General features: G+C 39.1%; 3 protein-coding genes and 1 pseudogene across 4 annotated transcripts in view; 2 read left to right on the top strand and 2 right to left on the bottom strand.

The window, feature by feature from the left end:
- The window catches only part of LOC143568464 (protein SUPPRESSOR OF MAX2 1-like), a 3,655-nt gene extending 847 nt beyond the window's left edge, over nt 1-2,808 (bottom strand). Inside the window, exons 1-3 of one of the 2 annotated variants that reach the window (XM_077054629.1) lie at nt 1,372-2,808; nt 1,002-1,242; nt 1-910 (exon numbers count right to left, since the gene is read on the bottom strand). The exon at nt 1-910 is cut by the window's left edge and continues 847 nt beyond it. In XM_077054629.1, coding sequence (XP_076910744.1) covers nt 1-910; nt 1,002-1,242; nt 1,372-2,693 — 2,473 coding nt within the window. In that variant the 5' untranslated portion in view covers nt 2,694-2,808. Of the gene's footprint in view, nt 917-1,001; nt 1,243-1,371 lie in introns of both variants that reach the window. The other variant, XM_077054621.1, reaches the window with a different exon arrangement.
- Nucleotides 2,809-21,506: 18,698 nt separating this feature from the next.
- Nucleotides 21,507-23,984, top strand: LOC143566026 (diacylglycerol kinase 7-like). Its single transcript, XM_077052818.1, has 7 exons — nt 21,507-21,845; nt 22,500-22,622; nt 22,717-22,854; nt 22,938-23,023; nt 23,086-23,173; nt 23,256-23,331; nt 23,851-23,984. The coding sequence occupies exons 1-7, from the start codon at nt 21,507-21,509 to the stop codon at nt 23,982-23,984; spliced, it is 984 nt and encodes a 327-aa protein (XP_076908933.1).
- A 12,228-nt stretch (nt 23,985-36,212) lies between these two features.
- Nucleotides 36,213-36,879, top strand: LOC143566014 (diacylglycerol kinase 4-like). Its single transcript, XM_077052811.1, has 4 exons — nt 36,213-36,268; nt 36,366-36,453; nt 36,527-36,643; nt 36,709-36,879. The coding sequence occupies exons 1-4, from the start codon at nt 36,213-36,215 to the stop codon at nt 36,877-36,879; spliced, it is 432 nt and encodes a 143-aa protein (XP_076908926.1).
- Nucleotides 36,880-40,210: 3,331 nt separating this feature from the next.
- LOC143568455 (protein GLUTAMINE DUMPER 2-like) lies at nt 40,211-41,092 on the bottom strand (annotated as a pseudogene).
- Between the last annotated feature and the right edge of the window lie 30,997 nt (nt 41,093-72,089).

The following is a 72,089-nucleotide window of genomic DNA, read 5'->3' as shown; positions in this document are numbered from 1 at the left end:
CAGCCCGATGCTCGTCAACGCTAGCGGTTGACCAATTCCCGGTTAGTACGAAAACGACATTCCCGAGGCTAATTTCCCGCCCGTGAGAATCTGTGAGCCGGCTTCTTTCCATGGCCCGTTTAATACTCCCGCGAATCAACATATCCGCTTCGTCAATGTCGGAAAGTACGATTACCCCAAACGGGTTCTGACGGACCGCCTCCGCTATACGGTCCAAAACCGTTTTACCACGAAAACCCGTATCGGTTTCCTCACAGTCGCGTCTCGACCCGAGCGCGATAGTGATCGGGTTGCTCCCGCCTATGTGCTCGGCAAGAACCGATGCCATCTTCTTCTTTGCAACCCGATCGGGACCCGCAAACAGTAGCCACACGCAACCTCGGTTCCCGGATTCTACTTTACATTGTGTTATCGTTGTGGCTATGGTGGAAGCCGCGTCAGGCTGCCACCAAGCCTTTTTCATCAGACCTTTGAGTAGTCTTTTAAACGAGTCGGTGTCGGCTTGGTTGGCGAATTTACCCTTTATTGGTTCCGAAGATATGCAACCCAAAAGGTCCTTAACCGTCAAATCCTCGTTGTCTTTCGGGCCCGTGAGTTCTGAAGGTTTCTTTGACCCGAGAACCAGGTCGGTCCCGACAGGGCTTCGTGGCGGCTCTAACCGTGGTTGTTGGACGGGCTGCAACGCCTCTTGAAGAGTTCTAGGTGGTTGTAACCGTGGCTGTTGTCCGGGTTGACTTGGTCTTAGAAGCATGTTCGGTTTATACGCCCCGGTCAAAGGCATAGCCATTGGTACAACTCTATCCAATCTTGGAGATTGGTTATGGTTATAATTCGGGTGAATCCGCGAACACTCTTCGCTCCATTTCTTTTGTAAATCTTGAATCTTTTGTTTCAAAACATGTTCTTTATCCTTATTCTGTCAAAACCCAAATCAAATAAATCAACAAATTATTAAAAAAAAAAAAACAGTCGAAACTTAGATAATTAAATCGTCGGTTTACCTGAGATTGATCGTTTGTTTTCGCATTTTGCAGCCATGAAGGCAAACTATTGTTAACCGAATCCGACTGCTTATCCGACTCTTTCAGTTTCGCTAATTCTTGTTCAAAACTTGTTGAACAAACCGGGCAGCAAGGCGCCTTTCGGGCAAGATCCAAATTCATAGTTGTCGTGAAACTATTTAACGGTTTTAAAGTGTTTAAAGACTGCACCGAACCACCAAGAACACCATTCGTCCCCGTCCTATAATAATAATAATAACAACAATCAAAACAAGTTCATAACTTTATGTCCAAAGATAGTTCATAACTTCATAACATGAATCTAAAGTTCTAAACAATACCCACTTTTCGATTACGAATAAAATTTTACCTGGGAAACATATTAGGGAGTGGTGATCTTGATGTAATCGGAACCGCGTGTAAATCCCAATCGGTTTCCATAGATGGATGATAAACTTGACACCTTAAATATGTTTCACAAGTAGCTGTACCAAACAACCAGACTTTACCCGTAAATTTCGCAACCAATTTTGTCATCTCGGCCACAGATTCTCGGCCAACCGAAGCTGCAACCGCGGCTGGTGGTTGCTCCACCAGCCATTTTAAATCAGCTAAGTCGATTATTATCCGTTTCGTACTATTAAAACCCCCAATTCTTTTATCGACCACTTCGCTTAATTCCTTGATCTTAATCGGAATAAGTGACTTATCCGAAACAGATGCGAATTCATTTTCGATGGAAATAACGTCAACGTTGTTGTTTAGCTCACCACCTGTTCCGAATTCCCCCTTTTCGATTCGTATCAAGATCTCTTTACGGATTGCTTCGGGTTCCACTTCCCCCACTAGAATCGGATTCCGCCTTTTCGGTTTTGTCATAATATCAATAACCCTTTTTACATCATCAGTCCTGTGCTGTCCTAATTGATTTGAACCTTGATTCAGATTCCCTTGCTGCGGTTGCTGTAACCGCGGATTCAGATAAAGATTTCGTGGCGTCAAAGATGCCGTTTCGTTATTCGTTTGTTGAATCAAACGTGGATTCAAGTACAAGTTCCGGTTTACAGGTAACGAAACGGGCACGGGAGACGACCTGAATCCGATCCCTAGTGGGGTCGGGGTCAGGTTGTTTCCAATAACGTTACTAACGTTGTTATTATTAATATTATTAATAACAACGTTAGTAACGTTATTATTATTCAACGACTGTTCGATAGTCGCTTTAACGGCGGGGCTCGAAAAGCTAGCTTCTCGCATGACCCGACTGACACTCGGGTCATCGAGAATGGAAATTATAAGTTGTTCGAGCTCCACCTTAACCGCTAAAAGCGGTTGTTGTTGTTGCTCTGGGCAACCACGCCTCTGATGGGCCTGGGCCCGTTTAAGGGCCGCCATCAGAGCGTTGGAAATAGGTGGTTCCACAACCGATGACGTGGCGGTTGGGAGCCGTTCCAGTGCCACGCTGTAGCAAAGCTCCAGCGCTCGGCACTGGAGCGGGTGGGAGGAATTCGGGTGGGACTGGATACACGCTTGCCGGAGAAACCCGGTCGGTGCGGCCAGGAGTGTGGACGCCACATGAAGTGGCGTCGTTTGGCCGTGGTTTCTCCGGCCGGCTAATGATATTGAATTATTCAATACACTTGCCGCCTCAGGCGTTAGGGTTTGCTGGATCGTACTCAATCCTGCCCTCATAATAATTTGCTACCAAATCAAAATCTGGGAACTGGATTTTGTACAGAATCACAAATTAAACAAAACCCAGAAGTTGGAATTGAATAAAACGCAAAGAAATTGAAGAAATGTGAATTTGAATTAGAAGTAAGAAACAAGAAGACTTTGAATTGAAAGACAAAAACTTTGGATTGAATTCAGATCATAATTTCTGATATCAATTTAGGGAGAATAGAAGAGAAAGAGAAGATAAAGAAAACCCTGTATCTGTCTCTATATGTATGATGTGTTGTATATGTGATGTATGTATAGTTGTATATAGTAATAAATGAAAATAAAAACAAAAAAAGCTTTTTAGAAATTATTTAATAATAAGTGGTCATGGTTACAAGGATGGGTAAATTTGAGTTTCTTGGGAAAAAGGATGATGATGGCAAAGTTTGTTTGTATTCAAAGGGAGAATTTGCAAGGATTTCTGGAAAATAAATGTTCTCTTCTGTTTATATTATTATTATTATTAATATTATTATACTATACTCTACTCTACTCTACTCTACTCTACTCTACTCTACTCTACTCTCTACACCTTACACCTTTTTGGGTTATTATAAAAAAGTGGTTTATAAAGTTTAATAATATAAGTGGAATCACAAGCTCCTCCCTTTTGTATGTACCATCTCCAACTAATCTGATTTTGGTTTTATTATATTTATATTAGAAGAAGATGAAAGAATATATTTGGATTAAATTATTGGGGTGATGGTTATGGTACACTTATGTTTTGGTCTTGATGCTTTATTAAAAAGTTAGGGTTTAGTCACCATAGGTATGCCAATGTGTAACAAGTTATGATTTTAGATAGCGCTGTTGTTTATTGTTTAGGCTTTGTTAAAAAGGTTATGGGTTTAACCCGATTTGGACACACCACGTATCAGCGTTGCGGTGGTACGTGGTCTTGGGTTCGATGTTAATGACCTTGCTCTCGCCACCGTACTGCATAATCTAGCATTCCAACCCCTCCACTTTTCAAAAAAATTAATTTGTTTCATCGCTGAGTTAAGAAAGTTTTGATTAATGGAATCAAAGGCTTTATCAAAATCCACTTGAGGAGCAGACATTTCTCCTAGTGGGGTCGTCTTTAAAGGGGTAAACTCAAGCTAGGGCTTTAGACCCACTTGGATAAGGCCATCAGTTTAGACCAAAGTTAGCTGAAAACATACTAAATGATGGAATTCAAAGTTAGACAAAAAAACATATTAAATACTTAAGCTATTTGAATAGACAAACATATTTGTGGTTAATTGTTTTGCAATGTAACAATAAAATTCAAAGAGGTCTCAAAATCTTGTTTCGTTTTAAGCCTCCAAGAGAATTGAGCAATCCTCCAAAAGAGATCTAAATTGAACCACTCCTTACCCAAATTTAATTCTCTTACGTTAGTGTTCTTCACACTAAGTAGCATATACTTGTGATAATCGAACTTGAGACCCCACAGTAGGGAAAACATCCTAACCACACAAACTAGCTCGTGATGGCACCTAATTAGATCTAAACACACCTTTTTAAGGCATGGTTGGGATTTAGTTTGAAAATACCTTATTGGCTTTTTCAAAAAGCTAATAAGTTAAATGGTGTTTGCTATCACAAAAAAACCTTTTATTTTAGCTTTTCAAAAGGGTTAAAAAACAGTTTTTTATAAGCCTCAAATCCTGACTTTTTAAAATGATTTTCTGAAACCATAAACACTTTTTAAATTTAAAATAAGCTAACCCAAATGTTAATAATTTAAATGCTTTAATAGAAAACACAAGTGGGAAACTTGTTAGGGAGATGATGAGATTTATGAGATCTTTGTGTTTATATGTATTTTGGACTAGACATTGACTATCCCCTTTTTACTTTTCACACCACACGTTTCCCATTGTCAACGCGCATTTGAATATCATATTAATTCTTCGTTTACTCCTAACAATAATTTTAAGTTTACTTGTGTGCAGTTGTGCGCAAGCAATTGCATTTGAATATTATGTTACAAGAATAGATTTTCCTTTATTTTTTAACTTCCCCATCCGTTTAAAAGCAAAAAATTACTACACTATTTGAAACACGTTTAATGAATAGGTTAATCCTAACCCGAGTACCCGACAAATTTAAGTAAAGGAAACGTAAGTGTTTAAAGAATGAGTTCGATTCATTAACTCACTTAAGAGACTTGAAAAAACTCTATTTAAAAAGAGATTAACAAGTTTTTTAATTATCAAATTGACAACTTGAAATTACTCAACCTGACATTATTAAGGCTTGTCAGTTTGATAATTAAAAATTTGTTAATATCGTTAGTTTATTTGAATTACGTTAACTTTTTTGTAAGTTTTGTATAAATTTTTTAAAATTGAAAGAGATACATTTTTTTTGTATTAATGTAACTCTTACTAGAGTATCTATAGACAATGGCAACGTCGCTCCACCTCTACAAACATCACTCTTGTTCACTCTCACATCCAAAATCCGTGAACGTTCATCTCCACATTCTCTCTCAACTCGATGTTATAAATGGTCCTAGTAAAGTGTGGTACAACAGTATACTTTGTACTTGGTTAGCCCCTCATTAGTTTATTTGTATTATTACTATTATTCTTGTAGTTAAGAAAATAAGAATAAAAAAATGGTGACAACATCCGAAAAGTTGTGAAGTATAGAACATTTCTTATTCATATGTTACTTAGTTCATTTGTCTTCTTTATAAATATATAATTTAAACATTTTTAAAATGTATTAATCTATAAGATATTGAAGGTTCAATCGGACCAAATTATGGATATTATTTTTTCTCCCCTAAGAGGAAGGGAGCACCAAATTAGTTGTGGCTCAATGGTAAAGCACGCACTTTACTAGTGAGAGGTAGGAGGTTCAAACCTCACTACCACCAATTTATAAGGGAGATATGAGGGATGACCCTGGCTTGCCAGGGTTCGAGTCCTGATCTCACCCGGTTTTACCGGCTCCTCGCTGTCGTGCCGTTTGGCGGGCGCGGGGGTCGCGTTTTATCCGGTGAATCCCTTAATAGGTGGACCGCTAGGGGCTCCGTCCGTCCGGACTAGTGGTCGGCTCGGGCTACCTTTATCCAATGAGGGCCGCGTACGAAGTACCCGGCGTTACTTAGTTGGTCGTTAAAAAAAAAAAAAAAGAGGAAGGGAGTACCGTGTGTTGGTCAACGGAAAATTGTACTAATGTACTATTACTATACATGGGAAATTCAGAAGTGTTTAAAACGATGAACAAAATGGGGAGATGCAATATTATGGTTACTACTTACTAGTGTTCACACCCAATAATTACACATATTCTAGAAGTCTAAAACATCCTATGATGAATTTTATTTTTACTTTTATTATTTCTATTAACGGCTCATAAAGAAAATTTTATTTAACATGAGAACCCTTGAATCAGATTCTCATATCTGTAATATCAATGTCTTCCGTCTTAATCGCACCATGCTGACAACTTGTTCTATATCTCCTTAGCTATTAGGCACAACACTTATAAAGAGTGTCGCATTTGTCTAATATTGCATAACTAATGAAAAGAAGTTGTTACCAAGGAAACAACCATATTGAAGAGCTCATTTTGTGGTTCTTGTGCATATTGGAAGGACGTCCCTAACCCAGAGCGTAAATACATGTTTCATCGGTATTTTTTTTGTAAGTATGTTTAACATTTAGGAGTGTGTGTGTGCATATTTAATTGTATGTCACTAGCGTTGACTCAATGTAGATACGTGTATCGACTGTATACGTGTGATCCCAGCCTAGATTGAAAGATCTTTAAAAAGTTGGTGCAAGAGTGTGTAGTCTCGATACAATTATCTTATGATGGATGTGTTCAATGCCACAAAGAGAAAGACATTAGAGGTCGATGGGAAAGAGTTTGTTAATAGAGTCCAACATCATGCCATGCCCTCTTAGTTGGATATCAATGACATCTTAAAACGATGATTAACCAAGTGCCTATTACTCATGTACGCTTTAAACCTAATATATTGAATATACTAAATTATGAGCCGTTTTTGTGAAATCTGTAGATCATAGAAAACTAGAAGTTCAAGTCCAAGGTCGCAAGGATCAATTGGGTAGCCCCCTTTTGACGGAGAGTCATCCTGACGCACCAAAGAGCTGATCAACATATCACGTTGTTAGAAGAAGTTGGTAGGTTTCAAGGTTTGTCATCCACTTGTATATTTCAATAACTAACAAGTTAACCTTTATTGTACGCCACAAAGTTAGGATATGATACAACTAATGTCGAGGGTATTAAGAGAACGCACTTGAAAACGTGGTATTAGGACGTGGGGAAGGAGTCATTCGGATTAGAGTATTTATCCGAAGGCGTGTCAAATGGGGCTACATTCAAAGCATTTATCATTACTCATGCTTTCGTGCTATTGTGTTGCCATTGGAAATATGCAAAAAGTTATGCTGACACCGATCTCACACTCAACTTGCTAATGATCAACAACCAACCAAAATAAATTTAAAGTTAAGTACTTCACAAAATTATCTTAAAAATGTTATCCCAACATAATGTCTCAAAAGAGTAATCGTGGAACTTGGATATCGGTGAAAGGTTTTGGAAATTTTTTGGACAAATAATATATATTAGTATTTGTTACTAGTAAAAAGATTATTAATGTGTCCAAAAAGTAGAGATAAATGCGATATCGATACACTAAAGTGTGTAGTCGAGAACTTGAACATTGGTAAAAAGAGAAATGGGTTTGTCCCACATTGGTCGTAGAACGTTTGAGAGACGCCGCCTTAGTATTTTTGGTGGTTGAACCAGGTGACATGTGTCGATTGTGTGATGCATGTGTGACACCTCGGTGACATGTGTCGTCACCACGTGAGTGTGTGCTGCATGTGTGACACCTCAGTGACATGTCACATGTGTGTGTCTTGTGTTGACACGTGTCATGATGAGTCATCACCTGACCCTCTATATATAGAACGGTCAGGTGAGCAGTTTTGACACACCGACAAACTAGATCCCTCACGACCCGAATTCACACACATTCTAACCAGCTTGTTACTATGCACATGAAACCAAACGACTCATTGCCGATGATACGTGTTCTTAGTTCCAACTCTCTCTCGATCTCGATCCCGATCTCTCGTTACAAATACTATTCGGGTGCTATGGTAATCCCGACAGTACTATTGCTTAGGCTGTTGTACTCTGGGAAACAGACGGGCTTGCAGAGGTAGCCCGAAATCTGTTTAAGGGACCTATGTTTAATAGAAATCCTCAGCCACAACTGGGAACCACAATTTGTTTAGTTTTCCAGCTAGAAAGGTGTAGATGTTTTTGGGTGATCAAGACGGGTTCACCTAGCGAAGGGGGATACAAGAAGACATGACTCGACGGTGGCGCTCGGGTCTCGATCAACACAAGCTAGATGATGTGAGCGCGGTCCCAGTCCAACGCGACTCCGGTCTGACTCTAAATCGTTTATGGATGCTCAAGAATTAGCTATTGGAGCATAAGTTAAGGTCCTCGGTATGAATCAATATTTGTATATATGTTATAATTCGTATTATTCTGGTTTAGATTTTTATACGGTATATGTACTATAATTTCCCAAATTGTATAAAAAGATTATTTATTTATTTGTTTTTTTAATATTATTTAATAAAATCGTGACTTATGTCTTAAAAAAGAAGGAAAGGGGGAAGCGACACATAAATGTGTGACAATTAGTGACAGTGTTCCTAGTTTGAATGTAAGAATTATAACAATTTTTTTTTAAATGTTTAAAGGTTAAGATAATAAAAATTAAAATCACGAACGATTAAGAAAAACCCTTTAATAAATGAGCATAAACAAATGAACATGAATGAATGTAAACTAATGAATATTAACGAATATAAACAGACGTAAACGAAGGAACACATTATCGAACGTCCACAAATGCAACTTAATGAACGCGATATCTGATCATGTTCGTTAACTTAAATAATCGAACATAACTTCGTATTCATGTTCGTTCTTTTATATAACGAACAAACGTAAACAAACTTTTCGTTAAACAATTCACTAAACGTTTGATTCATTTATCTCTAGTTTGATGTATTAGTTTTCTTATGCAATGATATATCAATCTTCTGCACGATAAATATCATCTTATTTTGATGCTTTTGTCCTACGTCACTACTTGATATAAAAGTCTTCCATTGTTATGTTATATAAGACAGATTACAAATGTACCCCATACTTGATAAAATCATATTAAACATAAAAATTATACAATACCCAATATATTTGTTTAGAAAGAAAAACATCTTTCCAAAATAACAACTTTCTAAATAAAACAATATTATTTCATTAATAGTTTTTTTATGCATGGTTGGTTTATGATAAGTGATACATCTTTGTTGAAAAACAATGGAATATTACGTAACATCTTTCTAAAAAACAAAGTGTGAGATCCCATGTATCACGGTCTAGATTGGATATGTGATCCTTGTTTGTTTCGAGGAACGCGTGTCATGACGTGGTCCAACGTAGCAAGAACTAACGTAAGGTTGGATCATGGATGTCATAGTACTACATTATCTTTAAATTCACATGCATCAACTTTCATGGTGTTCATATAATCTACATGAGCATTTAACCATTTAATTAATTAAAAGTTTTCTTTTAGCATTAAAGTTGTTTCTTTTAACGAAACAATATCTCGAAACCGTACTTATGGTTCATATAAACCATACTTTCGATTGCGAGGAGAGACAAAGAGGAAACGAAAATAATCGTAATGGCAAAGTGAGCTACCCAATAAACCACATAATTGTTTTTGCAAAGGAGACGGATATTTGAAAAATATTGGACCGCAAGGCGCAAGCGGATGCCTTGTATATTAATGAAGTTATTGATAAGGAGCGATACAAGAGTTAGCCAACTTCTACTTGAATAAGTTAAACATGGGAAAACGAGAGAGAAAGAACCAAACAAGAAAGAGACATGACTTGGACTACAAGTGAGTCATGAGACTTGACCTAAAATAGGTATAACCGGGCTACAAGCGGAGTTATGGGGCGCTTAAGTAATTGACAAAAAATCAAATGACCGAGGTCTGCTTGACTGTGGAAAAAAAAGTGAATAATCGCTTGGGTCCCATATTGGCTATTTAGCTTGAAACGACCAAGGCGATGGTGTCTTGTTACTTGAAACAAATAATGAAAATTTGGTTTAGTAAGTTGGCTGTTAAGCTTATTCATTGATATTTTAGCATGATCTTGTTTTCAGTTTCTTCGTTTTTATTCATCTTGCTTCACTACCTACTTCGTTCTTTTTTCAATTTTTTTTACTTTTATTTTGTTATCCGGTTTTTTAGAATTTAGGTTCGGTGCTTACTTTACAATCCAAATTTGTTATAAGTTAAGAATTCAAAGCTAGTGTAAGATTTATATATAAAAGAAAGAAAGAAAGAAAGAAAGATAAAAAAATAAAATAATTTAGTCATCTGAAATTTGAACCTCGATGAACTGTAAAACATAACTAATACCCAACTATCTACACAAATAGAAAGTAGCAATGTTTTGTTCGCTACATTCCCAATATATGATAATCAACTCTACATACATGTTAAATAATAATTACTTCAATTTTCTTATTAACAATATTGAGCACACAATATATATATATATATAGGGTGTGTTCGGCAAAGGACTTTTAGAAGCTTTTTAGGGGCTTTAAGTTATAAGCTTTTAGAAAAGGCTCATATCTAATAAAAAGTATTGTTTGGTAAGAGGAGCTTAAAGCTTTTAGAGGATGAGAAAAAACTCTAAATTGAAACGGGCTTTGAGAAAAAGCTAGCTACAAGCTTTTATATTTGAATTTACAAGTTTGGTACTTGAACTTATATCAATTTTTGTTAATTTATATAATAGTTACACATTTAACCTTTATTCAAAACTAACTACCCCCATGACTTTTTTAGGAGCCATAACTTTTTCACACTTTAATAACTTTTAAACAAATTACATCATAAAAACGAGCATTTTATTCTCTTTAATTTGAGTATGATATTGCTATACTTCTTTAACTTTAAAAAATTAACATACTACGTGATTATCGGTTAGGATCGGTAAAAAGTCAAGTAAGATGAGCTCGAGTCATGTGTAAGACCAAATTAGGAGTTGAGTCAGATGAACTTGAGTCATGTGTAAGACCAAATTAGGGTCGGGACGAGTCGATACAAAAATGGTTAAATTAGTTTGATTTGTGTCGGTATGCTTTTGAGTCGAAAGGGGTCAGGTCAGAACATATTTCAGATTTAAACAGTGCATGTTCAGAAAGGGATTCATATCAAAATATGTTGGTTTAAAAAATTATCTATTTGAAAATTACTGTATATTTCAGCTTTGTTTCTTAATTTTCGACATCATTTAGGTTATGTATGCACTGTCATCAGGTGAATCATGTACCGACACTGATTATGCGGTTGATGTTAGGTTGTGCGCCCATTCCGCCGCACCACGCGGGCACCCAGCTAGTTTTATTAAAAGCTTCTGCTACTCTGCCAAACACCTAAATATTTAAAAGTTACAGCTACTAGCTACCAGCTTCTAGCTTTCAGCTTCCAGCCTTCAGCTTCCAGCTAACAGCTAGTTTTGCCAAACATACCCATAGTATATGTACTTATTTGTTGATGAGCTTTAACTAATCCAGCATTTGTGGAGAAATGATGATTTCAATTACAAACTGAAATGTCGAGTTTGAATTCGATCCCAATCGGATTTTACCATAATAGACCTTTGGACGATAGGTAATTTTTACTGAAATAGAAAATGGAAGGTTTAGACTAACCAACACTGTTTGCAATCACGAGCTATAAAGTTACCTTTTATCATTGGGTTACCCGGTAGCCGAACTTTATTCATTCCTCATTAAAAGAAAAACAGTATATGCACAAAGTTGAATGAAATTAAAATGTGAAGCACTTTTATCCGTTGAGCGACGGCCCTTCCACTCGGCACCGTCGGATCACTAAGGCCGACTTTCGTCCCTGCTCGACGGGTGGGTCTTGCAGTCAAGCTCCCTTTTGCCTTTGCACTCGAGGGCCAATCTCCGTCCGGCCCGAGGAAACCTTTGCACGCCTCCGTTACCTTTTGGGAGGCCTACGCCCCATAGAAACTGTCTACCTGAGACTGTCCCTTGGCCCGTACGTCCTGACACAAGGTTAGAATTCTAGCTCTTCCATAGTGGTATCTCACTGATGGCTCGGACCCCCCCGCAAGGAGGCCTTCTTCGCCTTCCACCTAAGCTGCGCAGGAAAGGCCCAAAGCCAATCCCAGGGAACAGTGAAGCTTCATAGGGTCTTTCTGTCCAGGTGCAGATAGTCCGCATCTTCACAGACATGTCTATTTCACCGAGCCTCTTTCCGAGACAGTGCCCAGATCGTTACGCCTTTCGAACGTGAGGCGACAGGGTTAAAAGGCAAGCTTCATGAGCCTTGCTTTTCTTTCTACTTTATTATCCATCACCTTTTATTACTTACTTACAATTTATTTTTTTAATTCCTATAACAATTTATTTTTTATTATACCTTTTTTTAATTCCTACTTTGTGTTCCTTTTCTACTCATATTTTTATCATTTTTTAGTTCTTATTTTATTTTTGAACGACAAACACACTCTTTGATTCTACTCCTAAAATTAACTTAATCCTCACTTTATGATAATCAAACCCGCACAATTTTAGTATACACATCCGATGCCATTAAGCCATGAGACGATCAGCTTATAGGTTTATATATTTTTTCACTATCTAAAAGGTTTTGAGTAAACATACCAAATTGTTATGTTTGCATTAAAATTGGTAACTTTATAATATAAAATAAAAAAGGACTTTTTCCTGGTTATTATCTATCTAAAATGGCTAAAAAATTATTGTTTGATCTATAATGTCTAGATACAAAAGCTAGTAGATTTTCTCATTCAAAATAAATAAGACAATACGTTACTCTTGTTATGATTTTTTTTACAAGTTTTCAACGAAATTAATAGTACGTGTTTTTGACGAAACCATACAATATGTATATAGACAGTGGCGAAGCTTGGACGAAGATTCCCGAGGGGGGGGCTCAAAATGTATTAAAAAAGTTCACAAACGAGGGGGGCTGGGCTTAAATTTTCGATCTAAAACAGCTAAATTTACAATACGTATAAAAAATTTCGGGCGAAAATGGGTAAATTTACACTACTGCGCAAAAAACAGGGAGGGATGGGGCAACCCCATGCCCTAAGTATGCTTCGCCCTGTATATAGACGAATTCCACGGACGACGCTATAGGGATCGAAGGTCCGAACCATTGTTAGATTACACACTACAAACGGTTCAAAGTTTACTTGGGACAAGGTTTGCTTTTAAAGCAAATCATGAAACCTAAGGAAGAAAACATGATCATAAAAATAGACTTTAGGCAACGCACGCTCTTCCCTTCACTTCTCCTTTACGTGATATTTGAGTAATTCCATCAACTAAAAAGTTTCAAAAAGTAAAGTCTTTTGTTTTATTTGAAAAAGAAATGATTAAATTAATCTTGTAAAAAGTTATGTAGGACATTAAAGTACTAATTTGAAGGGCCTAATTTCACTTTTAGAATTGTTAAATATTAATAATAGTATATAGTTTTTAATTTGCAATAACCTCGTTTTGACTATCAATCCAAGAGTCAATTTTGTAGGGTTCGTACATAGTTCATTGGTTTATGAATGTCCTAAAAATCTCTTTTAAACGTGTTTAATTTCTATATGGTTAAAGTACTATCAATATTACTTTCAAAATTTAATTGAATATATCATACAAAAAACAAAGAAAGAGAGAGAGAGAGAGTGTTTATTGTGTGAAAATAACACGATGTTTAGTTGAAATGACATAACATTTTGTGAAGTAATATGTTAGTTGACGGCTAAAATGGTTGACAGTTAATTCACTTTATCATTAGCAACAACTCTTGCGGTGCAAACCCTTTTAGCTTCAACTTATAGTTACAAAAAACTTTTACTTACGCCAACGGTAACAAATTTACAGTAGGTCACCTGACCGTCTAGTTAATGCTAATAGCTCAAGTTGCTGTTGATAAATCAACTTCTTGTTAAAAATCGTTGTTGCCAACTACAGTTGCTATTGAACGCACTTCCTAGGGACAATCAGTTACTAGTTACTATTGATGTCACATTTATACTGATGATCAATTGCTACTACTGATCAGTTCTCATGTACCTATTTACCAACCATTTGAGACTTATTTGTATAAGTATTTATTTCAAAATTCTTTTGTTCCTTAAGCAAATGCAATTACCTAATAAGTTTTTTTTTGTCGGTAAAAAAACATGGTTTTGTTATTTTTTTGGTAAGTTACTTAAGGCGATGATATTATTAAAGGACTAGCAACATGCCTTACAAAGATAAGAAGAGCAACTACTCTAGAAATTAAAAATAAGATAAATTGTATGTTTCAGCCAAATGGTCAAAAACATAATAAGTGGCCAAGTGGGTGAAGTGAGAAAATGAGGGGGTGAAACGAAAATAATATTTGAGTAAGAGAGATTCATTCAACAGCTTTTGACAATAAATGTGTCTTGCAGAGCCATGTTGTGTACTTTACAATGTCTCAGTATTCCTGTTGACTTTTGAAAAGACAATTATACCCTGCATTGGGATCAAAGTTACAACTTACAACAATACAAAGTAATATTAGAAACTTATATTAAGTGTCGTTTGTTAAAAAAGTTTATAACAAGAAACACTAAAAAAGATAGCCTCTTTATATATTATAAGAAAAACATTAACGTGTTGTAAATAATGTCTATCAAATTAATTAAGACCTGGTTAAAAAACTCGTGTAAGAAATCACGACACTCGGGTTGCCCATAAATGTATTTTGGTTTGGTTCAAACGTCTACATACAAACAATTAACAATCCCGCATTATACACCCAAAAATCATTGATGGCCTCCATGCCAAACAACATTTATTAGCTCGTTGGCACATTTTAAATCCGAATCTTCGTTACTGTACCATATCCTCATTTAATAGCATTGTTGTCCATCAAAATCATAAATATAAATAACAGGAATACCTAAATTTTTCAGTTTGTAAACAATGGGTGTTTTAAGCCGACATTTTTACAATGAATCTGTTTATGATTTAATAATAATCTTTTAAATACACATATTGTAAGTGGCTATATATATACATAGAAGGACCACAGTTCAATAACTCAATATAATGCATCGTTATGGTTTATCTACAATGTGCAAGTTGGCTCTAAGTTTGTCTAGACACCGTTATGAAAGTGATGAATCAGAAAACACGGCTTAGAAATTAAGGGCGGATACGATGGATAATGGATAATCGACATTTATAACAAAATGTCAATGGTTACAAAGTCAATGATTATAACTAGTCAATTTCAATGTTTATGTCTTCAAATGATGTTTTGTTTCTTTTTTATTTTTATATTTTCTCATACGAGACTCGAATCCACAATCACTTGATTGAAAACATCTTATAAACATCTCTTAAGGCTAAAAAAGGAGTGATTTGTTTCTTTATCATTTTCATGTTGTTAGCTTGAACTAGGTTACTTGGTGAAACAAGAAAAGGTTACTTTTCCCTCTATGTGCATGCCCCACCATGCACTAACATTGGAAGAACCATGCATGAGCATGATTGAAATATACCCCATCGGACCATGTCATCAAAGTCAAACTTTGAAGCAAAGGATCAACACAAAGTGACTCATATTCCCATCCACCTCACCACACCCTACCCTCCTTTTCAAAGAAAGGTTTGCTAATTAACTAAGGTTCTTCATGAGCTCAAAAGTAAGTAAACTTTAAACCAACCATCCCCTTTAACACATCGTCAAAGTTACAAAAGAATGTAGAAAGTGTCCGACTTTACTTTTTCGACGAAAAGATACATTCATGGAAAACGAGGTTAGCTATATACATATTTATAATTGAAAGAAGTTATTTCAATATCTGGTTTTTAGGTTCTTCTAAAGTATACAATCTCTTTATTTCTTAATGACGATTTGGTCGACTTGTGCTATGAAAGTAATCATCTTATAATAGCAAGTGACAGTACTGATATTTGTCTCCATGTCGATGATAGAATACGTGTGCCCTATGTTGCACGCAATATTTATGATTTGGCCGACTTGAGTTGTGTTGTCTACATCAACTTATTTTTGTTTGATTGTATATGTTCTTTTTTTTTCGATAAAAGACGAGGTGAAAATATGAAGTATTATGGGACTAGAAAAATACTAAAGATGAACACAAGTATTATGAGATCCATATTGTGATAATTATACATTGAATATGGTGGTTAAAGAAAGCTACTTTTGCATTTCTCCACTAAGCAAGATATTGAATTATGGACTTTAATTTTGAAATTGATTTGACCATGCTTTACACACAAGCATGCAAGTTTTTTAAGAGCAAAAGTCTCAAAAGAATCAACCTGCCCTTTTGGATAGTTTTGTAAAAGGTTAACCTTATTTTAGCCTACTTTAATTGTTGGCCAAGTTTTTAACTTATAAATCATAAAGTTAGGGTTTAATATATGCTTACAAAAGTTGAGACCAATCTTTCTAAATTAAATTAAACAAGATGCAATATGGGTAAAATAATAATATTATAATAAGAAGTGCTTTTGACTCGATTGATATAATTTAATTGAACTTTTAGCATAATGGTTGATTGATTTATATATCATACTTTTCTAGAAATAGATAGTAAATAATATTTATATATAAATATGCTATACTTTTATTCGTTTCATTTACAGAATAAACTAACTTACATATCAAAATCATCAATACCTATCCATCGTCCAATTTTTTGTATAATAATTTCCACTTATAATGGTTATCCTTCTAAATATACGTCTAAGTACGATCGAGTGTTTATTGTCTTGGTTTGAAGGTTTGAATGCTTTTCAATTAAACAAATACTAAATTAAATAATCATTGTTTGTTATTTAGTATGAGACGACATGTTTCTAAAAATAGGAATCCTAAACAAATTTAAAAAATATTTGAATATTTTGAATTTTATTGGTTTTTAAGTTATTGTATATTGAATATTGGATAATAATATGATTAAGAAAACTCATGCATACTATCAAAATCATTTTATGTGTACATTGTATATATATGATTTTTTAAATATCAAGATTTATTTGATTCAACTTTTAGGCTATCATGGGGGGAAGGCATCGGGTTTTCAGCTAACATGGAAGGAAGACGATAAGTTTTGAGCTAATATGACGACGGTTTATAAACATATTTTCTCAAACATCTAACGTAACAACAATGACGAGTTAGTAAAAGGACAAAGAGAGAATTTAAACTTTGAGAAGACGTATTTAAAATCTCTCTCTATAAATGAGAATTCATGAATTTTCCCTTATGTATATCTTAAATAGAATGCAACATGTCTTTGTTAAAACTGGATCCAATAAATTAAGTTGTATCTAGAATCCATCTATAAATGCATTATTTCAAATGCGTACAAAAATCCTTTTCAGCTACATTTTGGGCCACTTCATAAATTGTTTCTTATCCTACTCCAAGCATATCAAATTATTTGTTTTTGATGGCAACATAGGGCTGACAACAATGAATGAAGGCCATGAGATTTTTATATATCATGTTTGAAAGTAATTTATATGTGAAAAAATTAATTTTTGTAAACATAAATTACACTCGTATTCTAAACGACAGCGAGATTTCTAGCTTGTTTTCATATAATATTTAAATACAATTGTTTATTTATATTAGTAATTATATTACTACTATGAATATATATATTTTTTTAAACTCAAAAGACATTAAGCTATTGCTTTATTTGAAGGTAACAAGAGCCGTCCTCAAACGTTAAACCTATGTATAATCTTCTATATTTGTCATGTGGGGAATAGCCGAAAAGTACTTGTCATGAATCAAGTACACCGAAAATGTGATAGAAAGTTGGACATAGAAATGTATAAGAAGCACAGTAAAAGTTATATATTATCAACTAGTAACTAGTAATCTTGTTTATATATGTTATGTTCATGTTACTCAATTTGTTTTACACTAGGATTATAATAGGGGTGTTAAACATGTTATGTTTGTTGACAGAATCTAAAACTTTTAAATAAAACTAAAAATTATGTTAGATTCATGAACCTAAACACGAATTGTGAGTTGACACTTGATTCGGTCACGCTAAGTCTCCATCTAATAGATATTAATTTTTATTATATCACTACACTAGTCTTATTAGTCATTTGTTGGTGTGGGTCTTTTGCGACGAGTAACCTGTCACCAATCCGTTGGTAAATTGATCTATAAATTGCACCGAAAACCTAATATAAATGGAAATCCAACCCACCCCAACAGCCATTTCAAAGCCGTAAATGGTTACCGAAAAATGGGTTGTTTGTTTTCGTTGGATACCTGTATAACTAACTATAAATGGTTTTAGCCGTCCTCCGGCCACCCTCCTTATTTTACACTCCTTGTTTATTTTGTGGTAACTAATATATTATAAGTAATGGTCTAGGAACTAAAATTCGGGTGATGGACGAATATGATGATGGGTTTAGATAGGGATTAGTGTGTTAGACCGCAATCCACACACCTACGAATGGGACTCACCCTTGGAAGTATAGAGGGGAAACATAGCTTGTCACAAGAGTGAGGTGAGGTTTGTAACTCTACCGCTAGTGGGATGCTTTGTGAGCCATGTTTTAAGGGATAATGGCTTTTGGCGAAGCCAGTACAAGTTCGAATTTGGAATCCTTGTCTATATATATAATGACACCATTTGTGGTTGGCTAGATCACCTATATGAAGTATTTGCGGTGGTCTAGGAACTGAATCCGCCAAAATTAGGGCATTGGTGGTTGGACTTTTAAGAGATTACATGTGTTGAAGGTCGTGTTACTAGATTAAAATCTTTTATGCTTAACTAATAAAAAAAATTAAATAGCCCATTACGATAATTCATTTACGTGCAATACACTTGATTCTCCATTCTACATTATTTGTCATCTCAGCACCATCTCATCATCTCCTCCATCATTCATTTCCATCGTTTAACTCAACCTATGCTACACCACCATTCTGAATTCTCTTTAATTTTTTTTTCTTATTTTTAATATTAAAAAAGTAGTTAAAAAATCCCCAAATCAATACTTTTGCAGGTCACTCAAATTAGTTACAGAACATTCCCTATAAACCCCTAAAACTTTATGCACTCATAAAAAAGCCTCAACAGCAAATCATTGAATGCTCCAAGTTAAAATAAGCCCATTCTGAGAGCTTTAAACAATAAAGCTACCACCCAACATGACATGAAAAGCCATAAATAAACACTGGCCCCTACAACATGAATTGTACCCCATACCATCTTGGTTTCAATGCTTCAACAATTTTGCAAATTTATCTAACTTTAGGACACAAGAAGATATAAGTGTTTTTAGCGTTTGTAAACGTATTTAGCAAAATAGTTATAAGATTAAACAAATTAGAAATATATCGTATTTTCTTTTATGTACACAATATTATGTACATATAGAGTAATCACGCCGAGGATAGTCATGTGGTAAGTCAAAATTTCACTTTTCTTTCAGCTTTCAGAAAATACATTTTATGTTTCAGAAATAAATCAGTCCAAATTTGAAGGGGCGATTAGTTAAAACCACAACGTAATCAACTAAGCATTGGTTATGGTATGCCTAGAAGGATAAGGGAAATAAAGTCTTTTAGAGCCTTTATCTTAAGTTTGTGTCATGAAATTGTAAAACCTAACTTTGATTCAACTAAAATTAATAGTATGGAAGATCTTTTTATCAAAATAAAATCATAAAACTTTCACCTACGATAATCCGTCATTAATCCTATGGTGAAGATACAAACCGTCAATACTCGTTGAAAGAACAAAATAACCCAAGTTCAACTAAATATACTTAGTGCGTTTTTATAAATTAGCCGAAGTTTGTAATTAATTAAGGACTAATGCAAGGCCAAGGGAGGGCTTGATTTTTTTGTCACAAACTTATGCTCAAATGCTCAATTAATTAGGCAGGCCTAAACAAAGAAAAAATAAAAGCAGATTTAATTTAGCCCAAATGTGTGGACTATGCAAACTGAAAGTGTAATTGGTAGACATTTTAAGACCATTTGTTGGGCTTACATGGACTGGTCCAGTCCATAATCTACGCATAGTTTATGGTCCAACATTTCTGCCGACCACCCACCACCGCCACCAAGTCACTACCAATTTTATTTTCTTCCTTATTGATATTCTGTCTACCAAACAACACAAATTAGTGATTCATTTCATTTAATAACCAAACAAGATAATTGAATAATCTATTACTTTGTTCGTTTCATTCCTAGAACTTGAAAGAGCCATTATATCTCGTTATAATCTAATATGGCTCGTTAAAACCCAATATTATATTATCATGTTGAAACATGCATGACTAGGGTGTTCATCGAATCGAATTCGGATGATTAGAATCTAGTTTTTCAATTTTCAATTAGTTTTGTTATGACCATCAACATAACCACAACTGGCCACAAAAATTAGTTCTTAGAGGTTAGTTAACCGAACCAACCGTTTTGAGTTTTAGGTAAACTTGATTCAATTTTATCAGTTAATGAAGTTAAACTTTGGTTATTGAATAGGGGCGCGCTAGGGCTGTCATTTTTACCCGAAACCCGAAACTCAACCCGAGAAACCCGTACCCGAACTAACCCGACCCAAAAAACCCGAACCCGAGAAAAGCCCGAAAAAACTTTTTGTTTTAATACCATATATATTTTTAGGTGTTATAGGCTACGCCTTATACGTTGACGTTATTAAAATTTAGTCCAAATCGACTGTTCTCATTCTACCTATTATGAATTGATTATTCATTGTTCATTAATGTTTCAATTTATAACTGAAAACAAATATAATTCAACACCCTAATCATGACACAATGAAGATGATTATGTCGGTCTTGTTTATTATGGTTGAACTTTGTTAAACTTTACGCTTTTTAGTATTTTTTTCGTCAGTTTATTTTTGTATTGTTATTGGTTAATTTAAATTATGTGTAAAGAAAAATATGTTACATTTAAATTTAACAATGTAGTTTTTTTCCTAGGATAATTGAAACCCGATTAACCCAACCCGAAAAAACCCGAACTCAAAGAAATTGCGAGAAATTTGGGTTGGGTTTCGGGTCTGGATTTAAAACTTTAAAACCCGAAGAACCCGACCCGAAAAACCCGAAACTTGAAAAACTAACCAGAAGAACACCCCTAGGCCACACAGATCCACACATGTATAAAATGTGGTTAAGATCTCTTTAAAATGTGTTGGTGTCGTAGAACTACATATAATGGTTCTATGAAATCAAGTATATATAATGTTAGTTAGGCTAGAAAAATCATTAATGAAAACTAATAAACCGATTCGTATGTTTGGTTACGATTAATGTAAACTTTTTTATCCGTTTTTGTTCACACTTAGAAAAAAATCCTATATCCATCACCTGCCCGTTTTCAATTAACATTGCTTTGTTTTTGAGTTATATTGCAAAAAAATTTCTTCGTAATTCTCTAAACAATTTTTTTTACCATTTCAAAGCATCTGCATGCATGCATGCATGCAATAATAATAATAATCGTTTCAACACAATGATACGTTTAAAACCGTCAACATTACATATTCATGCAACAAAATAATAAAAGCCTGAATCCAACAACTTATAAACAACAAAAAAATGGAATCATCATCGGGGTCGGAGGCCTCGATGACTAAAAGCAAATCGAAGGTGCTAGAATCGATAAAAAGGTGCTCGTTGAAGGGAGTGCGTATTGCGAAAGACGAATTGAGGCGAAAGATAACAATGCCGGAGTATTTACGGTTCGCCATGCGTGATGCCATTGCTTCTAAAGATATTGAAGCCGGAAAACAACATTATGATGGTGTTGGTGAAGCAACTCCTGTTGTTGCACCCGAATCACCGTTGGTTGTTTTTGTTAATGCGAAAAGCTGTGGACGACATGGGTCGGAGCTCCAAAATAGGTTGCAAAAATTCATGGGTGATGAACATGTTTTTGTTTGTTTATTAGTTGAAATTATAGGGTTGTAAACGAACCGAACGATCATGAACTGTTCGTCATGAAGTTTGTTTATGTTTGTCCATTTAATAATTGAATAAATACGTACATTTTGTACGGTATGCTTAACAAATGAACACGAACCGAGGCTAGGTGTCTGTTCATTTGTGTTCGTGAATGTTCGGTAATGTGTTTGTTTAGGTTTGTTCGTTTACGTTCATTTGTGTTCGCTAATGTTTGTTTGTGTCTTTAATTTCCATTACTGTCTGTTTACTAAGTTAATGAACGAACACGGGAGAACACGAACAAACTCAACTCCTTAATGAATGTACATGCGCTATTGTGAGGTTCGCTTATGTTCTTTCATTTAATAACTGAACGAACATGAACAAAGAATTTCTCTCACTAAGCTTAACAAACAAACACGAAAGGAGGCCGCTTTCGTTCCGTTGTGTAATGTGTTCATTGAACGTTCGTTACTCTCCTTTTGTGTCCGTTCACAAAATTAATGAACAAACACAGGCGAACACGGACACGAAATTTCGTTTGGTAAAATGTTCTGAACCGTCCGTCTGTCCAGCAAAAGCTTGACTTATCTAATCAATAAATTTAGTGAAAGATTCAAGGTTTAGTTATATTTTTGTTGTGGGCAGGTGTTTGACCTTCATAATATCAAACCTCATGAATTTGTTCAATACGGATTAGCTTGCATTGAAAGCTTTGTTGATATTGGAGACTGTTGTGCCAAAGAAACCCGTGAAAGATTAAGAATTATAGTATGTGATTATGCATACTGTCAACAAATCAACTTAATCTATTAATATGTAAGTGGAAATTAATAAAGATATTAGTTTGTTTTCTTCCAAATAGGTTGCAGGAGGTGATGGTACTGTGGGTTGGGTCCTTGGGTGCTTGGGAGAGCTTCACGAACGCGGTCGAGACCCTGTTCCACCGACTGCGATCATACCACTCGGTACAGGAAATGACTTGTCCCGAAGTTTCGGTTGGGTAATCTAGTTTTTTCAATTTGTATTCCTTTTAGTTTTCTGTTTGCAAATAGTTTCTTAAAACTCTTAGAAAACTATTTTCAGGGCGGTTCGTTTTCAATTAAGTGGAAAGCAGCCGTAAAGCGGATACTCGATCGTGCTATTAATGGTCCAGTTGCGCGCCTTGATAGGTAAGTTGTTGTGTTCTGTTTAGGGTAATGTTTTGGGTTCTGATTACAATTGTTGTTTGTAGTTGGGACTTTGTGATATCAATGCCAGCCGGTGCCGAATTGGATACTCCTCATACATTGAAGCATACCGAAGAGGTTGTTCTTGATCAGGTTCGGGTTCTACGTATGCACATATGATAGATACATCAAATACTTTTAATCTATAGTTGAATATTAATGTGATTTTTTGCAGGATTTAGATATTGAAGGGCAATTGCCTAAGGAAGTTTCTTGTTACCAAGGAGTTTTCTATAATTATTTTAGCATAGGTGAACCATTTTCAAGATTCATGAACTTTAATAATAGAGAAAACCGCGGTTTTCATTCCAGTGATTTGTCTAAATATGCGGTTTTAGTCCAATAGTTTCAAATTTTTGATTTTCGTCTCTGTGATTTCATTTTACTTGCAATTAAACCCGACCCCACTAAACCCGTTAAGTCTGGTAACAAATCAATCAATTTGTCCTTTTTTCCCAAATACACCTCAGCCCCTCACGTGAGAGCCTAGGGGGCTTACGAATTAGGATTGAGGTTTATTTGGGGAGAAAAGGGACAAAATTGACCCTCACGTGAGACGTACACTGATGAGTTTAACAACCAGACTTAACGGGGTTAGTGGAGTCGGATTTAATTGCAAGTGAAATGAAACTCCATAGACGAAAAACGCAAATTTAAAACTATTTGACTAAAACCGCATATTTGGACAAACCACATGGACGGAAACCACAGTTTACTTTTGATAATATGGTATATGCATATGATCTAATTATGAAGTGTTTTGTGTACAGGAATGGATGCCCAAGTGGCTTATGGTTTCCATCAACTACGCAACGAAAAACCTCATTTTGCACAAGGTCGCATTGCAAACAAGGTCGAGTTTCTTGCAAATTTATGTACATTATGTGGAAACATGTTGTTATGAACACATTTTTTTATAACATTTTAAGGATATAAAGAGATCTTGATCGTTGTACCGGGATTTTGTCACAGATAATTTACTCTGGATCCTGCTGTAAACAAGGATGGTTTTTTACACCTTGTATGAATGACCCAAGTTTAAGGTAGGAATTTGTTCTTTTATGTTTTAACTATGTTATAAAGTAACTGAAGAGGTAGGTCCCCGCAAAGCTCAGTTGGACCCGCAAGACTCACCTTGAAGAGGTACGTCTGCGCAAAAACCAACTGGATCCGCAGGACCCACCATGCTCAGAGAGATGAAGACCTTACACGCAGTAAGCCAGCTGTTCCCGCAGGAAAGCCCCCCTTGGTACAGTACCCTGCCTGTCCCCGCGGCTGTGGGTACAAGCCAAGAAGGAAGGCTACCCGCACTAACAGTAAGGCTACACGCATAAGGCACTAATTCTTAATACTTCAGTAATGTCACATGAAGAAGGAATGAGCAGGGCGGGAATATTCCCGCCCAAAAGAGCCAGTCCGTACGCTTCTAGAAGATCTTTTGTACTATACCTACCAAGGTATGGACAAATGGACAAGATCTGACAAAGCAACCCATGAACCAATCACAGGGTGACAGCTCACCGACAATAGTACGAGGAGGAGCACGCTCCAGTACAAAATGTCACTATCAAGCCGCTGCCTACCCACCAACTCCCATCGTGGCACGAACGTAGCCCATAGTTGGCGGAAAAGGAATATTATATACAGCTGGCCGTACCTACTTGGAAACCTACCTTCGGCTATAAATACTCCAACACCTTGGAACGGTATCATCATCTTCTCTCTAGCTATTTCTCTCTATATACACTTATATTCAGATCAACCTAGTCTGATTCTCACGCCGGAGGGTGGTCACAAGGAGGAACCCCCCATTCTCAGTGACGAGCTTACGGTGTCTGTTTTGCAGGTTGAGAAGAATAACCATCTTTGCCGGACCTAACCCTCGTGGGAAACATCTACTTAACCCTAAGATTATCCTTAATCTGCCGGGGTCATTTAGTGTTTCTTCATAGGCGCCATCCGTGCATTAAGCTAGAACTAATTCTTTTTCTCAGTTTTTTCAAACTTCTGGAAAGATGGTTAAGGTTACTCCGATGCCAAAGCCACCGAGTGACCAAGAAACTCCGGTAACCACAACCCCAGCTACTGGGGGAACACCGGTGAATACACGATTGTTACGAACACTACCCCGGTTACCCAAGCCGGGGCAAGTGCAGTAAACAATCCTCTCCTGGGATTCATTGATACCCATTTGGGGAAACAACAGACGAGACTTCCGCAACAAACACCAGAACAAGTTAAAGCTTGGGCGGAAGCACGTCAGAAAGAATTCCAAGCCGAGTTGGACGAACGTTTACGTTCACTCCAACAGGCCAATGACGAATTCGGAAGCACTCGACAACAGCTCAACATGAGCAATGATTGCGAGTATGTGGATGATGAAGATTGGGAAGAATCTGACAGTGACGCAAACCCTCGTCATAAGGCGAAAGAGAAGCGTAAAGAAGCAGACTTCCACTCGAGAAGAAATTTCGAGGAAACCTTCAAACCAAAGAACACGGGGGGAAACCCACGTGACTTCTCCAAAACTTTCAGACCAACTGTTGCGAATGCGGGAACGTCCAAATTTGCAAGGGACATTGCGGAAGCAATCGCTCCAAAGAGTGCCAAACAGATGTCCAACATAGGCACTTACGATGGTATATCTGACCCGGACGATCACTTGAACAGATTTATAGCGGGGGCAACCGTCAGTAATTGGACGGAACCCACATGGTGTTACATGTTCCAGATGACGCTCGTCGGGGCAGCCAGAGCGTGGTTTGATCGTCTACCGGTCCACCACATCTATGATTGGGCAGACTTCCAGCACAAGTTCAGCCAGCACTTCAGTCAACAAAGAAAATATATTGAAGAGCAATTGACGATCCTCAACTGCATCCGAGAGGAAGACGAATCTTTGCTAGACTTCATCACTCGCTTCAACTCAAAGAAGCTAAGTTTGGGCACTATAAGCGAAGATCTTGTTCGCACCGCTTTCATCCAAGGCGCTGAGTACCCAGAGCTCATCCGCACGTTGACAAGTAAAGATGGCATGCCATCTACGTGGGATGCCATCATGACGGCAGCTAGACGCTTTGCCGAAACGGAGAAGCAATTGGGTAGAAATCTTCCCCATAGGACAAACCTCTACACGCAGAGAATAAGAGAAAATAACGTCCGTACCGCCCGACAAAATAAAAAGAGGAAGCTTGGTATTTGGCAGTCAAGGATAAACTTTGACACCTCATCTAGCTCTCGCCCTCTCTTAGGCGGAAAGGACAACGCGCACTCGTCGAACCGGAATCCCAGATGGACGCCACTCACCAAAAGCGTCACCGAGATATTTGCCACCGAGAAACTCCCATGGCCAAAGGCTCCAATAATCCGACAGCGTCATAATGCTGATCAGAGCAAATCCTGTGACTTCCACGTGACAAAAGGCCACACCACGGAGGAATGCACATCTTTGAAGGATATCGTCGAAACATTCGTCAAAGATGGGAAACTCACACACCTCGTGGGGTCAATCAAGAAGGGAGGGAGGAATGACAATCGGTACAAGGGCAATGGACGAAAGCCCGTCGACATCAGCATTCACATGGTTCATGGCAACGTCAGAGGAAGAAAACGACGAACAACAGAGCCAAGTGCGTGGAAGGAAGCTGAAGTACGCTTCCCGCGTGTGTCAGGAGGGCCCAACAAAGAAGGCCCCATAGTCATCAAAAGCCAGCTGGGGCACTACATCACCTCCCGCACTCTTGCTGATAATGGCGCTTCGTCAACGGTCATGTATAGGCAGTTCTTCGACAAGCTAGACGACGAAGACAAAGAACGCCTAGAAACAGTTTACGCCTCGATGGAAGGGTTTGACGGCAGCACAAACACCCCCTTGGGTATCCTATCTTTCTCCGTCACTCTCACGGACGGGAAGTACTCCCGCACAGAAGACGTGGACTTCGTTGTAATGAGGAAGCCACACCACACATACGACATTCTCTTTGGGAGAGATGGGATGGCAAGATTTAATGCCGTGGTGTCTTCGGTCCATGGTATGATGGGATGGCCAACAGCTGAGGGCGTCGCGATGATCACGGGTGTTTCCCAGGTATGCATCGCATCTGTCTCATCTAAACCCAAACCAAAGATGGCTAAACCAACAACCTCTGAGCCAGAATAATGGGCCTTCAATGGCAAATACCCTGACCAGGCTGTTACCATTGGCCAACGATCACTAATCCCACACGCACCTTACTCAAACGCTTGTTGCAAAAAAATGCCGACATCTTCGCGTGGACACCAGCTGACATGAATGGTGTACCTCGAAGTAAGGCTGAACATAAGCTCAAGTGTGACCCGGCGTTTACGCCGGTCATACAAAAGCATCGCGTAATGGGTGCTGAACAGGCTAACGCGTGTAGAACCCAAGTCAAGGAACTCCTTGACGTAGGCATCGTACGCGTTAGTAAATATCAAACATGGGTTGCAAATCCCGTCATGGTACCAAAATCCAACAAATAATGGCGCATGTGCATAGATTTTAAAGACCTAAACAAAGCATGCCCCAAAGATTGTTACCCGTTACCCGAAATTGACCTTAAGGTAGATTCATTAGCGCAGTTTCGCCTTAAATGTTTCCTTGATGCGTATAAAGGATACCATCAAATCCACATGGCTGTTGACGATCAGGATAAAACCGCATTTCGGACGCCCGATGGCACATTTTGTTACCAAATGATGCCATTCGGACTAAAGAATGCCGGATCCACATACCAACGCCTGATGGACAAAGAGTTTCATGCCCAGATCGGGAGGAACTTAGAGGTTTACATGGATGACTTGGTCATCAAAAGCCTCGAGCCAGAAGCGATGTTGAAAGACATCGAAGAAACTTTCAACACGCTCAAAAAAATAAACATGAAGCTCAACCCGAGCAAGTGTTCCTTCGGGATGGAAGAAGGGAAGTTCTTAGGAGTCATCGTTACCAAAGATGGCTTCAGAGCGAACCCTGAAAAGGTCGAAGCCATTATGAAAATGGAATCACCTACTACCATCAAACAGGCTCAGACACTGAATGGACGACTAGTCGCACTTAACCGCTTTTTGGCAAACCATGCGGATAGGCCGTTCCCATTCGTGTCAACATTGAGAAATTGCTTGAAGAAAATGTACTTCCGCTGGACACCAGAAGCGGAAGCAGCTTTTCAAGAGATTCGGTCACGCTTGATCGAACTCCCAATGCTCACAGCACCAGAAGTGGGGGAGGAATTAATTCTCTACCTCTCCGCCACAGACAGAGCAACCGGGGCAGTCTTACTAGTAGAACGAAAAGGCATCCAGATGCCCATCTACTATGTAAGCCGCGTCTTAACAGACGTGGAAACCCGGTACTCTACCCTGGAAAAATTAGTCTTAGCGCTTGTACAGGCTTCACGCAGGCTAAGACGATATTTCCAAGGTCACCCAATCACCATTCTCACCAACTTCAAACTTGCAAACGTTCTAGGCAAACCCGAATTGTCGGGGCGCCTAGCCAAATGGGCAATTGAGTTGGGGGAATACGTGATAAAGTACAAGTCAAGACCAGCCATAAAAGGCCAGGTCTTGGCCGACTTTATTGCGGAAGTCCCCGCATCGCGGGAAAAAGAGTGCCAGGAAGAGGCTCAACCCTCTCCAGCACAAGACATCAATGATGTCTGGCGACTCTATACTGATGGAGCAGCCAACAACGAAGGTTCAGGCGCAGGGTTGAAACTAACTAACCCAGCAGGCCAAGAATACACTTACGCTATTCGGCTGGATTTCCCAAGTACGAATAACGAAGCAGAGTACGAAGCATTCTTGGCCGGATTAAGAATTGCGCGTAAGATGGGGGTGAAAAACTTGGAAGCCCACGTGGATTCCATGCTAGTAGCCAGCTAGATTAACGGGACGTACACGTCCGTGAACGACACAATGGCCCTGTACCTCGCACAAGCAAAAACCCTTATGCGCGATTTTAACGATTGCAAAGTTGTGCACATCAAGCGAAGCGAAAACAAATCTGCGGATGCGTTAAGCAAGCTTGCATAGTTAGCCTTCACCCACTTGGGAAAGGACATCCGCGTCGAACTTCTTGGAGCACCATCAGTCCCGCACAAGGAAATTTGTGTCATCCAAACCGGCACGGAAACATGGATGACACCAATCATAAATTACCTTGCAGCGGGTGTACTACCAGAGTCAAAGACACAGGCAAGAAAGATACGCTGTAAATCACTGAACTATCAACTTGTTGATGACATACTTTACAGGCGTAATTTTCTTGGCCCACTCCTCAGATGCGTTGACGACCAAGATGCCGACTACCTCCTAAGGGAAGTACACGAAGGCATCTGTGGAGTACACGCAGGTCCACGCGCAGTTGTAGCTAAGCTAAACAATGCGGGATACTTTTGGCCGGGGATGCACACGGATGCGCTGGCCTACATCAGAAAATGTAGGTCCTGGCAGCTTTACGCACCCAACACGCATCGCCCGAAGAACGAACTTGTTCCAGTCACTTCTTCATGGCCATTCCAGAAGTGGGCCATCGATGTGACATGCCCATTTCCCACAGCAGCAGGAAACGTTCAGTTTCTAGTGGTAGCCATCGACTACTTCACCAAGTGGATAGAAGCAAAACCCCTAGCCCAAACAAACGCAAAGCATATCAAAAAATTTATTTGGGAATTTATTATTTGTCGTTTTGGACTTCCACAGAATTTGGTGAGCGATAACGGCACCAACTTTGCTGACCAAAAGCTACAAAAGTGGCTGAAAGAGCTTCAAATCACCCACACCTTTACCACAGTGGTACACCCGCAGGGTAATGGTGAGGTGGAAAGAGCAAACAAAAGCATCGTCGACGGCATAAAGAAAAGACTCTTGGAGCATAGATCCGGCTGGGTGGACGAAGTTCCACATGTCCTTTAGGCAAACAGAACGATGAAAAAAGCAAGCACGGGCGAAATTCCGTTCAGCCTCACCTATGGCACTGAAGCCATGGTTCCAGTCGAGATTGGTCTACCCTCACCAAGAGTCATAACTCAACCAGAAGACAATGATGCGGAAAGACGGTTAGACCTTATGCTAACCGAAGAGCGCAGAGACTTAGTTGCAGCGCGTGAAGAGAACTACAAGCGACAAATGCAAAAGTACTACAACACGCGGGTGAAACTCTGCAACTTCATTGTCGGAGACTACATACTGCGTAACAACGAGGCTTCGAACCAAGAGCGCCCAGGAAAGCTGGCCCCGGTCTGGGAAGGGCCATACATTATTAAAGAAGTTCTGGGAAAGGGCGCATACCGGCTCGGAAGGCTCGATGGGACCCCCATCCCAAGAACATGGAATGGAGCTCAATTACGCAGATGCTACATGTAGATCAATTCCAAACTTGTAAAGGAAAGGCCTAGAGCCACTTCTAATGGAAATGATTTTCCTTATCACATTGATGTTGATAGCCGTACCTTTATACTTATGAACTGACCACACTGATATGCCGGTATTCACCGCATAAATAAGTGAGGGAGGAAGTAAGTCGTTGCGTGTGGAAAGCGGCACAACCCGCATAAACACAAAACAGTAAAAATTTCTAAGGGGAAGATGAGGAAAACCTTCACGTAGGTCAGATATAGATGAAGTTTGGTCATCCTACTAAGTGAAAGTGACGGTCCTATCCGCACAATCATGATAGAGGAAATAGAACATTAACCTATTATCTGACACGGGTCGAAAGGTTAACTTATTCAAAACACTTAGAAAATTGCTAAGTTAAACCAAAATATGCATGAGCAAATCATATAATGTTTACAAGGCAAGGCGTTAACAAAACATTTATATTCACATTAAAAGTTGTTCAAACATTACAAAATGGCTAGGTATCTACCCGCCTACAAAAAATACAAATTTATCCTAACTTGGAGGATTCTGAAGATTCAGGATTCGGGACCACTTCCTCCAAACCCACTTGAACCCGCACCATCAGTCGGCTGCGGCGCTTCAAGGAAAGCTTTGAGAACAGCTAGCCGGTCATCAGCAGCAGCAACTTCGTTCACCTTCTCCACAACAGGATGAAAGAAAACAGCATACTGGTTCACAACTTGGTCGTAGGCAGCTTCAGTATCAACATCGTGTAGAGGAAATTTGGAAGGCGGGATGCCTTTCTCTGCAAATCCTAGACCAAGCAAGAAACCAACTTTCCCTCCATCCTCATGAGAAGCGTCTAGTGCTGCACTCATGGCATCATCATAGGATGTGTTCGCGAAAATCCGATGCACAACCTACAAAAAAAAAAAAAAAAAAAAAAACTTTTCTAAGTATAAAGAAAAGAGCAAAAGCAAAGAGTTATGGAGCTATGCGTACCTGCGGCAACGCTTCTCGTAGAAGCCAGTCCTTATTGGACAGAGCCTCTTGAAGGGTAGCGTGAGCTTGATCGCGTGCGCGTTCAGCCTCTTTCTTGTTTAAGTTGCCAAGAAGCACTTCCTTGGCAGCAGCCTCCTCAACGCTTTTAAGCTTGCGCTCAGTGCGATCAAGCACACCCTTCTGATCCAAGAGCTCCTGTAGCTTCTTGGCATCCTCCAAAGCCAAAGCCTCATGTGCCTGCTGAAGCTTCTCCAGTTTAGCTTTTAATTCTTCATTTTCAGCGCGTAGAGGCTCAGCAACAGCTTCAGCTTTGGTGGCCCTTTCAGTAGCATTGCGCGCAGTTTCCTTGGCCAACCTAAGTTGTTTGTTAACAGCTTGAGTAGCCTTGGAACGGGCCTCATGCCTAGCTTGAATTTCGGCCTCAAGGTCCTTGAAGGCCTTCTCTTTCTCAGCAGCGGCGGCGGCAAGCTTCTTATTTTCTTCCCTCAGTGATCGCACCTGAGCCCCCTCCAAGCTACGCGCAATCCTTAACTTGTCATTTTCACGACAAAGTAATTCGACACGCGGCTGCATCCGGGCGAGTAGAATTCGGAGCTCGGTGGACAACCTGCCCTCCTGGTAGCTAGCCATTGCCTCCCCCAATGCACCGCTTGGAGCGGCATGGCGCGTCCAATCGACGCAGTCTGCAGCCGCCCGGAGGGTTGTTCCCCGGCGGATATTCCACCTTGGAGCATAAACCTCATTGGAATCCGAAACTGCAAAAACAGAAAACAGTTAGGAAAAAATGACAAGGATGGATAACAGGCAAAAGTAACCCCACGCACCTGTAGGGTCGATGACAGGCCGATAGCCGCTGAACCCATCACCCGAACCTAAAGGATATCCATCCAAGAGGTCAAGGAGATGGGAAGGAGGCAAAGATCGGACCCCCTCATCGACAGAGGTAAGTCTAGAGGTCCCAACTCTAAACATACCTGAAGAACCGACCAAAGACGAGGTAGTCGTTGACGCCGAATGTGACACTGTAGAAGCCACTGAGGTAGAAACCATCGGAGATGAACTCATAACCGTGGTAGCCGCTGCAGGTGAGCTCACAGAAAAAGTCACCGCCGGTCCGGTGAATGATGTAGTAAAGATGGCACTGACGGCCGACGGAGAAGTTGAACTACTCAACGCAGCAACGAAACTGGACGCCATCGTCGGCACAGCAGCCATGACAGATGACGTCATAACCGGAACAGTTGCTTCAACAGTATAAGCAACTGAACCAGTACCAGAAACAGGCGCAGCCGCCTGGGTCATCGCCTCGGATATGTTGACCAAACCTATCGTCGTGGGTCCTGAACCACTTCCTCCCGCACCGCTCTCTAAAGCAGATAAGTCCACTCCTGGCGTAAAGAAACCAAATATATAAAAAAACAAAGGCGGAAGGAAATGCAGAAAAGGTACACAAAAAGTATACTTACTAGTTTTCTAGATCTGGAAAGCCCTGACAGGCGGAGATGGACCTGAAGAAACTGGCCTCTTCACGCCAGTTACCTTCGCAACGCTTGGCGCCTCGGAAGTGACAGTCTCATCCTCTGAGACAATGGTCTCGCCACCACCAAAGTTCCCCGCCGCCTCCTCACTTTCAGTCTCGGAATCAGACTGATTCCCCAGGTCAACGAAGGTAGCAACCTTCGTTTTGCCCTTCACGCCAGCCGCCTTCTTCTTCCTTACAATAAAAGGCCCATCTGCGGATCCCTCATCAGAAGATGACAAGATCAGAGGAATTCCAGCAGAAGTTTGAGCATGAAGAGGACGAGGATTAAAGAACTCCTTACCTGGCCGAGTGGCGCTTAAAATTTCATGGCCTGGCGGGTAGACCTCTACGAACCTATCTGCAGTTCTCTCCAAAATGGGCAACTCGTTCTCGTCAAGATCACGAGTACCCAACCGCGTTGGACTACCAGTCTCACGCGGGTGCAAAAGCGACTGTAAGTCGTTCCCTTCTGAAATAAAAAGATAACAATGTTAGAAGAAAATCCTAAACCAACACAAAAGACGGAGCATACCATAAGAAATATAGTTCAAACCGTATTCAAGGACGATGGGTATTTGCGGCGTCCCAGACCCGGCATCCTTCCACACGCGGCTCATCCCAAGCATCACCATCCCAGACTCCGCAAAGCGATAAACAGGAGTCTGAATCTGGGAGATCTTGGTAAACCATTCCGTCTCCTGGTAATTGGAGGCGTGAAGGTTAGGAAGTGCCCTCCCATTCTTGAACGTCATCGCGATGGGGATGACACGAGCGGAAATGTAGAAAAACTCCCGCTTCCAAGAACGAAGACTACGCTCAGTAGCGCAGATCTTCAAACCCTTGATCCGAGTAACAAAGGTATACCAACCCTGGATGCACCTCCAAGTATAGAAGTCATCAGGCGGTCGACGCGAGGCTCGATACCCAAAATACAGCACACCCATTCGAAATGGCGAACTTTGGCAATTGCCATTGGGTGCACCTCCGTCAAATGAACACCGTGTTTCTCCAAAACATGGTACACGAACTTCGTTAATGGGAATCTTAGATTCCCATATAAGAAGAACGAAGCGTAAACCCCTATCTTGCCCTTAGGGGCATCGTACACCGTTTGGTTGGCTTCTGGAAACTCAGGCTCATAAGGCTCGAGTATGAACTTCTTGACGATGTAATGGTATACATCGACAGAAAGAGTACACTGACACTCGCCAGCAGTACTCTTATCGTCCTTATCGGACGTCGACGTCGGGTTCTCGAGGTAAACGTCGGACTCCTCGACGTTAACCTCTGGATCATGAGTAGAAGAAGACATTTTATAAATGTTAAAGATGAAAGAAAGCGGTTTCAGGAGAATGCTCGCCGGAAAAGATGAGTATTCACCGGAAATCGCTTAAAAGGAAAAGGAGAGTGAAGTGAAGATGATGGATGAAATACACCCTCTCCCCCTTATATACTCATCGCAATGAATGCGATGAATTTAATGCGGATGAGAGAGAAGGCGCAGGAGCAATGACACGGCGACACGTGTGGATAAAGCAAGCTGGCAACAGGTGTCAAAAGGGCGCGTGCCATAAAACTCGCGCCCACGCGCCTGAAAAAGCGTCCTGATTGACCACATGTTGTAACGTCGTCATAACTTCATGTACGTTCTGAAACCGTCAGAAGACGCCAACGTCCCTTCAACCGTTTGGACTGTCCTTATCCTTTCACCAACTCTCCGAATTCCAAAAAGATTCAAAAAGATTCAAAAATAAGCCAAGTGCGGGTACAGTGTCAAGACGAAACCCTTCACATAGCACTTACAGGGAATTGAAGCCAAGAAGATACCTTGGAAAACAAGAAACCATAAGACAAGTGCGGGTACAGTGTCAAGGCGAAACCCTTCACATACTCAGCACTTGCAGGGAATTGAACCCAAGATGGATCTTATGGGTCATGCTTGCGGAAAGGAAAATAACACCCCCGCATGGCGGGAACGTTAAGAACTAGATTGTTTGAAGCTTCAAGGTGGAATTGGTTGTTTAACATAACTGATCACTATGTCTAAAACTACCAATACCCCGTGGAGAATCTACACAAGTGAAACTCAACGCTCCAGACTTGCGGAGAGGTTACGCACCTACCCGCATCATACCCAAAGATCAGGCAGAAAAAGTCGGGAATTTTCTGCAAAAGTGACATTAGGAAAACTGCGGGAAGAATCCCCACGGAGAACCTTAAAAACCGAAAACCCATTTAAAACCCCTTGCTTAAAGTCCAAAAGTTCACCTCACTTATTAACAATTCATGAGAAGAACAATGGACTGGGGGGACTTGAAGTGGTAGGTCCCCGCAAAGCCCAGTTGGACCCGCAAGACTCACCTTGAAGAGGTACGTCTGCGCAAAAACCAACTGGATCCGCAGGACCCACCATGCTCAGAGAGATGAAGACCTTACACGCAGTAAGCCAGCTGTTCCCGCAGGAAAGCCCCCTTGTTACAGTACCATGCCTGTCCCCGTGGCTGTGGGTACAAGCCAAGAAGGAAGGCTACCCGCACTAACAGTAAGGCTACACGCATAAGGCACTAACTCTAATACTTCAGTAATGTCACCTGAAGAAGGAATGAGCAGGTCGGGAATATTCCCGCCCAAAAGAGCCAGTCCGTACGCTTCTAGAAGATCTTTTGTACTATACCTACCAAGGTATGGACAAATGGACAAGATCTGACAAAAGCGACCCATGAACCAATCACAGGGTGACAGCTCACCGACAATACTACGAGGAGGAGCACGCTCCAGTACAAAATGTCACTATCAAGCCGCTGCCTACCCACCAACTCCCATCGTGGCACAAACGTAGCCCATAGTTGGTGGAAAAGGAATATTATATACAGCTGGCCGTACCTGCTTGGAAACCTACCTTCGGCTATAAATACTCCAACACCTTGGAACGGTATCATCATCTTCTCTCTAGCTATTTCTCTCTATATACACTTATATTCAGATCAACCTAGTCTGATTCTCACGCCGGAGGGTGGTCACAAGGAGGAACCCCCCCTTCTCAGTGACGAGCTTACGGTGTCTGTTTTGCAGGTTGAGAAGAATAACCATCTTTGCCGGACCTAACCCTCGTGGGAAACATCTACTTAACCCTAAGATTATCCTTAATCTGCCGGGGTCATTTAGTGTTTCTTTAGTAACCAATCTTACCTTAGAAATTGCCTACAATGGTTTGACTCTTGTAGAGGACTGAAGAACATATTAAGGATGCATATTAAAAAGTTGAATAGCACAAAATGGGAATTGGTTACTCTTCCATCAAGGTACTTAAGGATGCATATTAGAAGGTTTTCTCACTGGTATATCATCTAGGATTATATGATATATTAATATAATCGGAATAAAACATGTATTTTGCAGTATTAGGTCTATCGTCGCTTTGAATCTTCCTAACTATGCAGGCGGAAGAAATCCATGGGGTAACTTGAAGCCAGAATATCTAGAAAAGGTAACGTATTTTTAACCAAACTCGCGTGCTTGAAATGATGATAACTTAGTGTTTAAATGTCTTTTGAATACAGAAAGGTTTCGTTGAGGCCAATTCAGACGACGGTCTCTTGGAAATATTTGTATTAAAACAAGGATGGCATGCGTCATTAGTTATGGCCGAATTAATATCAGCAAAACACATTGCGCAGGTAAAGATAACGTGTTCTTTTTGTTTGAATAACGTTGTGGTTTATGTTGTTTTATGGTTGGTCAGGCGTCTGCAATTCGATTTGAGTTAAGAGGTGGCACATGGAGAGAGTGTTTCATGCAGATGGAAGGTGAACCATGGAAACAACCCATGAATAATGAGTATTCGACGTTTTTAGGCATTAAACGAGTGCCATTTCTGTCGATCTTGGTTAAAGGAGAGACCAATAATTCTTGAAGGATATGTTTTAAATTAATAAGAGTTGTTTTGTACATAAATTGTATATTATGGAAAAATTACATCCCAAAAATAATTTACCTTAAACTTTATGTTTTTTAAACTAAGACACTTTAACCGGGACGGAGGAAGTAATCGAAAAATGATCATAATTCAATAGTTCAAAACTACAAAGTAGTTATTTTAATTCAAAAAAAAATTAAACAAATGAAAGAAGCTTAAAAAAATGTAGAAAATCTGAAAACAGAAATGGCTCTTTGAGAAGTTTTCATCATTTTATAAAGCCTTTATAAACCACTCCACTTAAAATGCTTTCTGTAGTTATCATCTAACTTCAAATTTAAATATCGTAAAAGTTTATGAATTCCAAAGGATAATAATAAATATTTAAAGACAGTGTTTGACTTCTAGTTTATATCACATCATAAGCAAATACTTTTTACGTCTTATTATATTTTCTTTACCAGAAAAATACAAAATATATAAAGTATTGAAGCCTAATAATTTAAGCCTTTAATTTATTGCATTTCCTCTATTTTGATAATATTTTAACTAGTGTATTCTTGATCTTATAGTTATTTAAGAGATCACTTGTTTTTATAACGTAGTAAAGTAAGTAAGGCGACAAGGCGTATAAAAAAAACTTGAGACATATATGTCACTGATACTACAAATTTTATGATTGTTTATATTTAAGTTATTTCAATTAGCTAGTGATATGATACATATTCAAAAAACCAACGCCTAAACTTAACAAATATGTAGTTGTGCGTTTGTATGATCACGTAATGATACTTGATTGCTATAATTTGGATGGTGTGATCTTACGAAAAAGAATAAGACATCAACGCAGATCGAATTTAAACTTAACAAATACAAATATTTAACATATATTGCATCACCCCAAATTTTTTAAAAAAAAGAGAGATAAAGAAATAAACATAAAGGCTTATAAAATTGAGGATGAGAGTGTGAAAAACAGTACTAAAACAATATAAGGATGACAAATGAAACCAAATCTAACAACAAAACATTAAACCATGAATATGCCGGACTATGGTAAATTGGTAATCATGCTTGGGATTGCACATCATTAGACTAGTTTAATAAAAAAATTTAGTTGTTTGAGGCGGGTAAGTGATATACACCCGATAATTATCCGAAAATATTACCTGAATTGAAACTAAAAATATCAATATATATTATAATATTGATAGTATAAAAAGTCATAAGCTAAAGCTCTTAAAAACTTGGAATTATTAAAATTATAATAGATAAAACTGTAAGTAGTGTATTGAGTATTATATATTTTAAATCGGTGTTTTAAGTTAGTTTAAAATCAGTTTTGCTGTCTAAATAACTATTCGTTTTAATCGTAAATAGGTATATATGATACTTAGAAACCCGGTGGGTATTAAGTAGCAAGCATCCACTGGGTACTCAAGTATCATATTAGAACTACGCATTGCTAATATTCGACTCATATAGCCTCCATATTCATCTCTATTTGTGATTACATTGTATGCATCAAAAGAATAGTGGGATTAGGTTAGATTTTAATCTCAACTGTTTTGTCAATATATAACTATTCACTCTAAAGATAATTTAATTTGTACGTTTTATATAAAGCACTTTTGACTTAAAGTTGAATATTAATCATTCCATCTATAAGCGATAAAGACCAAAACCATTACGTATTTCAAACGATAAAAACAAGATCTGTAATTCACTAATTTGTGAAAATAAATTATCAATTTTGTAAAATGTGACAATATGTGAAGTCTAATTAATATTATATGTCGGTAAAACTTGTGGCATTCACTACTAGAAAAACAGATGTTTTTCTAGTAGTGATGTTTTTCTACAACCGAATTGTAGAAAATTTGTTGGAAACTCCAGTTTCAAACAGTTTTTCAACAAAAAAGTTGTTGGAAAAACACATGCTTGAAAATCGTTTTCAACCATTTTCCAACAACTTTTCTTACAGAATAAATCTGTTGGAACTACTTGTCGTAGGAAATGTTTGTGAGAAAATAACTTGTTTTCTAGTAGTGATTATATTTGGAATTTTATATTGAAAAATAAAACATGAAAAAGCGTAGTTGGTTTTATGAGGTGTAAATGTTGGAGTTACTCCAATTGTCCTTGCCGTGTAGGTCGGATTTGTGGACAAAGGTGATGAACCACAGTGGGTCTCCCATGCACAAAACTTGTACTTTGGCCAAATTATATATCTAACTTTTAAGAAGTCGAAAAAGAAAAACACACCCAATGATTAGTTTAAGTTAGTACCAAACTAACAAAGTTTATTAATTAAAATTATTTCTTTTGAACAGCTACATACACACATCTATTCTCATACCTATGTCTTAACTGCTCCAAAAAAATCTATCTTCATGTCAAGTTTTACATTCTGATCTTTATTTTCAAAGCAAGAGCCTTTACCATTCAGCTTTGATCATCACATTAATGAAACTCTAATTAGGAATTTCATTGGTAATTCATGAATTTTAGTGATTAAATGATGAATTAAAATAAAGGAGGTCTCCTTTTTTTTCACTAATATTAAAAAGAATTTTAATTACTTATTTTCTATAACATTAATATAGTTGTTTTGGAATTTATGCAAATTATGATGTAAATTTTTATTAAAAACAACATTATTTTCTTTTTATATTAGAATACATATTTTAATTAATGCTCATATATAAACACATAATATCACGTGATGAAGTGGTAAGGAAGAGACCTGACATTTTATGTGACATACGTTTGATATTTGTCTCTTATCATTTAGTTTCTGTGGCACCACGTGATATATGATGGGAGATTAGGCGGGTAGGCAACATTTATCTCATCGCACTGTTATGTCTTTGGTCGATTGTTCACGAACGTTAGCCTTAGATGAGGGTTTTTCCAACCCGAATTAAAAAGCGAGTGTATCTCAATGTAATGAATATAGCTAGTAGCCCATAAATATCATGATTGCTTTCGTACGCACATCTTTTCATGAATAACTTGCACAACTTGACCACGTTTGGACCCCAAAAAATTTCATCTAATCATACATACCAAAAATATGAAATGATGAACATAATTTTTTCAATTTAGGAAAAATATCGATGAAAGTTTTTCTTAAGCAAAATTTCAGTCACATGATTTAAGTTCCCATGTTCTAAACTTAACTTTTCATAACATGCCATCTTCATAACAAGGGAAGACATGCATCCCTCTTCTCTCCTTCTCTCTTGTAAACGCGTCTATTACAATTCGTAAAAACGAATTTCTCACCTCTGTTCTCATCACGTCATCCCCAACCATCCATCTCTCTTTCATATCAATTCAACAATCTCTAACCACGTAGTCACAGATGTTGTAAATATAAAATTTATTCTACGGAACAATAATATGTTTTTAATAAATATAAAAACTATATTTATATAAAAGCCACAAAATTTATAGAAAAGAGTAATTTAAATTCTAAACATGACATATCATGTCATGTATAATCATATTTCACAATTAGAAGCATACAACACAACTTAAAACTTATTCCCAAAACTCACCTTCTCATCTCCTCCACCATTTCCACCTCCGATGACGACGAACCACTCTCCGTCGCCAGCGTTACATTACTTCGCCAGCTGCTACTACCAAACGACGTTGTCCTGCTCGAACTAGCCGTAGCCAAAAAAGTAGGTTTATCTTCTCCAGCCATTATCACCAAACACTTTTCATGCACATCACACAACTCCACCCGATTATTGTTATTATTATCATCTTCAACTAATGACACACCATCACCGTTTACGTTACCGGACTCGACATCTCCATTATTATTATTGTTATTATTATTATTATTATTAATATTATCATCCAAGTAGCCTGAGAGATTCCAGTAAGAGCATGCAAGAACCAATAGAGCAAAACCTATGAGACCCATCATGGCAGCAAGACCACCGAAGAGGTACGGTATCGGCGTATGAAATGGTGACGGTTTAAGAGCCACAGCCGGTGATGGAGCTATTGAAGAAACTGAGTCCATCAAGTTTTTTGTTATTGTGACTATAGGTTTAAGGTTGAAAGGACCATAGGAATGAATAAGCATATATATCAAAGACTTTGGTCTTATTGTGGGGGCTATGGAAATACATATTGTGATATTGAGACACTCGAACTTTATTGAAATGAAGCATTAAATTAAAATTAAATTATTATATATTTATGATATCGATTGTTTAGTTTATTTTACATTAAATGCATTAGTTAATTAGGCAAAATACTCAAGGTTTTCATTTTCTTTCTGGCAGAAAAAAGTCTTTCCATATATGTTATTTATATTAGTTTTTATTTAAGTGTGTTTTCATGATGTTTTTCGGATTTTAGATTTTTTGAGTCAGGTTGTTTGTTTTCGGGCTTAGGTATAAAATATCATTTTATAAAAATATCTTCAAAATTTAAACAACATTTGACAATCTTGATATGACAGTGTTCAAAAGTTCCGAATCAAACTATAATCCTTAATTGTTCCAAACTCCAAACAAAACACATACGAAAAATAAAACACAGTGACAATAAATGTTTGTTTTTTTAAGTTGGTCTACTTGTTCGGGTTTTTGCTACCCGATAATCGACTCATTTAAAGTTTGGATTCGGGTAAAATGGATAGCTCTATTGTAATTGAGATTATTTTTAGAACCAATGTTACATACAGGGCCGGCCTAGAGGAGGGGCAAGGTAGGCAATTATCCTAGGCCTGAAAATTTTATTTAAAAAAATTATTTTTTAGTTTGACCTCTTTCTTCTACTCGCTCTAATCTCTCAAATTTTTGGGGATTCTAGGAGACGGTCCTGATTACGTAGATAATCATAGCCCCGGTGTAAAGTGGCGGATCTTGAAGTACATATAGTATGGATGGGCCGAAAGTAACGAGACTCAAAATTTCTTTTCCTTCTTCTAAGTTTCTGGTCGGCAACCCGGGTCGGGTCGGGTTAAACAATAATTTCAAGCCCTAACCTACCATATTGAAAAAAAGTATACAAAATGGAGAAATGCGAATTGCCAAACCTAGTCTCTACTTGTTTCTGTTGATTGTTTTGAGTAATCGATTTCACACCTACGCGAGTAAGTTCCAAACCTCATGTCTTAGCACACAGCGGCAATGCCCAATCAATTGATTAATCAATTTCACACCAAACTATTTCACCAATTCACTTGCTTGCTTCTCAGCTTCTGTTTTGACTCCTGTGCCGAACCTCACAAGTCAGTAAGTCACATAGTGGCCAACACATAATGGAAACTCTGTTTGTTGTTGTGTTCGAAACCATGTTGTAGGGTTGGATTTTGGGTTTAATGCTTGGTTTTATTGGTTTAAAATTTATTTGGGCTTGGGCTTATGAAGCTCTATTTCTTAGCCTTTCTTTTTATCTTTAAGTTTATTTCGTAAACAATTTCTGGTTCTTCGGCTTTAAACAAGCTTCATTTTTATAAAAAGATTCAAGGCTAGCTTGGACTCAAATAACTTGGTTGAGCCGGAATCAATACATACATATACTTTTTTTTATTTTTCGGAAAAATACACACTACCTATTGAAAAACGTGGTGGGGCCGCGGCCCGCTTTGGCCCATTAAAAGATCCGCCAGTGCTGGCGGTGTTATAAATTCACACGACTAACTGTAAGTCTGTAACAAAGCTTCAAATTACAAAACACAAATGTTAGCAAGATACATATATATAAGGAGCTCAAATGTTTTTAGAAAGACTTAGCTTTGCATATACGCCCATTGGGCCGACCGTGTTCACTACAAATGTAAGTATTTAACATCATAGTAGATTATTAGTAGATAAGTGAAATCAACACATGAATGTCCTTGAGGTTTTACTACATGCTTGATGATGAAATAAACACATGACCGTGACCGACACCTTTCTTGATATAAGAGGTGCATAAGTATATTGTCACCTCCTTCGCCACACATAATCTCCTTGTAATAAGCTAATATAATAAACACTGAGAAAAAAAGGTACATATATAAATAGACTGTAATAACATAAATTATTTTGTTACATTTAACTAGAATTCTCTAGAAACCCCATTTTGTTAATCTCGTCTATAATTTATAAATAAATTAATAATTTCGTTTATGTATATAAACTACGCATTTGTAAGACATTTATAGGTTACATTAACAACATAATAACCGTCATCTCTCACTTCATTGTTTGTGAAACACCCCGAATTTTTTATATAATAGTATTACTTTCACAACAAAGAGAGATGCGTGTATTTATGTGGTTGCTCGTTCCAAGGTAAAACATAAGTTAGATATATGTATCACAAGCTAGAATAACCCTTGATTTTATCAAAATGCTTATAAAATAAACAAGCATATACGTCTTTTGTAAACGTCATGTGCTGATTTTTTTAACTATAAGCTGAGATTTGACCCGAACAAATCACACCCGAACCCAAATTAACAAGGGAAACCCTAAGCCCATTCTCAGTTAAAAGGTTGTTTTCATATATAGTTTTGAAAAATTCAGGTAACCTAAAATAACCTGATAATCTCAATATATTCGGTTTTTGGTTTTTATAGGTCAACCGTTGATATCCCACAATTCCCTAGACATTTGACTGTCGACTACTATTCCAAAATCTCAAATTCGATCTCTCTTATAAATATAATCATGTTCCACAGTCTCTAAGGAAAATCTGAGAGTGGGGATGGGGGTTCCAAGGGGGCAACACCCCCTTGACGAGCGCCCCTGATGGCGCCCTTGGCTGGGGTCGAAATTTAATTTAATTAAATTAAATTTTATTAAATTTCTTATTTTGTGACATATATTGTTATATTAAAAAACATATCAGAAATTTAATTTAATTAAATTTCTTATGCTCTATTGTCACAAAATCCAGGGTATGTTGATATTTTAAATTCAAAATTCAAGATAACTGCAAAGGCAGTTACAACTGCCTAACCCTAACTAAAACTGTTTTTGATCATACGAGAATTCTTCTGGTTCTGAAAACTCTCTCAATCACCATACAAATTCGTGCACTCAATCAGAGTTTTATCCGGTCAAAAACATTTGGGAACAAACAAATAGTTTTGATCTGAAACTGTTTCACCACTCTCAGATTTTCCTAAGATATACGATTGCAGAAATCCCCAACATTACTTTTGTTTTCGATTATATCAAAGTGAAGCCATGATTTTTGATTAGCCCAAATTAGTTCCATGCTGCTAACAACCCAAAGTTGATGTTATTGCAGCCTGATTTTTTTGTAGGACAATACATACTCTAGCAACCAAAAAATTGAGCCCAAAACCTAATTTACATTGCCCTAAAAAAACCGCACCTGAATAACTCGAACTTGTTAAAACTGAAAAAAGATCAGGGTCGGGTTCACACTTTTTTGGAGTTCTAATATGTAAGAACAACATAACAACATATTGTTAATTTAGTTTATATATAATATAAGTTACATGTATGTAACTTATAGTGGTTTAAACAAGTAACTCATAAAGACATCTACATGTAACTCCAAGTTACAAATATGTATCTTGTATATACAATTCAAATATATGTAACATTATGCGTCAAATGTATAACACCTAGTAGAATTTAAATATATGTAAATCCTATTAGAGGTGACGATTTGGTGTAGTTACAAGATAAAGAAAACAGAGTTATATATATATATATATATATATATATATATATATATATATATATATAACAACAAGAGTTACATATATAACTTAATAAACTACATATAACTTCACCCATGTAATATTATTCATATAAAATTAATTACTGTTTAAAAGACAAAATAGAATAAAAAGTAAATAAAACATTGTTTTTATAATGAAAGTATTACATATATTTATTAGTTTTCTATTAACTACAATTTTATAATAAATAAGTTATTAAAGCACATGACATATAAGTAATTAAAGAACATTAAATTAAATTGATTTTTTTTATTCATTATTGGAACTACCAGAAACACACGGATCATTTCCTTGAATATGGGATATGACCGAACGGATCATCACCTCCATGGCCATCCCTCGTTCAAATATCGTGCCACTTCACCCCATAAGCGGCTCAAATACAGGCAACATGTATAGTATAAGGTCAACATATATATATATCCTTGTGACAAACCTTATATCGATCAAATTTAGGTTGCTAGTTGAAATTACCAAAAGGCAATAAAAGATAAAAAAAAAGAAAGAAAATCATTTGATCTTGTTTGAAAAATATTTAACAATACATATCATTATATACCTTTAAGATTTTTTTTCTTAAGTTTTGTTTTATTTTCTTGATAATTACCGAGTATTGACAACCTTCAAAAAAATTAAGAAATTTGAGATTTTGTTTGATCTGTTATGATCCGTCTTTTACATCGATGACTCTATATTTTATTTTATTTTATTTTTCCTCTCTTTCTCCCAATATTTTTTTGATCAACTACAGAATACTTTTAATTGTTGATGACCTCTGAAATTGAAACCTCTTTCCTTTCCCTTTTGGAATTTCGTTTATAAATTTCCGAAGACATTTGATCGCCGACGACTTCTATATTCCTTTCACTTTTTGTAATCACTGATGATCTATGAGATCTGAATCTTTTTCCTTTCTCTTTTTAAATTTTGTTTTACGAATTTCCGGAGACATTTAATCGCCGAAGACCTATAAATTCCTTTCTCTTTTGTAATCGTTTTAAAATTTTGTTCTATGAATTTCCGGAGAGATTTAATTGTCGAAGACCTCTAAATTCCTTTCTCTTTCTAATCGTTGATGACCTCAGAAATCTAAACCTTTTTCTTTTGTTTTTAAAATTTTGTTTTATGAATTTCCAGATACATCTAATCGCTGATGACTAAGATCTGTAGCGTTTTCTCTCTCTTTTAGAATTTTGTTTACGAATTTCTAGAGACATTCAATCGCCGAAAACCTCTAAATTCCTTTCTCTTTTTTAATCGTTGATGACCTCTGAAATCTAAACTTTTTATCTTTATCTCTTAGAATCTTGTTTTATGAATTTCCAAACACATTTAATCACCGATGACCTCTAAATTCCTTTCTCTGTTCGGAACTTTATTTGTTCCTTTGTCGATCAATCTCCAATAATCATCTATGGATTATCGAAAACACTTAAATTATCATTTTTTTCCTTGAAGATGACCTTTTAAAAATGAATTTTCTGTTATGAATTATTGATGAATGATGGATGACACAATTGTCAAACACCTTTATTCACACGAACACTCCAAGTGAAATACAATAGTTTAGATTGTCGGTAGTTTACTTTTTGCACAGTAGTTTTTGCCTTATAAATAGAATGTATTTGTACGAAGGTTGATATCCAGAAGTAACAAAAATATCATATTGTTTACTCAGCATATTTCTTAGTTCAATTATTACTTCGAAAATATTGTTATAATTAGGGCTAATATCATAACACGTTATCAGCACGAGCCACTTATATCCTAACCAAGAAAGGTAATAGACACAAAGGTATCTACATAAGCATCATAAACACTTCTTTAATTATGTACATTAAATGTATATCTATGCATATACATATACTAACTAATATACTGAGTAATAGCAATAATGTGTATAAACATTGTTATTAAAATTTGATAACTATTCTAACTTTTATTTCTATATGCACACTAATATCTCATTTAGAAGTTAGATTTATTTACACTAACAATTCTATTCTTATTATTGTGCATACTAATTATATATATTTTATAAAATAAACTGTATTTAATATCTTATTTATTATCTTACTTTAAAATAATTAATATTATATATTATATATATACACACAAACGGTAATGTTACCGTTATAAACGGTAATATAACCGTTGTAAAAGGTTATAAATTTTCACTATAAATAACCAATCATTAACCCCATTTCATTTACAACAAACATTCTTCTTATTAAATTTATCCAAGATAAAGTTCTCAAAATGATTCACCCGGTTTTACTGTTGGTCACTATAATGCTTATACTACTTCTCATTCTAATTTTTAATCTCCCATCTGAAGATTTCGGCATTTTCTTTTTCTTTTATATGTTTATAGCTCTACCAATGTATTGTATTTCATTGTTGATTGATATATATGGATTCTAATATTTATCTTATTATGTTTAGCAACAAAATGTCAAATATAGCAAAACTCGAATTCCCTGCACTCAACATTTCTGGAGAAAATTATATGTCTTGGACAACAAATGTCAAAAGACATTTAAAATCTATGGATGTGTTAGACGCAATCCAAGAATACAATGATTGCTCTGACCAGGATAAAGCAAGAGCTGATGTTTTCATCCATAAACATATTGATGAATTACTACAGCATGAGTATTTTAATTATGATAACCCATATATGATATGGGAAGATTTGAAAAGCAGATTCGGTCATCTAAAGGAAGTTTTACTTCCTACTTCTAGAGATGAATGTAACAGTCTTAGGTTCCAAGATTTTAAGAGGGTAAATGATTACACCTCTGCTATATACCGAATTTGTTCAAAGCTAGAATTTTGTGGGTATCCCGTAACAGAGGAAGAAAAGTTAGAGAAAATTTTCTCCACGTTTCATGCATCAAATATAAACTTGCAAACACATTATCGTTTGCAGAATTTTAAGAGATACTCTGATCTAAATGCATTACTCCTTGTAGCAGAGAAAAATAATGAATTATTGATGAAAAATCATCAATCTCGTCCCACGGGTTCATTAGCAATACCAGAAGCACATGTTGCTCACAAAAGTTCTCATAAAAATTCTGATCATAAATGGGAACAAAGTCGAGGACGAGGCCGTGGACGTGGACGTGGTCATTTTGACAAAAGACATTTTAATGATCGTAAGCATCCATTCAAATGGAACAATAACTCTTACGGTCGTGGCCGTGGCTGTGGTCGTGGTCGTAACCAGAGAGCCAATAATTATCATGTCCCACACAATACCAATTCCAACCACCAAAATAAATGGAATGAAGCTGGTAGGTCCGAAAACAATGGCACTTCATGTTTTAGATGTGGAAGTACAAACCACTGGGCAAAGGCTTGTCGCACAGCTCCACATCTGTGTGAACTGTACCAAGCCTCTCTAAAAGGAAAAGAGAAAGAAGTGAACCATGTTGATAACTTTAATAATATCAATGCTGAACTGAGTGTTGAAGACTTTGGGGTAGAACTTTGAAACAAAGTTGCTTGACTACTATAATTAGATGCAGTTATTAAGTGTGTTCTCATTATCTTTAATTATGTAGTTCCTCTTTCATGTACTACTTGTGTTTCAATTAAATAAAGTTCTTATTAAAATATCATATGTCTTCGTTATACACTTATTTTTTTTCTTAATATTTTTCAAGATTTAAAATGAAAATCACCGGAGCACAAGATCAAACAAATGAAGAAGATATATGTATAGCGGATAGTGGAGCCACGCATACTATACTTAGATCTAAAAAAATATTTTTATAAACTGAAACCAACAAAATGGATCATCAATACAATATCAGGTTCTACAAACTTGATAGAAGGAGTGGGAAAAGCTAATTTAGCATTACCAAATGGTACAAAGCTCAAAATAGAAAATGCTTTATTTTCCCCAAAATCAACAAGAAATTTGTTGAGTTTCAGAAACATATATCATAATGGATATGATACTCAGTCAAGGACTGTTAGTAATGAAAAATATTTGCATATCATAAGCAAAGATCAAATATTGGAAAAATTGCCAATGCTCCATTCTGGTTTGCATTATACATATATAAATGTGCCTCAAGCACATATGGCAGTCAAAGAAAATTGTTGCGATTCTGGTATCATAAACTTATGGCATGACAGATTAGGCCATCCAGGATCCACAATGATGAAAAGGATCATTGAAAATACACATTGGCATCCACTGAAAGGTCAAAAGATCCACAAAATAGATAAAATGCCTCAATGTACATCTTGTTCTCTTGGAAAATTAATTACAAGGCCTTCGCCATTAAAAGTCGATAAAGAAACACCAATGTTTCTTGAAAGAATTCAAGGTGACATATGTGGACCAATTCATCCACCATGTGGACCATTTAGATACTTCATGGTCTTAATAGACGCATCCAGCAGATGGTCTAATATCTCTTTATTATCGACTCGTAATGTTGTTTTTGCAAAATTTCTTGCTCAAATTATCAAATTACGTGCACATTTTCTGGATTATACCATTAAAAGAGTAAGGCTTGATAATGCGGGAGAATTTACATCACATGCTTTTGATGATTATTGCATGTCTTTGGAGATTGTTGTAGAACACCCTGTTGCTCATATACACACACAAAATGGCTTAGCCGAGTCATTGATCAAACGCCTACAGCTAATAGCTAGACCATTAATAATGAGGACAAAACTCCCTGTTTCTATTTGGGGTCATGCAATTATGCATGCTGGATCATTAATCCGCGTAAGACCAAGAGCAAATCATAAATACTCTCCCACACAACTTGTTTCTGGAAATGAGCCAAATATCTCTCATCTTAGAATTTTTGGTTGTGCTGTGTATGTTCCTATTGCACCACCACAACGCACAAAAATGGGTCCCCAAAGAAGGTTGGGAATATATGTTGGATATGAAACATCTTCCATCATAAGATACCTTGAACCTTTAACAGGTGATGTATTTACAGCACGTTTTGCTGATTGTCATTTTAACGAGACAATGTTCCCGATATTAGGGGGAGAAATGAAAAAGCAAGAAAGAGATATATCATGGTGTGTGTCATCATTGTTACACCTAGACCCAAGATCAAAACAAAGTGAGACAGAGGTTCAAAAAATAATACATCTACAAGAAATTGCAAATCAGTTACCTGATGCATTTACTGACAGGGTCACTAAATCTCATATACCAGCTGCTAATGCTCCAGCTCGATTTGAGATTCCAAGCAAGCAAAACCATAATAATGCACCTCATGAATCTCAAAAACGTTTAAAACGTGGAAGGCCAATCGGTTCAAAGGATAAAAATCCTCGAAAAAGAAAGGGTTCTGAGAAGGATACTGACCCTAAGGAAGGAATGATTGACAAAACCTTCCCTCAGGAAAGAATAAATGATATAACATTTCCTCAGGAAAAAATAAATGATTCCAATAAAGAATTGTCAATAAACTATGGTAAATCACATATAATGTGGGATCGAGATGAAATGGAAAATATTGATGATATATTTTCTTATTCTGTGGCAAGCGATATCATGTAAGAAAATGATGACCCTGAACCAAAATCTGTAGTTGATTATAAAAATCGACAAGATTGGAACAAATGGAAAGATGCTATGCAAGCTGAATTAAACTCACTAAACAATCGAAAGGTTTTTGGACCTATTGTCATTACACCAAAGTCAATGAAACCTGTAGGATATAAATGGGTTTTTGTGAGAAAACGAAATGAGAAAAATGAAGTTACAAGATATAAAGCAAGACTTGTAGCTCAAGGTTTTTCTCAGAGGCCAGAAATTGACTATGAAGAAACATATTCTCCTGTTATGGATGCTATTACATTTAGATATTTAATCAGCTTAGCAGTCTCTAAAAAGTTAGAGATGCGTCTTATGGATGTTGTCACAGCTTACTTGTATGGATCACTAGATAGTGACATCTATATGAAAATTCCCGAAGGATTTAAACTCCCCGATGCAATAAGCTCAAAGCCTAAGGAAATGTATTCCATCAAATTACAAAGATCCTTGTATGGACTGAAACAATCTGGAAGGATGTGGTACAATCGTTTGAGTGATTATTTGATAAGCAAAGGATACACAAATAATCTTATTTGTCCATGTGTCTTCATCAAGAAGACAACATCAGGATATGTGATCATAGCTGTGTATGTTGACGATCTAAATTTAATTAGGACACAAAAAGAAATTAATGAAGCAATTGCTCTTTTAAAGAAAGAATTCGAAATGAAAGATCTTGGAAAAACCAAATATTGTCTTGGTTTACAAATTGAGCATATGCATAATGGGATACTTGTGCATCAGTCAACTTATACTGAGAAACTCTTAAAACGTTTCAATATGGACAAAGCAAATCCTTTAAGCACACCGATGGTTGTTAGATCACTCAATGTTGACAATGATCCATTTCGTCCTTGCGAAGATAATGAAGAGATTCTTGGTCCCGAAGTACCATACCTCAGTGCAATTGGAGCACTTATGTATCTTACTAACTGTACAAGACCTGACATTTCTTTTGCAGTTAATTTATTGGCAAGATTCAGTTCATCCCCTACTAAAAGACATTGGAATGTCATTAAACATATTTTTCGGTATTTAAAAGGAACCGTTGATTTAGGTTTATTTTATCCTAACGATTCAAAAGAAGGGTTAGTTGGTTATGCAGATGCAGGTTATTTATCTGATCCCCATAAAGCAAAATCTCAAACTGGATACGTATTTAAGAATGGAGGAACTGCGATTTCATGGCGTTCTCAGAAACAAACACTCATTGCAACATCTTCAAATCATGCTGAAGTCATTGCATTGCATGAAGCTTCAAGAGAATGTGTATGGTTAAGATCTATGTCACGACACATTTTGATTTCTTGTGGACTAGAGAAAGATCGAATTCCAACTTCTATCTATGAAGATAATGCAGCTTGTGTCTCGCAAATGAAGGAAGGATATATCAAAAGTGACAGAACAAAGCATATACCACCAAGATACTTTGAGTATACTCGAGACCTTATTAAAGACAATCAGGTTGAAATGAGATATGTCCAGTCCAGCAACAACTCAGCTGATCTTTTCACAAAAGCACTTCCCACAGCAACATTCAGGAAACATGTTCATGATATTGGCATGCGCCATGTACGAACAATGTAACGACCTGCAATTTGAGGGGGAGCTATATACTGCACTCTTTTTCCCTTAGCTAAAGTTTTTTCCCATTGGGTTTTCCTTTAGCAAGGTTTTTAATGAGGCAATACTTCAAGACCCCGACGTTTTGAAATGGTGTCATCCAAGGGGGAGTGTTATGAATTATTGATGAATGATGGATGACACAATTGTCAAACACCTTTATTCACACAAACACTCCAAGTGAAATACAATAGTTTAGATTGTCGGTAGTTTACTTTTTGCACAGTAGTTTTTGCCTTATAAATAGAATGTATTTGTACGAAGGTTGATATCCAGAAGTAACAAAAATATCATATTGTTTACTCAACATATTTCTTAGTTCAATTATTACTTCGAAAATATTGTTATAATTAGGGCTAATATCATAACATTTTCTGTTTTTTTCCTTTAATATTATTCTTTTACCTATTATTAAATACCCACTAAACATTATTTTTATTTAAATAAAATCCTATTGTAATAAATTACACAAATTCTCTAAAAAAATGTAGATTTTCTACATTAACTAGGCGATCAAATGAAGAAGATGACAAACATAAAAGCAGTTTCATATATTTGATCATATTTTCACACCATCATCATTAACAAAACTGCCTTAACAAGTCTAACACCATTTTATTATGAAACATGATATTCTAACAGACTAACACACGACTAGCTCTCATCTTCTTCTATCGTCGACGTTGCACTGCTTCGGGTACTACTGCTTCCACTGGACCAAGCTCCACTAGCACTAGGTGTTGCCAAAAACGTCGGTTTAACTTGTCCAGCCATACTGCTTCGGGTACTACTACTTCCACTGGACAATGCTCCACTAGCACTAGGTGTTGCCAAAAACGTTGGTCTAACTTGTCCAGCCATAATCACAAGATACTCCTTGTTGTTATTATTATTATTATTATTATTATTATTATTATTATTATTATTATTATTATTATTATCTGGATTTGTATCTCTGGATCCGCTCTCAATGTTACTGTGGTTGTGGACGTTGTGGTTGTCGTTATCGTCGTGTAAGTTTGGGGGCACTCTCAAGTACGAGCATGCGAGGATCAATAGAGCACAAGAAATGAGGGCTAAGACGGTAACGAGGCCACCGAAGAGGTAAGGCACCGGGAATTGCCTCGGGGATATACTTGGAGCAGTTGCCGACGAGGCTGGCGTCATTAAAAGTTATTGAAAGAGAAATGTGTGTAGTTATTAAGGAAATGAGGGTTTATATATATATATATATATATATGTATGCGGAGAACATCCACAGTAAGAAGGTGGTTGTATGTGTAGTTATTAAGGTCTTGTTGATTAGTGTTTATGGTTGGCCTTTTGCATCTTGCCTGGATTTGGGCTTGGGTTAATTTGATTTGATTTGATTTGTATTAAGAATATTAATACTATTAATGTATGAGTTAATGGTACAATACCGGAAAACACAAATTAAGCAGTTTAGAAATAACAATGTTTTGATAAGTGGATTGGTAATTGGATCGACCACTTTACTAGTTAGCTTGTTAGATTGGTTAAACTTGGCCGTATTAAATTGAAATTTTATAAATTCAATAAGGAAATTGGAAATAGATAATCTCACATTTTGTGTATTATTAGGTAATAATCTCATATTTAAAAATTATTACCAACGGTCCAACCTTTCAACTATTTTTTTGTCTCAATGGACACCCGTTAAAAAATTTAACGTCATTAAGTTTTTTTCTCACGTTTTGATCGATGTTTTAGGGCTTTTGATCGGAAGAAGGATACGAATCAACTAATGTAAAACTTATCTCGAAACGGTGATTCAAAAAGGGAAGCTCAAGGCATGTTTCGACGTTCAGTCACGTTCTCTCTTGCTATCTTTCTTATACAACAGTGTTGGTATAATACCACCAATCTCCGCAACGATACCCTATCCGATCGATTGAGCCTTTGTTACACGAATCCAAATCTATATTTGAACAATGTGAGACATTGTGCCATCTTATGAAGGTTTATACTAATACCTACTACATTATTAAATTAGGTGCTTAACACCAAGCAGCTCTTATTTTATAAACTTACAAGGTGAGACATTCGAGTTTTTGTATAACTCACATTTTTATGAGACAACCAGTTTTCCAACACTGTCATTGAGATCTTTTTAAAACCTGTATAACTCATGACATAGTTCATTCCAAATATTTTCAAAACGTTTTCATTATTACATTACAGTGATTAAGTTTTGTAGACTTACGAGATTATTACTACTGGTATGTGGGGTTTTGTGCACAATACTTACGTATATTGTTACTCATTGGACAAAGAGTTAACCAATAAGTAATATGACCACAGTCACATATATAGTCGAGTGATAAATTACTTTTGGAAATTTGTAAGAAGACAAACGTAAAAACATCTAAATCATATGCTGTAAAAATGTGTCATTTATAAATGAATATAATCACCAGTAATTCATGCTGATAAAATATTTTTAAACATGTTTCTGATGAGTGAAAGAAACAGAAACAATGCCACTAGGCACCTCAACTTAAATAAGTGGTTTGTCACCAAATACGTTATTTTTGTAAATCAGGGTTTATCCCAATAAAACTTATGTTTGTATAAATTTGAGTTTTATTCCTAGTGTATGAAATAAAAATCACAGTGTGTTAAACTCTGATATTTTTTCCTAACCACGATCCTGGTTATTTTGTCGCTGCCAAATATTTTAATAAACTTTGTACTATTGCTCGCATTCGCAGCCCTTGCCTGGGGTAAGGGGTCGGTGGCTGTGACATAATCTGTAGTTTTTCAAATTTCAGATGAGATGAACCGTCTCATTATTAGACATTCTGTATCAAACAAAAAAGGGATACTAAGTTAACTCTTGAGACGGAATGTCTCATCCGCCTACAATTTTGTGACAACGTGATGAGACAGACAGTCTAATTTTGTAACGTTCCTTCTCACCGATCGTTTCATTAAAAGGTGTCAAAACACGATCCTAACGTGTTCGACGTCCATTGCTTACTCATTCTTGCGTCTTTACCTATAAATAGAGGACTTTGTATGTCTATAACACGCACCAATCATCTAAATATCATTTGTAACTCAAAAATCAAAGATATTTAAGAAGTTTTATCACCAAGTTGTTATAAGTTATAGCAAAGCTCTGATCAAGTATCCAGAAGTTTTAGGAGCACTCACCAATCATCTCTAGGTTCTGATATAGCTCAGAAGTAAGGTAGGGATGTTCTACCTCTCATTTAGTTCTACCTCTACCTTTCGTTTAACTTCCTTTCTCTTATTTAAGCGAGTGTCCAATATTAATCCATCAGACCTTGGTCAAGCTGATTGACAGAAATCATATAAGTGTTTCCATGCATGTATAAGGTCGCAGAGCATTTGAGTGGGCCTCAGAAAGATGTCAAAAGTCATTTTAGCATTATGGGTCAAACAATAGGATTAGATGGACCGTCTAATCATTATAGTTTCAGTCTCATCCCAAATTTTGATACGGCTCAAAATTTCAAATTGCGACGGCATGTCACACATATAAGGACCGTCTCATTTCGATACGTGAAGAGGTAAGTCCCAGCAGAGCTCAGTTGGACCCGCAAGACTCACCTTGAACAGGGACGTCTGCGCAACGACCAACTGCTTCCGCAGGACCCACCATGCTCAGAGAAGACCTTACGCGCAGCACGCCAGCTGTACCCGCAGGGAAAGCCGCCCAATGGTGAAGTACCCCGCTTGTTCCCGCAAGTTGCGGATACAAGCCATCAGGGAAGGCTACCCGCATTGATAGCAAGGCTACACGCACAAGGCACTAACTCTTGCTACTTCAGTAGTCACCTGAAGGAATGAGCAAGGCGGGAATACTCCCGGCCAAATGAGCCAGTCCGTATGCTTCTGGAAGATCTTTTGTACTATACCTACCAAGGTATGGGCAAAACAGACGATCTGACCAGAGCAGCCCATGAACCAATCACAGGGTGACAGCTCACCGACAACAGTACGAGGAGGAGCACCCTCTAGTACTGTTTGTCACTATTAGCCGCTGCCTACTCACCAACCCTTACTATGGGACGTGCGCAGCCTACAGTTGGTGGAACAGTGCATAGCCGGCAGTAAAGGAACAGTATACAGCCGACCTTGTCACTGTCGGCCGCAGCCTATCCACCAACCAGCATGGCTTGTGCGTAGCCCACTGTTGGTAGAACAGGAATACTATTCAGCTGGCTGTACCTTCTAGGAAACCTACCTTCGGCTATAAATACTCCAACACCTTGGAATGGTAAGGACATCATCTGATATTTCATTATCTTATCTTCTCTAGCAATCTCTTAATATACACTTATATTCAGAGCAATCTAGTCTGATTCTCACGCCGGAGGGTGGTCACAAGGAGGAACCCCCCCTTCTCAGTGACGAGCTTACGGTGTCTGTTTTGCAGGTCACCTGAAGAACAACCTTCTTTGCTGGACCTCGTCCTCGTGGGAAACATTACTTAACCCCCAGATTATCCGTAATCTGCCCTGGGTCACTTAGTGTTTCTTCATTGGCGCCATCCGTGCATAAAAGCTAGAACTAATTCTTAGTTTTTTCAAAATTTCTGAAGAAATGGTTAACGTTACTCCGGTCCCAAGGCCAGTAAGTGACCAAGAAACCCCGGTGACCACAACCCCAGCAACTGGGGGGAACACCGACGGTTATACAAATTTTACGAACACTACCCCGGTTACTCAAGCCGGGACAAGTGCAGTAAACAATATTTCACTGGGGTTCACTGATGCCCAGTTGGAGAAACGGACGAGGGTCCCTCGCCAAACACTAGATCAAGTTAAGGCGTGGGCCGAAGCACGTCAGAAAGAGTTCCAAGCTGAGTTGGATGAATGCTTGCGTTCACTCCAACAGGCTGACGAATTCGGCAGTACTAGCCAACATCTCAACATGAACAGTGAGTGCGAGTACTCAGACGATGAGCGGGAAGAATCCGATACCGATGCAAACCCTCGCCATAAGGCAAAAGGGAAGCGTAAGGAAACGGACTTCCAACCGACAAGGAATTTTGGAGAAACCTTTAAACCAACGAACGCGGGGAGAAACCCGCGTGACTTCTCCAAAACCTTTAGACCAACTGCTGCAAATGCAGGAAAGTCTAAGTTTGCAAGGGACATTGCGGAAGCAATCGCCCCGAGAAGTGCCAAACAAATGTCCAACATCGGCACTTATGATGGTCTATCCGACCCAGACGACCACTTGAACAGATTCATTGCGGGGGCAACCGTCAGTAACTGGACGGAACCTACGTGGTGTTATATGTTCCAGATGACTCTGGTTGGAGCGGCCAGGGCATGGTTCGATCGTTTACCGGTCCACCACATCTATGATTGGGCGGACTTTCAAAACAAGTTCAGCCAACACTTCAGCCAACAGAGGAAATATACTGAAGAACAGTGGACGATCCTCAACTGCGTTAGAGAGGAGGATGAATCTTTACTAGACTTCATCACTCGCTTCAACTCCAAAAAGCTAAGTCTGGGCAACATAAGTGAAGATCTTGTTCGCGCCGCTTTCATCCAGGGCGCCGAATACCCAGAGCTTATCCGCACATTGACGGGTAAGGACGGCATGCCATCCACATGGGATGCCATCATGACGGCGGCCAAGCGCTTTTCCGAGACGGAGAAGCAACTGGGAAGGGATCTTCCCCAGAGTACACACCTCTACACGCAAAGGACTAGAGAAAACAATGTTCGGATCGCCCGACAGAACAAAAAGAGGAAGCTAGGTATTTGGCAGTCAAGGGTAAACTTTGACACCTCATCCAGCTCTCACCCTTTTGTTGGCGGAAGAGATAACACACACCCTTCAAGCCGAAAACACCGGTGGACGCCACTCACCAAAAGCGTCACGGAGATATTTGCCACCGAAAAACTACCATGGCCAAAAGCTCCAATGATCCGGCAGCGACCTAATGCGGATTAAAGCAAATCCTGTGACTTCCACGGGACAAAAGGTTATAGTACGGAGGAGTGTACATCCTTGAAGGATATTGTTGAAACATTCGTCAAGGATGGAAGACTTGCACACCTTGTGGCATCAATCAAGAAGGGAGGAAGGAATGATAACCGGTACAGAGGCAACGGACGAAAGCCCGTTGACATTAGCATCAACATGGTTCATGGTAAGATCAGAGGAAGAAAAAGGCGAGCGACAGAACCATGCGCGTGGAAGGAAGCTGAGGTGCGCTTCCCGCGAGTGCCAGGAGGACCCAGCAAAGAAGGCCCTATCGTCATCAAAAGCCAGCTGGGGCACTACATCACTTCTCGCACTCTTGCTGACAGCGGCGCCTCGTCGACAGTGATGTACAGGCAGTTCTTCGACAAGCTAGATGACGAAGACAAGGAACGCCTGGAAACGATCTACGCCCCGATGGAAGGGTTCGACGGCAGCACAAACACCCCCCTAGGTATCCTATCTTTCCCCGTCACTCTTACGGACGGGAATCACTCACGCACAGAAGACGTGGATTTTGTCGTAATGAGGAAGCCACACCACACATACGACATTCTCTTCGGAAGAGACGGGATGGCAAGATTCAACGCCGTGGTATCCTCAGTCCACGGCATGATGGGATGGCCAACAGCTGAGGGTGTAGCGATGATCACCGGCATTCCCCAGGTATGCATCGCATCTGTCTCGTCTAAACCCAAACCAAAGATGGCTAAACCAACCATCACCGAACCGGAAAGATGGGCCTTCAACGGCAAATACCCTGACCAGGCCGTTTCCATTGGCCCAACAGTTGTTGATCCCACACGCACCTTACTCAAACGCTTATTACAGAAAAACGCTGACATCTTCGCGTGGACACCAGCTAACATGACTGGTGTACCCCGAAGTAAGGCAGAGCATAAGCTCAAGTGCGATCCGGCTGTTACGCCAGTCGTACAAAAGCGTAGACTAATGGGGCCAGAACAAACTAACGCGTGTAGAACCCAAGTCAAGGAACTCCTTGACGCAGGCATCGTACGCGTTAGTAGATATCAAACATGGGTTGCAAATCCCGTTATGGTACCGAAGAATAACAAACAATGGCGCATGTGCATAGATTTCAAGGACTTAAACAAAGCATGCCCCAAAGATTGTTATCCGTTACCCGAAATTGATCTTAAGGTGGATTCGTTAGCACCGTTTCGCCTTAAATGCTTCCTGGATGCGTATAAGGGGTACCATCAAATCCACATGGCCGTTGATGATCAGGACAAAACCGCTTTTCGAACGCCCGATGGCACATTTTGTTACCAAATGATGCCATTTGGACTTAAGAATGCCGGGTCCACATACCAACGCCTGATGGACAACCAGTTTCATGCACAAATTGGGAGGAACTTGGAAGTCTACATGGATGACTTGGTCATCAAAAGCCCTGACGCAGAAGCGATGTTGAAAGACATCGAAGAAACTTTCAACACGCTTAGGAAGATAAACATGAAACTCAACCCGAGCAAGTGTGACTTTGGAATGGAAGAAGGGAAGTTCTTGGGGGTCATCGTCACTAAAGATGGCTTCAGAGCGAACCCTGAAAAGGTCGAAGCCATTATCAAAATGGAATCTCCTACTACCATCAAACAGGCTCAGACACTGAATGGACGACTAGTGGCACTTAATCGCTTTTTGGCAAACCACGCGGATAAGTCGTTTCCTTTCGTGTCAACGTTGAGAAACTGTTTAAAGAAAACGCACTTCCGCTGGACACCAGAAGCGGAAGTAGCTTTTCAGGAGATTCGGTCACGCTTGATCGAACTCCCAACGCTCACAGCACTAAAAGCGAGAGAGGAGTTAATCCTATACCTTTCCGCAACAGATAGAGCAACCGGGGCAGTCCTGCTAGTAGAGCGAAAAGGCATCCAGATGCCAATCTATTATGTCAGCCGTATCCTAACAGACGTAGAAACCCGGTACTCTACCCTCGAAAAATTAGTCTTAGCACTTATACACGCTTCACGCAGGTTAAGACGATATTTCCATGGTCACCCAATCACCATTCTCTCCAACTTCAAACTTGCAAACGTTCTACGCAAACCCGAGTTATCGGGACGCCTAATGTGACATCTGCCCCGATCCGACCCGACCCAGGTACCCGTTTCTCTTACCCGATCTCTTTCTTTTATGATTTAATATCTATTTATACTTATACTTTATTTTTAATAATGTTTTCCTTCCCACCTCTTTCTCTCTCTTTCTTTCCGCCGTCCCGTCCCTCTCCTTCTCTCTTTCCGCCTTCTTTTCCCTCTTGTCGCCGTCCCGCCCTTAAGCCTTGTTTCCCTCTTTTTCTTCTAACTCTTTGCTTATCCTTTGTTCCTTCCCGCCTAAGGTTGTCTGCGCAGCTCCACGCGCCAGACTCTTTACAAGGAAGCCTGCGTGAAGACCACCTGTTAATGCGATACGCGAGACGAACTGTCCCCGCAGCGCGCTAAGGATTTTAGTTCTTCCCGCGGCGCGCTATGGATACTGTTCTTCCCGCGACGCGCTAAGGAATATAGTTCTTCTCGCGACGCGCTTAGAATTGAAGTTCTTCCCGCGGCGCGCTTAGAAATATAATTCTTCCCGCGACGCGTTAAGGTTGGTTTTGTCTGCCTTCGCGCTCGCGCACTTTTGCCTTCGCGCTCGATGCCTTCTCGCGCTAAACCCTTTGAGTTTTCTTCTGTTTAATCTAGCCGTTTGCTTTTGTGTTGTCTTATCTTTTGAGCCGTTGACCTAATCTGCTTTATGTCTGAAAAGTTACTTTCGGCGCAGCATGCGCACCAACCCCATTGGTTGGCAGAAAAAGTGACTGACATTATCTTTGGAGATCTGCTTTTTCCATGCCTGACCTGTACCTTTATCTGAACCGCCCATGCCTTTTTTTTACTGTTCCCTGCCAGCTTTATCTTGCCCCCTGCAGCTGCCATATCTTTCCATATCTTTTGCTTTTGGATTCTTATGCTTTTTGATATCTTTTGCTTGATCCTGTTAAAGATCTTTTCCCCTTTTTCTAGGGATTATGTCTTCTAGGGTTTTCCTATAAATAATAATCTTATTTTTCTTAACACTACACACACAAACACTTATTATCTCTCTTCCTTTGCTCTCTGCCGATTGTCCTCCTGCCGCCTCCTCTCTTGCCTCCGTTTTCTCCTCTCCTCTGTCCTGCTCTTCCGGTAATATATATATATTATATATAATAATTTACTTATTAATTATGCTAACTTATAATCAAGACTTAGAACCAATCGTTAAAACAATAATATTTAATTATAGGTTAACTTGTGCTTGTTTAAAGTTGGTTCTTGCTTTATCTTGCACCGCATCGTTTATCAAGTGAGTAATCTCGTACCTAATACCTTTTTGCTTTTAATGTTTTGGGATGTTTATGTGTTCATACAAACTTAGAGTCTTAAACTTGTTTATGAACTTTAGTCGCGCAGTATCTCATGTGTTGAGGACGTAGACTTGGCTGTTTATTTGTATGTGTGGATCATTAACCGTCTTGTCGGTCTATTCCGCAGTTCTCATGGTACCATTAGATGAACACGGGAGAACTATCGTTTATGATTTTCTCTTTTGTTTGCACATGCACAGTTTGTCTTGTTTGTGAGCTCAATTGTGAGCACTGGCAGTCTATGAATCTTAGAGTTGGTCCCGATCAGATTACACCCTTGTTGAAAACCAGACATACACATGTTGCGCGCAGATTTATTGTTATCTATGTATTGTATTAAACTTGATTTCTCACCAACACGCAAGTGTTTGACGTTTATTTTAACACATGTTCAGGTTTGCAGTAGCTGTTGTGGAGCTTGTGGACACGTAGGAAGTTTTCTTTATTTTGGACCTAGATTAAAATGTATCAAAACAAGTTATTGTTGTTCGAATATTTTGCCTTATGATATATTGATTTATGTTGATTTATGTTATCTGTGTTTACCTTGCGCGTGCGCGAATGAACGTATTTATTAAATATTGACACCCAAATAGTGTCACGAGTAATGAAACAATATGTGGCGCCCCGATGTATAATCCGCCTTTGGTCGGGGTGTTACAGATTGGTATCAGAGCTCGTTGACTTTAGGATAGGTGGTTAGACGTAACGGCCTAGAATACCTAAGAGTCCCTTCTCGCGCATGAGAGAAATCTCATGTTTGCGCGCTTATTGTTAATTACTCGTTATTTATGAATATGCTCGCGCTTGCGCAGTATATGATTTTATGTTTTATTTCGCGATATTTCGATTTTTGTTGAATTTCGATTTTTATTGATTTTCTTACATATTCGTTTGTTGGGTTTGAAAATCCGAAAAGTCATGGTGATACATGAATAGTTGATTTTCAATTTCCATTTACGATTATGTTCTGAGGTTGGAGACTTGAAAAGTCATGGTGATGCATGAATTGTCAACCTCCAATACTCATTTTCTTGTGTATTTTATATTGAAGATTGAAAAGTCATGGTGATACATGAATCGTCAATCTCCAATACTCGTTTGCTCGTATATTTTAAATTGGGAATTCGGAAAGTCATGGTGATACATGAATTGTCGATTCTTGATTCGAATTCGTTACCTTTATTAAGTCTGCATTTAGGGTCATTTATTTTACTTTAACTTTTGACAGTAACTGACTTCGCGAAACCAAGCTTTTCGAGGTTATACTTTGCGCTAAAACCAAGATATTAACTAAAATTAAAACTTTTATAGAATGCCTCCGCTATCTCGCCGATTTCAGAGAAGAGAAGCCTCGCGCAGACGCTCGCAGCAACGTTCCCAGGAAATGGCCGCCGCAATAGCCCAAGCTTTGAGCCAAAACAATACCAACACCTCTGGTTACAACATTAAGTCCTTTAACGCGGGTAACCCTCCAAAGTTCACAGGTCTTGAAGGAGCCACCGTGATGCTCCAATGGCTCGAGAAGATTGAAAACACTTTCCTCCACACCCAATGCCCCTCAGACAGACGAACCCTATATGCTTCCAGTGTCCTGGAATCTAGAGCGCTTACATGGTGGAATGGAGTAGCTCATGCGCGTGGCGCAGAAGCTGCTTCCAGCATACTCTGGGAGGAATTTAAGGATCTCTTGACGCGAGAATTCTGCCCTCCCAACGAAGTAAAGCGCCTGGAGGAAGAATTTTGGAACCTGAAGCAATACAGTGGAGAAGCGCGCGAGTACGCGACGCGCTTCCACGAGCTAAGCTTACTGGTCCCTCACCTTGTTACCCCTTCCCGCCGAGCCATCGAGAAATTTCTTGGGGGACTCCCCATGGAAATTCAAGATTCTGTATGGGCCAGAAACCCAGTTACCCTCTCTGACGCCATCGAGTTGGCCGCTGTGCTCAGCGACAACCATGTCAGAGCAGGAACCCTGTTCCTGCGGGGAACTGAGAAGACCAAACCCACCAAAACTGTCCATGAACCCGCAGAAACCAAACCTGAACCCTCAAACCATAACCAGAAACGTAGGCGCAGACAAGCTTACGCGCTTACCAACCCGCCCATAGTCCAGCAACCCGCCTACCAACCTCTAGTATACGCGCCTAACCCTCTGTCAGCCTACCCAACACCTCCTGTAGTCCACAACTATGCCTTAACCAATCCAGCACTCCCTGCCCCGCCAACTAAGAAACCTTACACAGGAAACCATCCCTTTTGCCCAACCTGTAGATTTCACCACCCAACCTAAACCCCGTGTCGACTTTGTAACCGATGTGGCCGTACTGGTCACACTGCTGAAAACTGTAGAGTCCTTCCCGCCAATCCAATTGCGCCAACACCACCAGTCTACCCGCAGAACCCACAATCAATCTACCAAAACCCACGACCCAGATCGTGCTTTAACTGCGGTGATCCCAGTCATTTCCGGAACGCGTGCCCAAGGCTACAAGTGCAAATCACACAAGCGAATCCGGTGAACCAGATTTCGAACCAAGTGACACGCGGGCGAGCTTTTAACATAACCGCGCACCAAGCGCAAGCGAATAATGACGTAGTTAATGGTACATTTTTGCTTAACGGATTTTATGCTTCTGTACTTTTTGATACTGGCGCCGATCGAAGTTTTATCTCTCGCGCCTTTGAGCAGAAGCTTGCGCGACCGCGCGATAACTTAAAAGAAGATTTTTCAGTTGAATTGGCTAATGGTGAAATTATTTTAATTAACTCTGTGATCAAAGATTGCACACTTAACCTTAACGAAAACGATTTTCTAATCGACCTCATCCCCATGCCTCTTGGAAGCTTTGATGTCATTATTGGTATGGACTGGCTCTCGAATAATTGCGCCGAAGTTATTTGCGCCAAGAAGATGGTTCGCATACCTCGAGAAAATGGTGATCTTCATATCTACGGCGAAAAACCCTCCCGCGGTCTTAAGCTTATGTCTTGCGCCGAAGCCCGAAGGCTCATGCGGAAAAGGTGTATTGCATTCTTAGCCCATGTGGTCAAACCTGCTGAAGAAGAGAAGCTTCGCGATATCCCTGTTGTGCGTGATTTCCCTGAAGTTTTTCCTGATGATCTTCCTGGAATCCCTCCCGCTCGTGAAGTCGAGTTTCGTGTTGATCTTGTCCCTGGTGCTTCCCCCGTAGCTAAATCTCCTTATCGTCTTGCACCCGCTGAGATGCAAGAATTGGCAAGCCAACTTCAAGAGTTGACCGCTAAAGGATTCATTCGCCCTAGCTCTTCGCCCTGGGGTGCTCCGGTGTTGTTCGTTAAAAAGAAAGATGGATCGTTTCGCATGTGTATTGATTACCGCGAGTTGAACAAACTCACCATTAAGAACCGGTATCCCTTACCGCGTATTGACGACCTCTTTGATCAACTCCAAGGTGCCTCTTGTTTCTCGAAGATTGATCTCCGCTCTGGCTATCACCAGTTGCGCATCCGCGATGAAGATGTTCCGAAGACTGCTTTTCGAACTCGCTATGGCCATTTTGAATTCTTGGTCATGTCCTTCGGTTTAACCAACGCACCCGCCGTTTTCATGGATCTAATGAATCGGGTGTGTAGGCCTTTCTTGGATAAATTCGTGATTGTGTTTATCGATGATGTTCTGGTGTATTCTAAGACCAAGGCCGAGCATGAGCAACATCTCCGATTGGTATTGCAAAAGCTTAGAGCCGAGCAGCTCTTTGCCAAGCTCTCCAAGTGTGAATTTTGGTCGGATGAAGTACAGTTTCTTGGCCATGTTGTTAACAAGATGGGTATTCATGTCGACCCATCCAAGATTGAAGCAATCAAGAACTGGATCACGCCATCCACTCCTACCGAAATCCGTTCCTTCTTGGGCTTAGCTGGTTACTACCGGCGATTTATTTCGAACTTCTCAAAGATCGCTTTGCCTTTAACAGCTCTAACGCACAAAGGTAAACCATATATTTGGGGCTCGAAGCAAGAAGAAGCCTTTCTAACGCTCAAGCGATTGTTGTGTGAAGCTCCTGTTCTTGCGCTACCTGAGGGTAATGAAGATTTTGTCGTGTATTGCGATGCATCCAACCAAGGTCTCGGTTGTGTTCTTATGCAACGAGGCAAGGTTATCGCTTACGCATCAAGGCAACTCAAGGTTCATGAAAAGAATTATACAACTCACGATCTCGAACTTGGTGCAGTTGTTTTTGCCTTGAAGATCTGGAGACACTACCTTTATGGCACTAAGTGTATCCTCTACACTGACCATAAAAGCCTTCAGCATATCTTTGATCAGAAGGAACTTAACATGAGGCAACGCCGATGGAACGAACTCATCAGCGATTACGATTGTGAGATCCGGTATCATCCTGGTAAGGCTAATGTGGTAGCCGATGCGCTCAGCCGAAAACCCTGCCAGCTTAACTGTATCTTGCCGCGCACCCAGCTTCACTTCGCGCCGATTCAAAGCAACCTTGAATCGCGTATTCGTGACGCGCAGCGCGCATCCATCAGTAATGGTAACCTTCGCGCCGAGTTAGCGTGTGGCGCGGAAGCGCATTTTGTCCCTAATCTGAGTGGAATTCTCTGCTATCTCAAGCGCATCTGGATTCCCTTTGATGAGAATCTTCGCGCTGATATCCTGAGTGAAGCACACAAATCTCGGTATTCTATTCATCCTGGCGCTGATAAGATGTACAAGGATTTGCGCATTACTTATTGGTGGCCCGGTATGAAAAAGGATATTGCTGTGTTCGTAGCTAAATGTCTGACTTGTTCTAAAGTGAAAGCTGAACACCAACGCCCATCTGGTTTGCTCGAACAACCAGAAATTCCTACGTGGAAATGGGAATGTGTAGCGATGGACTTTATTACCAAGTTACCTTTGACAGCAAGCAAACATGATAGCATTTGGGTAATATTGGATCGTTTGAGTAAGTCTGCTCACTTCCTGCCCATTCGTGAAAACTACCGTGTTGAGCAACTCGCGCAGCTTTATGTCAAGGAAATTGTCTGCCGCCATGGTACTCCTTTGAGCATCATATCCGATCGCGATGGCCGTTTTATATCTCGCTTTTGGAAATCTCTCCAATCTGCGTTAGGAACTCGCTTGGACATGAGTACGGCATATCATCCTCAGACTGACGGTCAGTCTGAGCGAACTATTCAAACTCTTGAGGATATGCTCCGATCGAGTGTTCTTGATTTTGGAGGTAATTGGGATTCACACCTGCCTTTGATTGAGTTCTCTTATAATAACAGCTATCATTCCAGTATCGGTATGGCCCCATTTGAAGCACTTTACGGTCGTAAGTGCCGCTCCCCGATTTGTTGGAGCGAAGTGGGTGAAACTCAAATCACAGGACCCGAACTTGTTCAAGAGACAACCGATAAAATCGCCAAGATCCGTGATCATCTGCTGACTGCCAGAAGCCGACAGAAGAGTTACGCAGATCGTAGGCGGAAGCCTCTCGAATTTCAAGTTGGTGATCTTGTTCTCCTCAAGGTGTCGCCCTGGAAGGGTGTTGTCCGCTTTGGGAAGAAAGGTAAGCTTGCTCCTCGATATGTTGGACCATTTAAGATTCTCGCGCGTGTAGGAAAAGTTGCCTACAGACTTGACCTGCCGCCCGCGCTCAGTAATGTGCATCCAACGTTCCATGTATCCAATCTCAAGAAGTGTTTAGCTGACGAGAACCTTCACATTCCACTTGATGAAGTTCAAGTTGATGAAACTATGCATTTCGTTGAGAAGCCTGTTGAGATTATGGATCGCGAGGTTAAGCAAACCAAGCGCAGTCGTATCCCAATTGTTAAAGTTCGCTGGGAGTCCAAGCGCGGAGCCGAGTTTACATGGGAAAGGGAAGATCAAATGAAGATCAAGTACCCGCACCTGTTCTCTGCGCAACCTACTTCGAGATAAATTTCGGGACGAAATTTCTTAAAGTAGGGGAGACTGTGACATCTGCCCCGATCCGACCCGACCCAGGTACCCGTTTCTCTTACCCGATCTCTTTCTTTTATGATTTAATATCTATTTATACTTATACTTTATTTTTAATAATGTTTTCCTTCCCGCCTCTTTCTCTCTCTTTCTTTCCGCCGTCCCGTCCCTCTCCTTCTCTCTTTCCGCCTTCTTTTCCCTCTTGTCGTCGTCCCGCCCTTAAGCCTTGTTTCCCTCTTTTTCTTCTAACTCTTTGCTTATCCTTTGTTCCTTCCCGCCTAAGGTTGTCTGCGCAGCTCCACGCGCCAGACTCTTTACAAGGAAGCCTGCGTGAAGACCACCTGTTAATGCGATACGCGAGACGAACTGTCCCCGCAGCGCGCTAAGGATTTTAGTTCTTCCCGCGGCGCGCTATGGATACTGTTCTTCCCGCGACGCGCTAAGGAATATAGTTCTTCTCGCGACGCGCTTAGAATTGAAGTTCTTCCCGCGGCTCGCTTAGAAATATAATTCTTCCCGCGACGCGTTAAGGTTGGTTCTGTCTGCCTTCGCGCTCGCGCACTTTTGCCTTCGCGCTCGATGCCTTCTCGCGCTAAACCCTTTGAGTTTTCTTCTGTTTAATCTAGCCGTTTGCTTTTGTGTTGTCTTATCTTTTGAGCCGTTGACCTAATCTGCTTTATGTCTGAAAAGTTACTTTCGGCGCAGCATGCGCACCAACCCCATTGGTTGGCAGAAAAAGTGACTGACATTATCTTTGGAGATCTGCTTTTTCCATGCCTGACCTGTACCTTTATCTGAACCGCCCATGCCTTTTTTTACTGTTCCCTGTCAACTTTATCTTGCCCCCTGCAGCTGCCATATCTTTCCATATCTTTTGCTTTTGGATTCTTATGCTTTTTGATATCTTTTGCTTGATCCTGTTAAAGATCTTTTCCCCTTTTTCTAGGGATTATGTCTTCTAGGGTTTTCCTATAAATAATAATCTTATTTTTCTTAACACTACACACACAAACACTTATTATCTCTCTTCCTTTGCTCTCTGCCGATTGTCCTCCTGCCGCCTCCTCTCTTGCCTCCGTTTTCTCCTCTCCTCTGTCCTGCTCTTCCGGTAATATATATATATTATATATAATAATTTACTTATTAATTATGCTAACTTATAATCAAGACTTAGAACCAATCGTTAAAACAATAATCTTTAATTATAGGTTAACTTGTGCTTGTTTAAAGTTGGTTCTTGCTTTATCTTGCACCGCATCGTTTATCAAGTGAGTAATCTCGTACCTAATCCCTTTTTGCTTTTAATGTTTTGGGATGTTCATGTGTTCATACAAACTTAGAGTCTTAAACTTGTTTATGAACTTTAGTCGCGCAGTATCTCATGTGTTGAGGACGTAGACTTGGCTGTTTATTTGTATGTGTGGATCATTAACCGTCTTGTCGGTCTATTCCGCAGTTCTCATGGTACCATTAGATGAACACGGGAGAACTATCGTTTATGATTTTCTCTTTTGTTTGCACATGCACAGTTTGTCTTGTTTGTGAGCTCAATTGTGAGCACTGGCAGTCTATGAATCTTAGAGTTGGTCCCGATCAGATTACACCCTTGTTGAAAACCAGACATACACATGTTGCGCGCAGATTTATTGTTATCTATGTATTGTATTAAACTTGATTTCTCACCAACACGCAAGTGTTTGACGTTTATTTTAACACATGTTCAGGTTTGCAGTAGCTGTTGTGGAGCTTGTGGACACGTAGGAAGTTTTCTTTATTTTGGACCTAGATTAAAATGTATCAAAACAAGTTATTGTTGTTCGAATATTTTGCCTTATGATATATTGATTTATGTTGATTTATGTTATCTGTGTTTACCTTGCGCGTGCGCGAATGAACGTATTTATTAAATATTGACACCCAAATAGTGTCACGAGTAATGAAACAATATGTGGCGCCCCAATGTATAATCCGCCTTTGGTCGGGGTGTTACACCTAGCCAAATGGGCAATTGAGTTGGGGGAATATGCGATAAAGTATAAGCCAAGACCAGCCATAAAAGGCCAGGTTTTGGTCGACTTTATTGCGGAAGTGCCTGCATCGCGGGAAAAAGAGTGCTAGGAAGAGGCTGAACCCTCTCCAGCACAGGACATCAATGATGTCTGGCGACTCTACACTGATGGAGCAGCCAGTAACGAGGGTTCAGGCGCAGGACTGAAACTAACCAACCCAGCAGGCCAAGAATACACTTACGCTATTCGACTGGATTTTCCAAGTACGAATAACGAAGCCGAGTATGAAGCATTCTTGGCCGGGCTGAGAATTGCGCGTAAGATGGGAGTGAAACACTTGGAAGCCCACGTGGATTCCATGTTAGTAGCCAATCAAATCAACGGGACGTACACGACCGTGAATGACACAATGGCCCTGTACCTCGCACAAGCAAAAACCCTTATGCGCGATTTTAACGATTGCAAAGTCATACACGTCAAGCGTAGCGAAAACAAATCTGCGGATGCGTTAAGCAAGCTTGCATCATTAGCCTTCACCCACTTGGGAAAGGACATCCGCATTGAACTCCTCGAGGCACCTTCGGTCCCGCACAAGGAAATTTGTGTCATCCAAACCGGCACAGAAACGTGGATGACACCAATAATAAAATACCTTGCGGCAGGTACACTACCAGAGTAAAAAACATAGGCAAGAAAACTACGCTGTAAAGCACTGAATTATCAACTCATCGATGACATCCTTTACAGACGTAACTTTCTTGGCCCACTCTTAAGATGTGTGGACAACCAAGATGCTGACTACCTCCTAAGGGAAGTACACGAAGGCATCTGTGGAGTACACGCAGGTCCACGCGCTGTTGTAGCTAAGCTAAACAACGCGGGATATTTTTGGCCGGGGATGCATACGGATGCGCTGGCATACATCAGAAAATGCAGGTCTTGTCAGCTCTACGCACCCAACACGCATCGCCCGAAGAATGAACTTGTTCCAGTCACCTCTTCATGGCCATTTCAGAAGTGGGCCATCGATGTGACAGGCCCATTTCCTACAGCAGCAGGAAATGTTCAGTTCCTAGTGGTAGCCATCGACTACTTCACCAAGTGGATAGAAGCAAAACCCTTAGCCCAAACAACCGCGAAACATATCAAAAAATTTATTTGGGAATTTATTATTTGTCGTTTTGGACTTCCACAGAATTTGGTGAGCGATAACGGCATCAACTTTGCTGACAAGAAGCTACAAAAGTGGCTGGAAGAACTTCAAATCACCCACACTTTTACCTCAGTGGCGCACCCGCAGGGTAATGGTGAGGTAGAAAGAGCAAATAAGAGCATTGTCGAAGGCATAAAGAAAAGACTCTTGGAACACAGATCCGGCTGGGTGGACGAGCTTCCGCACGTCCTTTGGGCAAACAGAACGCTGAAAAAGGCCAGTACGGGAGAAACCCCGTTCAGTCTCACCTATGGCACTGAAGCCATGGTCCCGGTCGAAATTGGTTTACCCTCACCAAGGGTCTTGATTCAGCCAGAAGACAATGATGCGGAAAGACGGTTAGACCTTATGCTAACCGAGGAACGCAGAGACTTAGCCGCAGTGCGTGAAGAGAACTACAAGCGACAAATGCAAAAGTACTACAACACGCGGGTAAAACTCTGCAACTTCAATGTAGGAGACTACATACTGCGTAACAACGAGGCTTCGAACCAACAACGCCTAGGAAAACTGGCCCCGGTCTAGGAAGGGCCATACATTATCAAAGAAGTTCTGGGAAAGGGCGCATACCGGCTCGAAAGGCTCGATGGCACTCCCATCCCAAGAACATGGAATGGAGCTCAATTACGCAAATGTTATATGTAGATCAATTCCAAACTTGTAAAGAAAAGGCCTAGAGCCACTTCTAATGGAAATGATTCTCCTTTCACAATGTGTTGATAGCCTTACCTTTATACTTATGAACTTCCCACACTGATGTGCCGGTATTCACCGCATAAATAGGGGAAGAAGTAAGTCGTTACGTGTGGAAGGCGGCAAAACCCGCATAAACACAAAACGGTAAAAATTTCAAGTTTTAAGGAAAACCTTCACGCAGGTCAGATGTAGGCATAGTTTAGCCATCCTACTAAGTGCAAGTGACGGTCTTACCCGCACAATCACGAACAAGGAGGCAAAACTTCAACCTATTATCGACCACGTTCAAAGGTTAACTTATTCTGAACACTTAGAAAATTTCAAAGGAAAAGATGAGGAAAACTTCCACGCAGGTCAGATATAAGTAAAGTTAAGCCATCCTACTAAGTGTAAGTGACGGTCATACCCGCACAATCATGAAAGAGGAAGCGAAACAAACTTATAATTTGCCACGTTAAAAAGTTAACTTATCTAAGTACTAAAAAAATTGCTAAGTTAAATCAAAACATGCGTAAAATAAACAAGGCAAGGAATTAACACAATCTTTATTTCATCAAAATTCAAATATTACAAAGATTGCTGGGTGCATACCCGCATAAAAAAGAAGCTATACAAAAACAAAAATCTACGCTAATGGTGGAAAGGGATCTTCAGGATCAAGCTTCAGGACCACTTCCACTTGGACCCGCACCATCAGTAAAGCGTGGCGGTTCAAGGAAAGCTTTAAGGATAGCTAGCCCATCATCAGCAGCGGCAACTTCGTTCACCTTCTCCACCACCGGATGCGGGAAGGCGGCATACTGGTTCACTGCTTGGTCATAAATAGCTTCAGTATCCACATCGTACAAAGGGAAGTTGGAAGGCGGGATGCCTTTCTCAACGAACCCTAGACCAAGCAGGAAGCCGGCCTTTTCCCCATCCTCATGAGAAGCGTTGAGGGCTGCGCTCATAGCATCGTCATAAGACGTCTCTGTGAAGACCCGATGCATAA

Source organism: Bidens hawaiensis, unplaced genomic scaffold, assembly GCF_021521415.1.
Source record: "Bidens hawaiensis isolate Kalapana, Puna unplaced genomic scaffold, B.hawaiensis_p1.1 tig00001236_1, whole genome shotgun sequence".
In the NCBI taxonomy this organism is placed as follows: Eukaryota; Viridiplantae; Streptophyta; class Magnoliopsida; order Asterales; family Asteraceae; genus Bidens; species Bidens hawaiensis.
This window is presented reverse-complemented; position numbering and strand designations above follow the sequence as displayed.

Coding starts and splice junctions, on each gene's coding strand:
- LOC143566026 (XM_077052818.1), top strand. CDS start 21,507: ATGGAATCATCATCGGGGTCGGAGGCCTCGATGACTAAAAGCAAATCG. Junction 21,846..22,499: donor TGGGTGATGAACATGTTTTT/GTTTGTTTATTA, acceptor TGTTGTGGGCAG/GTGTTTGACCTTCATAATAT. Junction 23,174..23,255: donor AAGAGGTTGTTCTTGATCAG/GTTCGGGTTCTA, acceptor GATTTTTTGCAG/GATTTAGATATTGAAGGGCA.
- LOC143566014 (XM_077052811.1), top strand. CDS start 36,213: ATGCATATTAAAAAGTTGAATAGCACAAAATGGGAATTGGTTACTCTT. Junction 36,454..36,526: donor AGCCAGAATATCTAGAAAAG/GTAACGTATTTT, acceptor TTTTGAATACAG/AAAGGTTTCGTTGAGGCCAA. Junction 36,644..36,708: donor CAGCAAAACACATTGCGCAG/GTAAAGATAACG, acceptor ATGGTTGGTCAG/GCGTCTGCAATTCGATTTGA.